General features: G+C 35.7%; 4 protein-coding genes across 6 annotated transcripts; 2 read left to right on the forward strand and 2 right to left on the reverse strand.

The window, feature by feature from the left end:
• Positions 1–17985: 17985 nt before the first annotated feature.
• On the reverse strand, positions 17986–22494 carry LOC139867486 (uncharacterized). 3 transcript variants are annotated; one of them, XM_071855853.1, is made up of 4 exons: positions 22449–22494; positions 21623–21738; positions 21161–21416; positions 17986–19073 (listed from the first exon to the last, which is right to left on the reverse strand). In XM_071855853.1, the coding sequence occupies exons 2-4, from the start codon at positions 21734–21736 to the stop codon at positions 18958–18960; spliced, it is 486 nt and encodes a 161-aa protein (XP_071711954.1). In that variant the 5' UTR covers positions 21737–21738; positions 22449–22494; the 3' UTR covers positions 17986–18957. The 3 variants fall into 3 exon arrangements, with proteins under 3 accessions (XP_071711954.1, XP_071711955.1, XP_071711953.1); XM_071855854.1 differs by lacking the exon at positions 22449–22494 and having other exon boundaries at positions 21180–21416; positions 21623–21810; XM_071855852.1 differs by lacking the exon at positions 22449–22494 and having other exon boundaries at positions 21623–21810.
• Positions 22495–23995: 1501 nt separating this feature from the next.
• On the reverse strand, positions 23996–28708 carry LOC139866354 (uncharacterized). The gene is made up of 9 exons (XM_071854575.1): positions 28479–28708; positions 27936–28155; positions 27757–27849; positions 27575–27676; positions 27312–27479; positions 27131–27219; positions 26454–26575; positions 25309–25775; positions 23996–24680 (listed from the first exon to the last, which is right to left on the reverse strand). The coding sequence occupies exons 1-9, from the start codon at positions 28670–28672 to the stop codon at positions 24171–24173; spliced, it is 1965 nt and encodes a 654-aa protein (XP_071710676.1). The 5' UTR covers positions 28673–28708; the 3' UTR covers positions 23996–24170.
• Positions 28709–47016: 18308 nt separating this feature from the next.
• On the forward strand, positions 47017–48003 carry LOC139867983 (uncharacterized). The gene has a single exon (XM_071856326.1). It carries the CDS (start codon positions 47017–47019, stop codon positions 48001–48003), a length of 987 nt encoding a protein of 328 aa, XP_071712427.1.
• Positions 48004–55479: 7476 nt separating this feature from the next.
• LOC139867984 (F-box/LRR-repeat protein 25-like) lies at positions 55480–56547 on the forward strand. The gene has a single exon (XM_071856327.1). It carries the CDS (start codon positions 55480–55482, stop codon positions 56545–56547), a length of 1068 nt encoding a protein of 355 aa, XP_071712428.1.
• Positions 56548–72089: the final 15542 nt, after the last annotated feature.

Raw genomic sequence — 72089 nt, forward strand, 5'->3', positions numbered from 1 at the left:
CCCCCTCCTACATTACCTTGCTGCTGGTTTCTTTCCACCTGTGGATGTCTACCATGGTATCGTACTGCGGCGTTATTTCGCCTCTTCAAAACTTTCGCACCATGGTATACATTTAAACCTATAGTATCGCGGGGTTCCGGTTCTTCTACTAATAATCCCCCCGACTTATATCCACACCGAGATATTCACCAATCAAAGTAATAAAAATACCACCTCCTATTATGCTATGTGGTCGCATCCCCCGAACCATAGCTGATAAATAATAACCCACACAATATGGTATACTTACAGCGCTTTGTGGGTCTCGAATACACATATGGTAAAACAAATCTTGTTCATTTACTTTTTCCTTGTTCTTACCCCTTTGTGTAATCGAATTAGCTAAAAACCTATGTATCACTCTTAATTCGGCTCTATCTATATCCAAATAAGAGTAATTTCCCCCTTTGAAACGGTGATGGCTTGTCATTTGACTCCACACACCGTGTGTATCAAAATTTTCATCTATCTTTCTACCGTTTAGTATCAATCCTCTACAATCGGCAGACGCTAACTCCTCAGGCGTATATATACGTAAAGCCTGAGCCATGTCCAGTAAAGACATGTGGCGCATCGAACCGCCTAACAAAAATCTAATAAAAGAACGATCGGTTAAACTAGCTACCCGATCATTCAACTCTATACTACATAACAATTCTTCACACCATACTTTATATACAGGTCTACGTATGGTGAATAAACATACCCAGTCATTAAAAGAAGAATTACCATACCTCTGTACAAGTAATTCCCTAATTGGCCCGGCCAATTCTACAGCTTCTAAGGGTCCCCATTCTATGACCCTCGGTACCTCAACAACCTTAGAATGAAGAGTATGCAAACCCAGTTGATATTTTGGATAATCTATCCAAAGTCTGTCAAATCTCAGGTTCGGGTGCAACTCTTCCAAGTGCATATCGGAAAAGGTCATGACTGGATGAGGTATATCCTGCTTGTAGTAGTTATCCACCTCCTGTTGTTCCAAATTCTCAGCAGGAGCATTGCGGGCTTGGGATGAAGATTCACCCCTTTCATTCTGCAAAACACATCAAACACAATTTTTGTGCATCCAAATATGCATTAGTGTCAGCAAAATCATCAATCAAAATAATTACAATGACATTATCAATTTTTATCAAACTTAAGCTTATTTTCACATTTTTATCAAATCTACACTTTTTCAAATAAGCATATACGAAAATTTTCGCCAAGTTCATAAGCATTCAACTCAAATAACATGTCAAAATAATCATTACTAGCAATCAAACAAGTCTCAAATGGCATTATCTTTCAAAAATCAAGTTCATGAATTTTAGACTTGAAAAAGTCCACTTTAATTCTCAAAATCATGTTTAGGCTCAAAGTTTGGATCATTTAACTACCTAGACATGTTACACTACTTATTTTAGCAACAATTCATGACAAAAATCGGCCATAACCTGTTTATATCAAAAAGCCCCAAATTTGCTCAAGAACACAAACCCTAGATTATTCAAAATTTGAAGTTTAAGGCTTCTAATCATGTTAAACAGCATCAATCTAGGTTATACAAGCATAATACATAAACAATTTAAGTCTAATTACACTAAAAAGCATCAAAATCAATTTGGGGAAAAAATAGCTCAAGAACACCAAATTTCGAATTAAATGGTGTTTAGGTGTAGAAATTTACCGTTTTTCTTGAGTAATTCTTAGATAGCATCCTTCTCAACATGATTTTAGCAAAAAATTTGGTGATTAACGGTTAAAAATTGGGATTTTTGGTGGTGTTTTTCGGGTTTTTCGCGTGCAGAATTCGCTGTGTTTTTTGCTGTTGTTTGAGTTGTGTGGTGCACTGATCTGTGTTTTTACGTTTTATTTTTTTTCTGTAAATTGGTCCCTCCACGAGTCGCGGAGATTAACCCTCCAAACTCCGCGAGTCGCGGAGTTTGGTATATATTTTTTTTTTTTTATAAACTTTAACTTATTAAAACAATTAAGTACTTAATTTTAAAATTTTGTTTCCCTTGTTATTTAGGACGAGGTCGTTTCGGATCGATGTCCTAGTCCGTCCCTCGACAAAATTTTAAAGTTTGTCTTTTTGTATCGATTGTTTTAAAAGCTAAGATTTTTGGGTTTTTTCAATGTTTTTGGCATACTTTAATTCAATAAGATTAAAAATAATGATAATAAAAGTTCTCGTCCCTCCCTCGGGTAAAGCAATTTCGGTTCAAAGACCTAGTCTTCAACTTACAACGAATTTTAAAAATCATATTCTTAACTTAATGAGATAAAGTAAATTTTTGTTTTTAAATTCACACAACTTAAATATAAAATTCAAAATTATTATTAAAAATTCACACCAAACTTAAAATTTGAAATGCATAAAATTAAAAATTTATATTTTAAAAATTCACACCAAACTTAATTTAAAAATTTATAAATTCATATCAAACTTATATTAATTTTTCAAATATTTACAATTTTAAATATATTGTTTTTACAAAGTTTACAATATTAATTTAAGATTTAAATATTAATTTTAAAAACATGGTAAAAATAAATTTAAAAATCTTTTTGTCTTTTTATCCCACTTTAATCAATCAAATATTATCAAAAATATGCGCCCCTCTTTTCGGTAAAGTAATTTCGGTTCCAAGACCTAATTTAACTCATGACGAATTTTTGAAATATTTTGGTTTGATTGATTAAAGATATTTATACCTTAAGAATAAACGTTAAATTTCGCAGTGATGTAATAAATTTTTGAATGATATCAATAATTTCGGTCGCCAAACCTAATTTTATTCAATACCAATTTAATACTTTTTAGCGAACAAATTAGCGTTTATTATCAAAAGGTTAAAAATAAAAATAAAAATAAAAACTGTACAGACATACCTGTGAAATAGATTTCTTAGTTATATGATCTATCCCATTCATAAGATAGTCGGTTTAATTGGTTTTCCATGGCTACATAGGCGTAACCTCGAGCATTCAGTGTCTTTTCTTCTAAACATATGAACGGTCCGTCTCTGCATAAAGTAACAAATTCGGTATTTGAATAGGTTTGATTATTTGAACATTTACCTCCATGTGACCATTTTCCGCATTTGTGACATCTTTCTAGGTGTCGTGCTCTTCTTTTCGCTGCGAATTTTGATTTTCCTTTACCAAATTGTAACTTATTATCTTCGCATCTGGATTCTTTTCTAACTCCGTCCATTCTTTCTCTGATTACTGATACTATTTCACTCGGTAGTATATCATTATTTCTTTTAGTGATCAAAGCGTGTAGCATTAGACCATGGTTTAGTTCACATGCAGTCTTCATTTTGTAAAAACCTAAAAAAAATAAAAATTCAGAATGGGGGGAGAAGACTAGTTCTTTAGGGTCTGCTAGGGAAAGACCATTCGGGTTCCATTTTCGAGAACTACACGAAAACAGACAATCTAACTCTAACAGAAATACATATTATCCTTTAAAGACTTGATTCTCCCCACACTTAATTAGCTGTGTTGTCGAAATTGTGATTAACTTCGTTGTCGACTTCCATCGGACCATGTATGTAATGTTTAACTCTGTGACCATTAACTTTAAATTCAATCCCATTTGAATTTATCAATTCTATCGTTCCGTATGGGAAAACTCTTTTGACTATGAATGGTCCAGACCATCTTGATTTCAATTTTCCAGGAAATAGCTTGAATCGTGAATTGAAAAGAAGAACTCTGTCTCCTTCTTTAAATTCTTTTGAACTTCTGATTCTTTTATCATGCCATTTCTTCGTTCTTTCTTTATAGATTAACGAATTTTCGTATGCTTCATGTCTTAATTCTTCTAATTCATTTAGTTGACTTAATCGTAGACGTCCGGCTTCATGTAAAACAAGATTACATGTCTTCAAAGCCCAAAATGCTTTGTGTTCAATTTCTACTGGAAGATGACATGCTTTCCCATAAACAAGTCTAAAAGGTGTGGTTCCAATTGGAGTTTTGTAGGCTGTTCTAAAAGCCCAGAGTGCATCCTCCAATTTAATGGACCATTCCTTCGGATTTGATCCTACGGTTTTCTCTAGAATACGTTTTAAAGCTCGGTTGGTATTTTCAACTTGTCCACTTGTTTGTGGATGATATGCGGTGGAGATTTTATGAGTTACTCCATATCTTTTAAGAACTTTCTCAAGTTGATTATTACAGAAATGAGTACCCCGATCACTTATTAAAGCTTTCGGTGTTCCAAACCTTGCAAAAAGACGTTTTAAAAAGTTGACTACAACTCGTGCATCGTTAGTTGGGAGAGCTTGTGCTTCCGCCCATTTAGATACATAATCAATGGCTACGAGTATATATAGATTATTATGAGATTTTGGAAATGGACCCATAAAGTCAATACCCCAAATGTCAAATACTTCACATACTTGGATGACATTTTGTGGCATTTCATCACGTTGACTTATTTTTCCGGCCCTTTGACAAGCATCACAGGATTTGCAAAGAAGGTGTGCGTCTTTGTAAATTGTAGGCCAATAGAATCCAGCTTCATAAACTTTTCTTGCTGTTAGTTGAGGCCCATAATGCCCTCCTGTTGGTCCTGTGTGACAATGGTTTAAAATTTTACTAGCTTCATCTCCAAATACACATCGGCGTATTATTCCATCGGGACAACTTTTAAACAGATGTGGATCTTCCCAAAAATAGTGTTTTATATCACTGAAGAATTTCTTTCGTCTTTGGTACGATAATCCTTTTTCAAGGAATCCACAAACTAAGTAGTTTGCATAGTCTGCAAACCATGGTATTTCTTTATAATCTATCTTCAATAGATATTCATCAGGAAAGTTGTCTTGTATGGCTGATTCATTTAGAACTTCTAATTCGGGATTTTCAAGACGAGAAAGATGATCAGCGGCGAGATTTTCTGCTCCTCTTTTATCTCGGATTTCAATATCAAACTCTTGTAAGAGTAAGATCCAACGGATTAATCTTGCTTTAGCATCTTGTTTTGAAAATAGGTATCTAAGAGCAGAATGGTCGGTATAGACCACCGTTTTTGCTAAAACGAGATATGATCGAAATTTGTCAAAAGCAAAGACAATAGCAAGGAGTTTTTTTTCAGTAGTTGTATAGTTTGTTTGTGCTCCTTGTAACGTCTTACTAGCATAATATATAGGTTGAAATCATTTTTCAATCCTTTGTCCTAAAACGGCTCCCATTGCAAAATCACTTGCATCGCACATTAGTTCAAATGGTAGATTCCAATTTGGTGTTATCATGATCGGCGCATTAGTGAGTTTCTCTTTAAGAATATTAAAAGATTTGATACACTCATCTGAAAAGATGAATGGCACATCCTTTTCTAGGAGTTTATTCATAGGAGCGGCAATTTTAGAAAAATCTTTTATGAAACGTCGGTAAAAACCGGCATGCCCTAGAAAACTCCTAACTCCTCTAACATTGGTGGGATGTGGAATTTTAGCAATTACATCTACTTTAGCTCTATCCACTTCAATTCCTTCTTTTGAAATTTTATGTCCAAGAACGATGCCTTCTTTAACCATGAAATGGCATTTCTCCCAATTAAGTACTAGATTTGATTTTTCGCATCTAATTAGCATTCGTTCCAGATTAACTAGACATGATTTAAATGTATCACCGAAGACTGAAAAGTCATCCATGAATACTTCCATGCATTCTTCTATCATGTCGTGAAAAATCGCCATCATACACCTTTGAAAGGTTGCAGGGGCATTACAAAGTCCAAATGGCATGCGTTTGTAAGCAAAAGTACCATAAGGGCACGTGAATGTGGTTTTCTCTTGATCTTCGGGTGCTATTGGAATTTGAAAATATTCGGAAAATCCATCTAGAAAACAATAGTAACTATTTCCGGCTAATCTTTCCAACATTTGATCTATGAAAGGTAAGGGAAAGTGATCTTTTCTGGTGGCGTCATTTAATTTTCTATAATCAATACATACACGCCATCCTGTTACAGTCCTAGTAGGAATAAGCTCATTTTTTACATTTGTAATGACAGTCATGCCACCCTTCTTAGGCACGCATTGAACTGGGCTTACCCATGGGCTATCAGAAATTGGATATATCAAACCTGCATCTAGCAGTTTAATAATCTCTTTCTTAACTACATCTTGCATATTAGGATTTAGTCTTCATTGGCGTTGCACATACGTTTTATGACCTTCTTCCATAAGGATTTTATGTGTGCAATACGAAGGACTTATTCCTTTAATATCATGAATCTTCCATGCAATGGCTGGTTTATGAGCTTTCAACACAGAAATGAGTTGTGATTTCTCATTTTCAGTAAGAGAAGACGATATTATTACAGGTAATTCAGATTCACCATGTAAATAAGCGTATTCCAAATGGTTTGGAAGTGGCTTTAACTCTAATTTCGGAGGTTCTTCTATCGATGATTTATATCGATATCTATCTTCTTCTTTTAGCATTTGAATTTCTTCTGTTGTTGGTTCATGTCCATTAGCTATAAGTGTAGCTAACATTTCAGCTTCATCAATTGGTTCATTACTTTCTCCTAAAGAACATTCTCCTGTTCCTTGTAATTCTGGAAATTCTTCTAATAATTCTGCATGTGCATCTATAGTTTGAATATAATAACATGTATCATCTGCAGATTGTGGTTGTTGCATTGCTCTATCAACTGAAAAGGTAACACTCTCATCCTCTATACTTAGGGTCAGTTTCTTACCGAACACGTCTATCATTGCTTTAGCCGTGTTTAAGAATGGTCTTCCTAATATGAGAGGAACTTGAGAATCTTCTTCCATGTCCAAAACAACAAAATCTACTGGAAATACTAAAGTACCAACTTTAACTAGCATGTTCTCCATTATCCCTCTAGGATATTTTATTGATCTATCGGCTAGTTGTATGCTTATTCTGGTTGGTTTTAATTCTCCAAGGTCTAGTTTAGCGTATAGTGAATACGGCATTAGATTTATACTAGCACCTAAGTCTGCCAATGCTTCTATTGAACTAAGACTACCCAGAAAACATGGAATTGTGAAACTTCCTGGATCAGATAGTTTTTCTGGTATCTTATTCAACAGCACTGCTGAACAATTAGCATTCATAGTAACAGCCGAGAGTTCTTCCATTTTCTTTCTATTTGAGATTAGATCTTTCAAGAATTTAGCATATCTTGGCATTCCTGAAATCACATCAATGAAAGGAAGATTTACATTTATCTGTTTAAACATATCCAAAAATTTGGATTGCTCGGCTTCAAGTTTTTCTTTCTTCATTTTACTCGGGTAAGGAAGTGGTGGTTGGTATGGTTTAACATAAGGTTTATCCTTAACTGTGTTATCTTCATTAACCTTTTCAACTACCGGTTCTTTTTCCTTATCTTGATCAGGTTGTGGTTCTTGTGGAGTAGAAATAGTTTCATCAGAAGTTACAGGTATTTTAGGTGGTTTAAGTGTTGTACCACTTCTTGTGGTAATGGCTTTAGCTGTTTCATTCCGGGGGTTAGCGTTTGTATCACTAGGTAGACTTTCCGGTTTTCTTTCACCTATTAATCTTGCTAGGTTACTCACTTCTTGTTCTAGATTTTGAATAGAAGCTTGTTGATTTCTAAATGCTTGAGCATTTTGTTCATTGGTTTGTTTCTGAGATGTGAAAAACTGCGCTTGAGTTTCAACTAGCTTCGTCATCATATCTTCTAAATTTGGTTTTTTATCATCGGTTTGTTGTGGTGGTTTGTTTTGAAAATTCGGTCTTTGCTGATTATAAGTATTATTGGATACTTGTTGATTGCTAGGACCTTGTTGGTTGTTGTATGGAATATTTCGGTTATAGATCTGGTTTTGATTGTAAATTGGTCTTGGCGGTTGATAATTATTCTGATAATTATTTCCAGGCCTTTGGTTTATGTATGAAATATTCTCTCTTTGTTCCATTGTTAATTCAATACTGAGACAATCTTTTGTCAAATGTGGTCCTCCACACTGCTCACAACTAATTCGTATTGAGTGAATATCCTTAGTCATCTTTTCCATTCGTCTCTCCACAGCATCTATCTTTGCGGAAATGGAATCTAAGTCATGGCTAGAATCGGCTCTAGCTGCTTTAGATGATCTAACGATATCTTTTTCTTGGTGCCACTCATGTGAGTGGGAAGCAGTGTTATCAATAATTTTGTAAGCATCAGTTTCGGTTTTCTTCATAATAGAACCACCAGCTGCTATATCTATGTCTTTCCTTGTAGTGATGTCGCATCCTTGGTAGAATATTTGTACTATTTGACAGGTGTCTAAACCATGTTGCGGACATCCTCTTAATAACTTTCCATATCTTGTCCACGCCTCATATAGAGTTTCATTTGGCTTCTGTGTGAACGTAACAATTTCTGCTTGAAGTCTTACGGCTTTAGATGCAGGAAAGAATTGTTTAAGAAATTTGTCAACTAAAACATCCCATGTATCGATCGCCCCTTCAGGTAATGATTCCAACCAATCTTTGGCTTCTCCCTTTAAATTCCAGGGAAATAACATGAGATATATCTGTTCATCCTCCACTTCTCGGATTTTAAATAGTGTGCAGATCCTATTAAAGGTACGTAGATGTTCATTTGGATCTTCCTTCGGCGCACCACTAAATTGGCATTGATTAGTCACCATGTGTAAAATTTGTCCTTTGATTTCATAATCTGGCGTATTAATGTCTGGATGAGTAATTGCGTGACCTTGGCCAGTGCGTTTAGCTCTCATTCGGTCTTCCATACTTAAAGGTTCCAGATTCTCCATAATTGAATTTGTTGAATCGGTATCACTAGATGATTCTGATTTAATGGTTCGTTCCTCAACAATCTTTGTTTGAATGATTGGTGGCTCCGGAGGAAAGTTTAATGGTTCAGGATCTATGAACCGTTCCTGAATATTTTCCGGATTCTCAATTGTGAGGTCGGGTTCAAAAAATGGATTATCGGAAATTTGAACTGAAGTACTTGGTCTACTGGATGACGATTCTAAAGAAAAATCAACGGCGGTTATATTTGCTAAATGTCTTGATCTAGTTACAGGTGGTGAACGTACAAAAGGTGATGAACGTCTTGCTCGGTGCATTCACTGAATATTCTATTAGTTTTTAAAAGGAAAGAAAAATTATAATAAGTTATCCAATTAATAGACTTTTCTGATTTTGCCCACGTTTCGAATAGCCAAAAGATGCAGCAGAGGGGCAGGATTCGTTTGGTCTCAAAATAATTGAGGACTGTTTGGCTCCAATAACCCGGTCCACGTACAAATCCAACTATTACTACGAACCAGAAAATTTTGATGTCTATCAATTTAACCACTTAAAATAAATTTTCGTAATTTTAAGAAATTTAGATAAGAAGTAGAATAAAAATCTATGTCCTAAAAACTAGAATATCGAGAAATAAGAAAGAAAAAGAGTTCGTCGAAAAAGGTCGAAAAAGAAGAAAAAAAATGGTTGAAAAATAAAAGGTCACGGAAAAATAAAGGAAACTTATAAAAACTTAAAAATACTTGACTAACCTAACCTTATTACTACAACTAACTTAAAATTATAATCGCAAATTGAAATTACTAATTGGAATGATAATTGATACATAGTAAAAGTCGTCTAAAAATATTAAAGCTTACAGGAAAAACTAAATCCCAAATGGAAATAACTTAAAAAGAAACTAAAACTTAAAAAGGCGTCGCAAAATTCTAAAGCACCTAAATCTTAGTCTAAAAAAAAAGCACTTAAGGAATTCTACGGCAAAGCCTAAAAATATAGGAGTAAAAATGACTATGGCAAAAACTAAGTTTAAAATTAAATATGAGCTAAAAATACAAATATTACGCTAAAACGATTAAAAAGGGACAAAATATAAAAATATACAAAAAGTTGTAAAAATTACAATTTTTATAAAAATATTATTTTTATATTATTTTTTTTTTTTTTTATAAAACTACTAATTTTACAATTTAATAAAACTAATTTAAGCAAAATAAAACAAATTAAATAAAAAGAAATTTTAAAATAAAACTTAATTATAATAATAATACATAATTAGGGTTTATATTAATAATAATTAATAATAATCCGTAATAAATGCTGAATTAGGGCTTCTGTCGGCGTGTCAGAAAGTCTCCGCGAGTCGCGGTAATTAATGAAGAAAACCCCGCGAGTCGCGGGGTTCAGAAATTCAATTCTGGCACAGTTTGAATCGACGCGTTTTTTCTTTTTTTTATTTTTTTTTATTTTCTGTTTTCTGTTTTTTCTATATATAAAAGATATTTAATAAAACTTATATTTTTATAAATTAAAATAAGAATAAAGAAACTTATAAAACTTAAATATTTAAAAAAAAAAACTTATATTTTTGTTTTTTCTTTTTATATTTTTGAATAATTAACACGTATTTTTACAAAAACGAATTTTTAATAGAAGTAAGCTAAAAATCTTTTTTTTTTTTTTTTTATTATTAGCGTTGCGCTTCCGGCGTTTAAGAGTGTCCCCGGCAGCGGCGCCAAAAATACTTGATGTCAAAGCTAAGGTATACGAAATAGTATTATTTTTAGTGCGAAAATACTATTAAATACGATACAATTTTACACAAGATATTTATTTATTTATAGAATGGATATACTTAAACCTTGCTACAACACTTATAGGCAGTGTACATAATCGTAAAGTAGTGTAGTTTTTAGTAAGTCCGGTTCGTTCCACAGGGAAATCTTTAAACAAAGCTTAACGCTATATTAGTTTACTTTTATAAAAATACAAACATATATATAAGTAATATTATTATTATAAAGGGGGGGTTTTTACTGTTTAATGACCGGTTTGTCGATTTTAAAACTTTAGTCGCAGTTAAAACCTAATGTAAAATATTAAATAAATAAAAGACTTAATTTAAAGCGTAAAGTAAATAACGATAATGAAATTGCGAATAATAAAAGTGCGATAAAATAAACTTGCGATAATTAAAAAGTACGATAATTAAAAGTGCGATTAAATAACAATAAATAAAAGTGCGATAATTAGAAGTGCAATTAAATATAAAACGAAGGAAATTAAATATGAAATAAAAGAATTATGCTTATTTAAACTTCCGTAATCATGATGTTTGACGTGTTGATTTTAGTTTTATGCCCATGGGTTAATTGTCCTTTGTCCTGGATTATTTAATATGTCCATCTGGTTTTTGTCCATAACAGTCCATCAGTCATAAATATAAAGTGCGAGTGTCCTCATCAAATTATTCTTATACCCGAAGTTAAATATTCCAACTAATTGGGGATTCGAATTGTAACAAGGTTTTAATATTTTGTTTAATGAATACACCAGGTTATCGACTGCGTGTAAACCAAGGTTTTACTACTTTGTTAACAATTACACCAATTACCCTTGAATGTAATTTCACCCCTGTTTTAATTATTCTAGTGGCTATTAATCCATTCCCGTGTCCGGTTAAATGAACGATTATTCGTACATATAAATACCCCGCCCATCTTGTCCGATTGAGTGTATATGGTAATTTATAGGGACGCCCAATTGTAAATCTTTATATTAACATTAACAAACTTTCATTTAGTTAAACAAATATAAAGCCCATTAATAGCCCATAGTCTAATTTCCACAAGTGTCGTTCTTTTGTCCAAACCCCAATTATGGTACAAAGCCCAATTACCCAATTTTAGTAATTAGCCCAACATCATGATTACTTCGTTTTAAATAAGCATAATAATAACTTAGCTACGAGACATTAATATAAAAAGGTTGAACATAACTTACAATGATTAAAAATAGCGTAGCGTTACACGGATAAAATTTCGACTTACACCCTTACAACATTCGCTAACATACCCTTATTATTAGAATTATAATTAAAATTAAAATTAAAATATAAATTATATATATATATTTCGTTTACGTATGATAAGAGAAGAAAAAGATTATGAATTGTGATCAGAATTCGGTTGGCTTTATAGGGATTTTCGAAATTTGGGGCTCCGCGACTCGCGGTGAAATCCTCTTCAAACTCCGCGAGTCGCGGAGAATGAATTTACAGCTCAGTCCTTGGAGTCTTTCTCTGCAGACGGTTTTTTATTTATAAATATAATATATATATAATTAATATAATTAATTATATATTATATTATATTTATATACATAGTTAACTTGTAATTTTTAGTCCGTTGCGTCGAGCGTTGATAGTTGACTCTTGTCCAGGTTCCGGATTTTCGAACGTCCTTGCGTACAATTTAATATCTTGTACTTTGCGTTTTTAATCTTGTACTCTTGTAATTTCGAGACGTTTCTTATCAATAATTGGAACCTCTTTGATTGTCTTTTGTTCTTTTGAGCTTTTTGGTCGTTTGCGTCTTCAATTCGTCGAATCTGTCTTTTGTCTTCACATTTTATTATTTAAACGAATATCACTTGTAAATAGAACAATTGCAACTAAAAGCTTGTCTTTCTTGAGGAATAATGCTATGAAATATATGTTCGTTTTTAGCATTATCATGCATCTACGTACTTTCCTACAATATTGAATCTCAATATTGATACGTTGAGATCTACGGTTATTTGATATTCCGAGTTTCGGTCACGTTTTGGTGAACAACTTTATGTGCTGCTAAGGTGAGTTTCATAAGATCCCTTTTACTCTCTACATTTTTGGGCTGAGAATACATGCAAATGCTTTATTAACCGATATACAATATTTATATGTGTGAGTTTCATTTGCTCCCCTTTTAATTGCTTTTGCAATATATATTTTTGGGCTGAGAATACATGCACTTTATTTTAAACGCAATGGATACAAGTACATACTAAATTCTACACTGAGTTTGAACCGAAAATCCCTTAGCTTTGGTAACTAGTAACTGCCAGTTATAAGAACTGATGGGCGCGAGTAGTAGTATATGGATCCATAGGGCTTGATATCCCCGTCCGAGCTAGAGCGCTAGCCTTTTAACGGACGTATGCTATTTGAGAAGCGTACACGTTGGTTTGCGTGTATTATTAAGATGATTATACAAAGGGTACACATTATATATACGTTAAGTTTAGTTACCTGGGTGCTCAATTTCGTAGAATATTTTGATAAACGTTTCTAGATGAAACAACTGAAATCTTGTGATCCATCTTTATATACAGATTATGCGAAACATACAAACTATGAACTCACCAACCTTTGTGTTGACACTTGTTAGCATGTTTATTCTCAGGTTCCCTAGAAGTCTTCCGCTGTTTGCTTATATGATAGACAAGCTATGTGCATGGAGTCTTATATGGCATATTTTTCAAGAAAACGTTGCATTCACCAATTCATCATCATGTACCTTATTTTGACTGCATTGTCAACGGAAGTACTATTGTAAACTATTATATACGGTGATTGTCTATATGTAGAAATCATCAGATGTCGAAAACCTTTGATTTAAATATTCATTTATGGTATGCCTTTTCAAAAGAATGCAATGTTTACAAAACGTATCATATAGAGGTCAAATACCTCGCAATGAAATCAATGAATGACGTGTTCGTCCATATGGATTTGGAGCGATCGTCACACGTTATAATAACCATCATCATCAAGAATGCCTGTTGAAATAACATTAAGTCTCATATCCGGAACATGTTTTACATTATGCAAAACTATCTCCATTTCCGTGTCAAATTTCAAACAAACATCTCCAATACCAACGATCTTTGATAACCCAGAATTACCCATCCTAGCAAATTCATAGTCACCTGGAGTGTAAGATGAGAAGTGATCTCTACATATTGCAACATGACATGTAGCACCACTATCAACAATCCAACTCGTGTCATCATGAGTAAGATTGATCATATCATAATCAATACAAACAAAGAACTCATCCGTGATAGCGTTAACTTCAACCTTATCATCATCACCACCATCACTTTTCTTTTGTTTATTCTTGTCATATGCCTTTTTCTTCTCATTTTTTAACTTTGGACAATACCACTTTGTGTGCCCCTTTTCATGACAATTATAACACTCAACATTAGCAAATTTGCCTTTGCGTGAGCTGCTATGATGATTGCCTCTTTTACCCTGACCTCTACTATGACTTCTCCCCCGCGTTTCTGTGACCAAGATATCTGACTGTGAAGAGGAACCTTGTGACTTTCTTCTCATCTCTTCATTCAAAATACCACCCTTAGCCAATTCCATGGTGATAGTACCATTCGGTGCAGAGTTGGACAAAGATGTCCTAAAAGTCTCCCAAGAGTCCGGTAATGTACCAAGTAACCAGAGACCCTGAATCTCATCCTCAAACTTGATACCCATTCCTGCAAGCTGATTTATAATACCCTGATATGCATTTAGGTGATCTGTAATAGGAGTCCCATCATGATACTTCAAAGCCTTCATCTGCTTAATTAAGAACAACTTGTTATTCTCAGTCTTTCGTTCATATAACTGCTCAAGCTTTTTCCATAAGGCTTTAGCATCATTCTCCCCGCTAATATGGTTCACAACATTATCATCAACCCACTGCCGAATATACCCACATACCTGTCTATGCAAATTTTTTTATTGAGCTTCAGACTTACCATCAGACATACCTTCAGTAAAAACAGGTAAATAATAATCTTTCACATAAAGAAGATCCTCCATTTTACCTTTCCAAACATGATAATTTGAACCATTTAAACTAATCATTTTACTTGTATTAGCTTCCATCTTTCACACAAGTCAAATCAAATAACCTAGCTCTGATACCAATTTGATGGAAAAATAGTCACAACGGGTAATCTACAAAACGGAAACAAACATCCGTTTGACAACCATTTCCCGACCCGTATGAAACCGCGAGGATGCTAACAAATAAGCTATACCAAATCCAACCCAAATCAGTCTCAATTTAGTACCAAATCAGCTAATAACAATAATCGAGCGCACACAATACACACGAGAATTTTTACGTGGAAAACCCCTCAAAATCGAGAGTAAAAACCACGGGACTCGTAAGCCACTTAAATTCCACTATCATCAACAAAGAGAACAATACAATAGGTCTTCTCTAGATCATATAGAGGTATACAACATCATCATACTCTTGAACTACAACAATCAACAAGTATATGAACAACCTAAAAGACAAAAGAGGAATTATCTCACCCAAAAATCTGCTCTCTGTTCCAGCAGCAAGAACACGACCTACAGACCTTATTAGATGAATTCAACGGTTGAAAATGTTGGCACTGATGTCAGGAAGACACAGCCCAAAAATTGTGAAGATTCAACGGTCGGATCTCCGGGGATCGAAGGTTTTCTGGCCTGCTGTAACTGTAGACGGGAATTGGGGTTTCACTCTATTTCTTGATCTATCTCTCTGCACTCTTATGATGAAAAATAGCTAGAACATGAGATAAAAGATGCCCTCAGATGTTGACTAGGTCAAACAACAACTTGGGCCTTAAATTGTTGGGTTTGGGCTTCATTACATAATTGGAAATCAAAAAATAAAACCCAACAATTATTAGTTATCAATTTTTAGAAGTATATAACTTTTGTATAAAGCAGTGTTAGAATATTTTCTTTAGCGGGTAATATTTGTGGCGTGAACCTCTGTTATACTTGTTTTAACTTAACAACGGTTTAAGTATGTGGGTGATATTATAATGCTTGTTTTATTAGCTTTCTATTCGTATAGGGAAGGTTAATAATTTTAGGCAAACTTACAAATCATTAATAGAGCATAGGAGGTTGTTTGTAATTTTGTTGATGGTAAATTTTTATTTTTATTTAATTTAATGGATGTTTCATTTATATATCACGTTGACTAATTATAGGGTGAACCAACAGGTGTCAAATTGTTACAATATTGAGTGCAACTTAAGCACAAAGGTGGATGTACAAATGCGTTGTATGCTGTTTCTATAATATGATAATTTTATATTTTATTCGTGAACTTTTGGATTTTGGATTCTGGATAATTATAATTGTATTTTTGCTAGTAAGAAAAATAACTTGCAAAGGTAAATCACTCTAGGAAAATGATCTTTCTAGACATCATTTTAGCCTACAAAATCAATAGGATGTTGACACCTATATTTAAATTTAAATTTAAACTACTATTATATATTATATTATGCCAAAAATTGCCCTTTTCAATTACTCATAATTAGGGTTTTTACTGCACATGATTTTACAATGAAGTCAATTCATCAAGATCAAATAAGTGGAATCAATTCATGGAGATTAAATACGTGGCTATTAAATACAAGTATTATATACGAAGCTTGAATAATCGATTCATACATATAAATATAAATACTCCGTATTAAATTGTATAAAGAAATCGATTTTTATTACATAGGAGTATCAAAATATGGTACAACAGATACATACAAAGTAATTCTACCGATGGAAAAAAATGCTACCGCCATCACGAAATATAAAAATCCGTAACAAATAGAAGACAAAGCACTACACTTCATTTATTTTGGACAAAATAACACATGCTTCATTAATTATACGGTAGTTTGGAGCTGTTCTAAATATGAGGATTGATGATCCCTTGCATAAGTACAACAATTACAAAACATTTAATTTCGTTATGAAAAAATGTTATACTAATATCATGATGGTGTTGTTAAAAAATGCCCATTTGTAGTATAAAGGGATAATAATGGTTAGGGTCATCTCAAAAATGTAAAAGATCTTGGCAAAAATAAAAATGGGCCTTAGTACGCGTTAAAATTTTTAATACGTATAAAAAGATGATAGGGAATACTTAAATTTATTAATTTATCTTATTTACAATGCACTTAACTATTTAAAATTACCATATTATAACTTTATCCGACAATTTTTTATTTAATTTGATTGAAGATTTTGAGAAAAGTATATACATATTCAAATTTTGAGCTCTTCTAATAATTTTTGGCACTGAACGTTTGTCCATCTTGACCTGGCTCGAAGATACCTCTTATAATGGTAAAAGGATGTAAAGTAATGTAATACAATAAAAATAAATTTAATTTATAAAATGTAAAAAAACAATAAAAATAAATAAATATTATAATGGGGAATATATAAACATTTGAGTGTTTTTTTTTACTTGGTTAAAGGTAAAAAAGACCATATAAGATCTAAGAAAAATAGCTAATGGTTAATTATTCCGATTTAATTTTTCATTCCACAGGTGCATTCGTTCTTGTGAGAAGCGAAAGAGATATACACAAAATATGTTAGAGCACTTGGAGTGGTGATTTTAGGAGTGGTGACTTTACGATTCTCTAGTAATTGGCCAAGTTAAAAAAAAGTGAGAAAATAATAGGTTAATTAGTTAGGGTGTAGGTCAATCTTTTAATTTTGTGGTTAAAGATTAAAATAAAATTCCTAAAATAAACAATCAATAAAAATATAAATTAAGTTTTATTTAAATTTACATTAGATAGATTACATTTTATATAAGCATGTGGTACAAACAAATAAAAGTATACACCTCCGTTTTCCATTGTGCTATACATTGACATAAAGCACCACCGTTATCGCAAGGGAGCTCTTTTGGCGATATTAACGACGGACAGATACTACCGGTCTTCCTGTGAGAAAAATACTTACTTTGATGTTATTAGACTTCAAAAACATAACATTGAACCTGCATTCAACTCTAGGATTGTAAAACTTTCAAAATATAACATTGAAAGTGAACCTGAATCTTTTATAGATCTAGCTCGAATCTATAGGAGTTCTTATTAATTTATAAGGTCAAATTTTCATATTTTTTGGTGGTTAGTGAAGGGTTAGAAAATGGTTACAAATTAATCCGGATAAGCCGTGTGCTACACACTGAAACAGTGATAACTTTATGCTAAAACTCCATATACAGTTTGAATGTTGAAACCATACATTTAACTGACAATCGAAAAACAACTTTAGATATATGTGCATTAATATGTACAAATTACAGACACTAAAATACTCAAATTCAGATACAACAAACTCAATCAATAGATAAGTAACGGACCTACTCTACACATAGCTGCTGCTTTAATCATATTATATTTAGCTGCATCCAGTAACGGGTCGGCGTGAAACGCTTTATTGAAGCAAAATTTTGCTTCTTCAAAACGCCTTTCAGCAACAAATACAAGCCCTAGATTGTTATACGCCGGTGCGTAACCAGGTTGCAGGTCCAATGATTTTGTAAACATGGCTTTTGTATGGGATCTTGTGGGTCCTCCAATATTTCCAGAAATTAAACGGTACAAAAAAATGTAAATGGTTTCTTTTTCGTTGTTGTTAGTAGAGATGGCAAAATGGGCGGGTTATGTAATGGGTCAAGCAGGGGTAAATTCTTCATACCAGTCACCAGATCAGGTAAGGATACAAGGTTTCAAAAATTGTTACTCGGGGAGTACTCGGTCGGGGCTTTTTAGGGAGTACTCGGCAACTCGGGAAGTACTAAGATGTTGACCAAGTTTGACTTTGACAAAATTTGACTGATTTTCGTAGTAATCCGGAGTTTTGGTCGAGTTTTGACCGATTTTCCGAGTAATCCTTAGCTTGACCGACTTTGACTAAGTTTGACCAAATTTGACCGAGCACTCGTGAATACTCCCCGAGTTGCAAAAACCGAGTACTTGCCGAGTAATTCTCAGTTCTGCAACACTTAAAAGATAGCCCAAAACTCTTTTTGTACAAGTTTTTTTTTTTTTGTATAAACTTGTGGTGTAAGATGTGATTACAACATTTACAATAAAATGTAGGGAAAGATTTGACCTGTACCCTTCTTTTACATGTTAGATATAAAACGTATCCCCAATCGACCCATCGATAACCAAATGGGTCAAAATCACCACCTTCAGTTGTGAGTAATCAAGAAAATATATAAATAGTTCCAACAAACTGAAAAAGTAACATGCTTTAAACTATAAAGTGCGCGTTCTTCAACCATGTGCAGCTTTTGGATCTGATTTTTCGGCTGCTAATAAACATTCTTTAGCAACGTTGATTGCAGTAACTCGATCCTCACAAGCCCCGTTGTCGCCATTAGCCCCGACGCCTGAAAATTCAAGCCCTCAAGATCACATCAACACATTTATTTAATTTCTGCAGCAAGTACACTCCAAGGTTGTGAAAATCGCGAGTCGGGGCGAGTCAGTTGACCAACATTGACTTCACGCACGCACGCATGCACGCACACACCCACCTTTGATAGTACAAATGGTGGATTTCGTGAGTTGTACTCGTCCATAATCAAATAGTATAATAATAACTATACCAGTGTTGTTCTGTTTGAGAGAGTTATAATTTTTTTTTTTTTTTTTTTACCTAGGTTAATTACATTGCAAATTTACAGAGATTGCTGCACACTTTTAATTGATCAATTTGCAGTTAGAGTTTACTAAGAACTTATAGACTGCTTCTACTTAATTACTGATATATTAAAATATTCTTTAGGTTTAATGCAGTTTTGTACACCATAGAGTTTCAAAAGTGAGGATTTCCTCACTGTCAAACTCTTCTTTGGATTTTAACTCTAACTAGAAACTTTAAGTATTATATGTAAACTCCATGTAACCAGCACTACACTAGCAGTAGAAACGGCCTCTCGAAAATATCAGAAAAAACAGCCGCAACGCGCGACCGACCACCCTCTTGTTCGAATCATTAACTAGTTAGTATGTGTACAATTTAATTTATTATTATTCTTATTCTTATTTTAGAAAGTGAAGAATAAAATAAATAAAGAGTTTGCATCCATAATAAAGAGTTTAATTGTGAATGATTGATAACGAACGAAATATTGGTTCATCAATACATGGTGTTTGATGTGTAAACTTTATAGTGATCCGTAATAGTAACCATTTCAGATGGTTAAAGTTTGAAAGAATGATATTTTTTTGTTTAAATAATCGAATGAAAATAAATTAAGAGCTCAAAAAAAGGAATAAGGATGTAAAGTTATATAACTATATAAGTACTCTTGTTCTCATTATTTAAACTTGTGACGATATCTAATATCTAATATTATTATTATAACAGCTACCGTTGGACAATGATGTTCTATACCGCATACTAAGACTATTTGCATCGGGGGTAAGTGACCCGTCACTTGCCTATGTGGACGCCAAGTGACTCCACATTAGGGATGGCAAAAAAGCCTGAACCCGACGGGAAAAATCGAAATCCGACATAATTGGGCCAGGTCTGGTCTGGGTCTACGGGTCTCGGGCCGGGTATGGGATTGATTTTCAAAAAATATTCGGGTTCGGGTTCGGGTCTGGGTTTAAATAAAGACCCGTCTACCCGGCCCGTTTACCCGCATAATAATAATAATAATAATAATAATAATAATAATAATTAAAAATGAATAATAACAAAAATTAAATTAAAAAATATGTTGATTACAAGGTCAATATGAATTTATATATGTATTTATCATCTATTAACTTCACATTTTCATCTGCATTTAAATCAAGAATCTGATTTATACAAATATTTAAAAATTGATAGTGATAATAATTGAAAATAGGAAATAATATATACTGTACAAATATACACATATAAATAAAGCATATAATTTACAGAGTTATAGATTGTATATGTTTTTGGTAATGTATTTATTTGCTAAAAAAAAAAAAGTAAACGGGTACCCGTTTACCCGTCGAGTATTTGGTCCGGGTTTGGGACTAGTTTTCCTTATCGGGTCCGGGTCCGGGATTACTCAAACCTGGCCCAAACCCGGCTCGATGTCATCCCTACTCCACATCTACCCATATCCATATGTCACTTTACCCGTTTCTTACCAATGTCACTTTACCCGTTTCATTGTGACACCAAAAGTGACCCATGTCACTTGTTTTCTATTATTTTTTTATTATTTTAAAATAATATTTTTACCCTTTTTCAATACTTAATCCAATTATATTTTAACACATCATCACAATACTCCTAACTAACACCAAAAATTAACACCACCATTACTCTACTCAAAAAAGAAACACGTCATACTCATCAAAAAAGTGCAAAAAGGCAAGTGACACCACACACCGTTACGAATAGTCTGAATTCTAAATCCAAAATAAAATATAAAACACATGACGTTAATAAAAAACATAGATAAAAATAAACTCGTAATTGGCTAACCGATACGTTCGACAGTTACTTTGACTGAAAGCAGAGCTTGACGCCCAATCTCACGAATATCATCGTCTGTAGAAAGTATCACGGGATGACCAATTTCATTACGATACGTAAGACGGAAATTAACGTGCAGAGGAATTCTGAAGCTTGTTCGAATGTATTGCTTCAATATTGCCACAGTTAAAATACCACCTTGATACATCAGATTCTCGTTTTCAACTTCAGTTAAAATTCGCCAATTCATTTTCACATACTTCATCTACAAACAAATCTATCAATTAGTAAAACTTAACCTTATAATTGATTAAAAAACAAAACAAAATAGTAGAACAAAACTTGTGTATAAAAACTACTATTGTAACTAAAACCTGAGGCCCCTAAGCCCAACAAATATATACTCTATTTAAAAACGACAACTTGCGTCATATCATTAAACATAAAGAATGTAGCATTAGAATTACATACCGTAATAGGTAACAAATGATTTTTGAAGCTCTCACCGCATTCTTGGTAACAAATTGCTTCATCATGCCTTTTTCTCTTACGGTTTTCAGCACCGGATAAATGTTTGGGAGCCATCCCTAATCTTATTCACCAAATCAAATAACCATACTACAATATTTGAGTCTATCTTATTTTGTATCATAAAAAATACAACATACAAATCAATAACCATAAAAAAAAAATTTAATTAATTATAAGTTTGCAACAATACTTAACACTTGATGAAATGAAAAGTTTGAACAATTGGACATGAGTAAATTAAATATACAAAAACTTGCATACAAAAATTAACATACAATTGCATATAAAAAAAATGTAATCCACAACTGGTCTATTGGTTAACAAATTAAGATAGAGTTACAAAATTAGTAAACTACAATTGTAATCGCCACGTACAGAATTACATACAATGATACAATTACACAAATATGAGTAAAATTAATAAAGAGAAGTAAGCAGTGCTTCAACGGTACCCGTCCCTTTGAAGCTGGGCCCCATGTTTGGAAGCTTTACACAAAATGGTGCAGGTTCGAGTCCCGGGGGAGCAATTCCCTCGGAGTATGCCTTCGGGTTAGGCTCGTGCTTGCCACTCATGGGGTATTCGGGGTATTCGGTGGAGGTGATTTACAGGCATCCGGCTATTACGGGGTTGGCTTGGTGGGTTGCCAAAGTCAACACAGGGTTAAGGTGTCCTGCCAATCTACACTTTTAACATAGAGAATTAGAGATAGATCATAGATGTAAAATTGAAAATTGTCGATTAAGATTTAAAGGCGAAGCGACGTACCGATTTGATATTGAAGAGAGGACTCAGAAACGTATTAGCGTACTCACGCTGCATTCTCGAGTTTTATTTTTAACAGAAAGGAAAGGAAACAGACAGATTATAAAATAATAGTGATTCTCGAGTTTTTATTTTAAGTGGAAATGAGAAGAGAGTAGAGGATTAGAGGGGATAGTACAGTTATAATTTGTTAACAACACTCTCCGCCCATATTTGGGCGGATTAGGAAGGATAGTAAAACACTCTCATCTCCTTTCTTTTCCGCTCCTTTCCGCTTAAAAATAAACTCGAGAATACAGCGTCAGTGATTCACGACTTCACGTACATAATGAAAAATGGGCCCCAGCGAGGCTTTTAGCTACAAGAAAAAACCTTAATTTCTTTTTTGGGCCTAAGCAAAGCAAATACATGAGATGACTGTATCATTTTTTAAGGAACCAAAAAGTTACTTTTTTAGACTTTTTTGGTGAGTCAAAAAAAAATTGTCAATTTATCCTTGCAAGGAGTAAGATGCATCTTGTTCCTTTGAGCATTGTGTCCTTGCATCCTTGGTTTCACCTGACAACAAGAAGCAATGAGCAATGAGCAAGGCACCTTGTTCCTTACTCCTAGGAGCAAGGTACCTTGTTCTTTGCTCCTAGGTGGAAGCAAGGACGCAAGGCGCAAGGGAGCAAGACACCTTGCTCCTTTCGAGGGTAAATTGGCAAATTCTTTTTTTTTTTTGGACTCACGTAAGAAAAGTAAAAAAAATGGGTTTTTGGTGATAATCCCATTTTTTAGTTATTAACTATTGATTTTGGCCTATTTTTTATTATATATACATCTAATATCTAATCTATCCATTTATTTGGAAAAGAACAAAATTATGTTGAAAAAAGTAAGTAAATATAGCAATAAATAATACTCCAGTAATAAAAAATATTAATATTGAATAAATAAGTTAAGTCCGAGATGATGTCGAACTTGCATAATACTAGTCGAGCCGAGGTCTAACTTAGCTCGACTCTTTTAGCCCGCTATAATATCAATAGCCTTGTTATTTTGTTAATTAGGTTAAGCAAATGTGTAGATTTAAGGTATGTTTGGCAAAAGTAGTTGATAGTTTTTAACTTGTAGCTAGTAGCTTTTAGTTGGTAGCTTTAAACTTTTAGCTTGTAGCTGGTAGATTTATAAAAAAAAAAATTAGTGTTTAGCAGAGGAGCTGAATCTATTAAATAAATAGTAAAATAACAAAAAAATTAGAAGTAGCTTTTAGCTTTTTCTGTCTAAAAGCTTTAAGCTCGTTTAATCAAACGGAACTTTTTATTAAATATGAGCTTTTTTATAAAAGTTGAGAGCTAAAAGCTTTAAAAAACTCCTAAAAGCTTCGTGCCAAACATATCGTTAGACCCATATAACCAAGTTACCAACTTTACATATCAAATTTGTTGGGACCTAAAAGTTTGCTCTTTTTAACACATGATGAAATTAATCAAAGTTTATCAGTGGACTTGTTTTGAATTCATTTGTAATAACTAAACATGTTTCATGCTTACTGTATAACAAACATAAAACGACATTAGTACGTCTCGACTACGTTAAAACTCCACATACAGATGGATTGCCCCAACTTGAATCTTGAAACCATACAATTACCTGACAAATCTAAAAATAACAGTACATATATATGCATTATATGTACAAATTACAAACACTAAAATAGTACAAATTCAAATACAAACTCAATCAATCGATAAGTAACGCACCTACTCTACACATAGCTGCTGCTTTAATCATATTCGATTTAGCCGCATCCAATAAAGGATCAACCTGAAACGCTTTACTAAAGCAAAATTTTGCTTCTTCAAAACGCCTTTCAGCAACAAATACAAGCCCTAGATTATTATACGCAGGTGCATAACCAGGTTGTAAATCCAATGATTTTGTAAACATGGCTTTTGCACTTTCATATTTCTTTTGTTGACGGTACAAGTTTCCTAAATTACAAAAGATTGTATGTGCTTGTTCAGGCTTGGCTAACGATAACGCACGTTTATATACTTCTTCTGCTTGTGAAGACGATGTTTCTGATAGTTGCAGCGAGATTCCTAGGTTTGACCAAGCGTAAGAACATTTCGGGTCTCGAGCGACGGCGGATTTGAGGTATGTTTGGGATGTTTTAAAATCTTGTGTACATAGACTATGAAGCCCTAGTTGATGCCATTGTACGGGATCTTGTGGGTCCTCCAATATTGCCTGAAATTAAGGGTACAAAACATAAAAACGGTTTCTTTTTCATTGTTAGCAGAGATGGTAAAATGGGTAGGTTAGGTAACGGGTCAAGCAAGGGTAACCTAGTAAATTTCCATACCTGTCAACAGATCTGGTAAGGATGCAAGGTTTCGCAAATTGCTACTCGGGGTATTCGGCAGGGACTTTTTAGGGAGTACTCAGATGTTGACCAAGTTTGACTTTGACAGATTTTGACTGATTTTCCGAGCAATCCCGATTAATCCAGAGTTTGACCGAGTTTGACTAAGTTTGATGACCAAATACTCGCCGAGTACTCCCCACGTTGCAAAAACAGAGTACTCGCCGCCGAGTAATTCCGAGTTGTTCAACATTTATAGGATAACCCCAAACTCTTTTTTGTACAAGTTTTTATAGAATAAACTAACGGTGTAAGATATAATATTACAATTATAATTATAATATTAACAATAAAATGTAGGGAAAGATTTGACCTTTACCCTTATTTTACATGTTATACATAAAAAAGAGTATCCCCAATCGACCCATCAATAACCAAATGGGCCAAAATCACCACCTTCAGTTGTGAGTAATCAAGAAATTATAAATAATTCCAACAAAGTGAAAAAGTAACCTGCTTTAAACTATAAAGTGCGCGTTCTTCAACCTCCATCAATTCATTCTGTTCAACTTTAAACCCAGCTGCGATTTCATGTTGGGCCTTATGAACCATAGCAAGCCCAGCCCAAGCTATCGGGACCTCAACTGCAAAAGAATCACCTTCCTTTAATATCGAAGCCATTTCATTACCGGCCCACGAAAGCTGTTCGCTAGGATTTTGTGACCTTTCAGCTTCCCTGATTCGATGAACCGCAACCGCGTATCGAGTTGCTAAACAATTCGACTCTAATTTTGCAGCCTTTTCTAAACACTTGCCAGAGTGTTTGTGATCACCAGCCATGTAATATGCGTTTGCAAGATTGGTCCAAACATGTGCAGCTTTTGGGTCTGATTTTGCGGCGGCTAATAAACATTCTTTAGCAACGTTGATTGCAGTAACTCGATCCTCACAAGCCCCGTTGTCGCCATTAGCCCCGGCACCTGAAAAATGAAGCCTTTAGGATCACATCAACACATTTATTTAGTTTCTGCAGCAAGTACACCCCTAGGTTGTAAAAGTCGCGAGTCTGGGCGAGTCAGTTGGGACCTTGGAGGGACGAGTCGGGTGTTGACCAACATTGTGTTTTAGTAATACGGAGTAAAAAATGTAAACGTATATATATGTCTAATCAAGAGCGAAGTGAATTTTAGGAGGGAAGAGGGAGTAAATTTTTCTTATTTTTTATTAAAAAAAAAAGTTGGTTATGAATGTCAAGATAAGGTGAAAATACGAACATTTAAAAAAGACACTTAGTGATGAATGTTATTATTTTGACAAAAAAATGCTCGAATGATAACATTCAACACGATGAATGTTATACCTGACGTCATCAGGATTAACATTCATTATGAATATTATTCTTCGAGCGTTTTCTAGTCAAACTAATAACATTCATCACAAAGTGTCTTTTAAATGTTCATATTTTCACCTGATCTTAATGTTTGTGAAAGTTTTTTTTTTTAATGTTAAGGCGTTTTTGGGTGAGTCGGGGCAAGCTAGTCCCCAAACCGACGTGTCAGCCGACTCGGCCGAATTTTACAACAATGGACTCCTAACAAAAAAAAAGAAAAGAAAAAAAAAACAAGATAGTAAAATTGTATGGAATATGACCAACATACCTGCGACTACGGAACCATATTTACACAAAAGAAGGGCAGAGTAGTTAATAAAAACGGACGGATGGTTTTGGTCTTTTAAGATGAGTTCTTGAAAACATTTCGCTGAAAGCTCCAAGTTTCCCCTGGATGACAGATGGAGGGACGTGTTAATAACTTCGTGTATATCGATGACAGAAAGAAAAAAAAAAGGCATCACGATTAAAGGCGTGTTTGAATTCATTGTTTAGCTTCTGATTATTAGACTATATTAAAGTCAAATAACTATTTTGATAAAAGCAGCCACATAAATAAATGCTTAACAAAGGGTATAGATTAAATTTCTCACTTACCCTTTCTTTTTAACCTAATTAACGAGACTTTATTTTCATTTCATTTCACAAAGTGTCTGTTTTTTGTTTCATGAATAAGTCATCTTTGGTTATTTTATCGATTTATTTTCTTAATAATCAGAAACAGAATTGGCCAACCATATATATATATATATATATATATATATATATATATATATATATATATATATATATATATATATATATATATATATATATATATATATATCTATTATCCAAATCTGATGCTACTACTTCAAATTATTGATTCGTTACTCACTCCTTATACATTACAATTGTAACAAATCGTGATAACAGTAATTTAAAACAAAAGCGTAAGGTCCTTACTTTTGAAGATGAGCCATTCCAAGATTACCGATACAATCCAAGTTTTCAGGGGCAAGCGCCACCAAGGATGAAAGTACCGCTATCGCACTCTACACAAACAATAAAGGTTATCTTAGATCATCAAAAAGATTATACCTTTTTCATAAAATAAAAAAAAAAGATTATAATAAAGCACGAGTACCTGCAAGTGGCCCGCTTTAAGTAGCAACACACCTAAGGTGTTCCAAACAGATACTTGTCTAACATCCAATGTCATCGATTCCTTTAACTTCATAATAATTTCTTCAAGTTCATTACCTTCCGGTTCTTTACCCGAACCGTAATCTTCCGAACTTCCCAGCAAAATACACTGCAAGTTAACACAACAACATAAAAGCCATAATAATATAACTTTTATAATCATATTTAGACGTATAAGTAAGAAGGCAAAGGTGTATAAAGCACCTGCGCATGATGAGTTTGAACCAAAGAAAGCAAATCTGGCCTATCAACATCTTCCTCACCACGAAGCAATATTTCTTCCGCCTTTTCATACGCCAAAACCGCCTAAATAATTCCATAAAAAATCAGTAAAAAAAAAATAATAATACAACTACATAAAAATTATCAAAAAAAAACAAGAATACCTTTTGCGGTTGCCCCATTCTTTGATACATTAGACCAAGTATAAAATGAACATGAGCATTCTTAGGCATCTTTCGTGCAACATGTGCCAATCCCTACAAACATATAAAAAAAGTCACTTCATTTTTTTGATTCTTATGAAAAATAAACAAATTCAGCAAATTGTGTTAAAACAACTCACTGTTTTAAGACTGCTAACTTTTTCCTCACGAGATGAAGGAACGCCTTGACTATTATTATCACCTTCACCATCACCACCACAATCAATTGGGGATTCTATTTTCCCGATTCTCGAACGCGATCTCCCTAATTTTTTAGCTTGTTTACCTTCTGATTCAACCATATCAGAATCTTTACCCAACAAACTCATCTTATCTTGATTATTATCTTCATTACTTAACCTATACACAGTATATAAAATTCAACCACATCTATCACAAATAATCTCTCAATTTAGCAATTTATAATTTTAAAACAGTTAATCATGAAAACAAACAATCATATACCACATTACATATTAACTAATCAGGAGTAATAATTAGTCATAAAGTACACAACTTGATGAATTGAGGAACAAGAGATACTAATTATAATGTTACAGTAAATAATTTATGTATGTATGTATGTATGTATGTATGTATGTATGTATGTATGTATGTATGTATGTATGTATGTATGTATGTATGTATGTATGTATGTATGATAATTAAAAAAAGTGAGATACCTGGGGAAAGAATCTAGGGTTTCAGTATCAGTAGGAGGGTCAACGTTGAGGTCAGCAAAGATAACTTTTTTAGGGGGATGAGGTCGTGACGGTGGTAATGAGCTGTCGGCCGGAGTGGCGGTGGTGGTGGTTGAGGTGAATATAGGGTTTGTATTGACGCCGGCGATGTGGTTAGTTGCCGGCGGTTGTGACATTTTTTAGGTTGTAGGACAAGAGATAACTACAAATGAAAATGGTCTTCACATTTATATACTTTTTCATCACATGGTCTATGAAAATTGTATTTTATTTATTTATGGATATTGAATAATTAGATTAAGGATAAGGATTAAAGATATTTTTAATAACAACTTTCTAAAATTAAATTTATGCAAAAAGAATTACAGCAGATCACGTTGTTTGATTGTAGTTTTTTTTTTTTTTTTTTTTTTTTGAAAGGCAAACACTTTTCATTAAAAGAAAACAAAAGATACATACAAACGATTTGTGCGACAAATCTCAAGTTTATTCACGGTATTCAAGCTTACGTTTGGGAGCATAATCCTTTCTTACTTTGCCATTAGTTTCTATTTATGTTGCTCATCTTGTGTATATTTCCATGTTTTGTATCTTGATTATAATCGTTCCATTGTACTTTTACCGATAACCTTCATTGTTTTGATGAAGTTATTGTGTTTATTATATATTAAAAAAATCTTCTTCGCCATAAAAAAAAAAATGCAAAGAGAGCATTTATGGAACCTAACATAAACTAAGCATCCAACTGTAGGGAAAAAAAATACAAAATCGACTACTACAATGGGACTAAGAACTCGAGCTGCAACGATGAGTATATGAAAAGTAATCAACCATGATCATCATAAACGCTTGGATTGACCAACCATTGATTCCAATCTAAGGATACTTTTGATGACCTTGAGGAAATCCAAACGAAACTTTTTTCTTGAATATCATCGGGACTGTCTAGCTCTTTTTTCGAATGCTTTTAGGTTTCGATTTCTCCATAATATATAACCACCCACTCACTCTATAGCTTGCCATAATTTCGAATGTATGGTTGGATTTGTGCCCAGAATTATGCCATTGAACATGTCACCTACCCGAATATTGACCCTATCTAACATTCCACCACGTGAAGATACGCCCCCATAATTTGTTTGCTGTTGAACACGAAAGAAGTGCATGGTCCACTGTCTCAGTTTCAGTATTGAAAACGGGACAGAGGATCGTATCAAGGTCCACACCTCTTTTGTCCAATTCCACTCGTAACGGAACTCTTTGAAGTCTTGTTCGCCAAATAAGAATCCTTATCTTTTGCGGTAGGTAATTATTTCGAAAAGTTTCATTAGACAGAAACGAGTTTTATAATATCTTGTCATTCAATGGATTCGTGAGCTCTTGTGTTGTGAACTTCCCTTTGTGTGCAATCTCCATACCCACGAGTCTTCGGTATCCTCCTCAAACGTATAGTTTTTTTACTATGCTTTCAAGCTGAACCAATTCGCCGTCAGTTCTACCACTCGGGCTTCTCGACCATTGCCAATTAAAATTTCTATCGTTGCTTACACAGTTAGAGACCAAAACTCGTCTTCTTGATTCTAACCTGTAAAGTCTTGGAAACTTTTTCACACAACAAAGTATCATCAAGCCAAACATATTCCCAGAATAATGTATTCCTCCCATTACTGACTTTTTTAGCAAACGAACTAAAGAATTCGATATTTAATTTTCGCAAATTGATATTTATCTTTTGTATCGAATTCCAAGTAGTGCCTCTTCTGAGAGTACCTATAGGTATGTTCGCGCCCAACCCCCTTCCCGACCACAGATACTTTTAATAACATTTACCCAAAAAAACTTTTTTTCAACCCGCAAATGCCACCAACATTTAGACCACCCTTCGCATAAGGCGAAAGAATGGTCTCCCAGCTTATCCAAGACATTTTTTTGTTTTCCCCCGACTCGCCCCAAAAAAATTCCTACATATACCTTCCAGCATATTTATGACCCCCTATAGAGCACGGAATAGGGAAAAGGCATATAACGGAAGACTACTGAGTACCGACTTTATGAGCGTGAGTCGTGAAAGGACCCGTCCTAATCCATCCGGACGAAGTCCATATCGATTATAAACGATTCACAACAGTTGATTACATCGCGAGGTACTTGACCTCTATATGATACATTTTACAAACATTGCATTCGTTTTGAAAAGATAATCTTTCATTTCATCAGAAGTTGACAGACATGCATACCATTTCATAATATATCCAACTATAATTGACTTAATAATGATCTTGATAAACTCAACGACTCGAATGCAACGTCTTTTGAAATATGTCATGAATGACTCCAAGTAATATCTTTAAAATGATCAAATGCACAGCGGAAGATTTCTTTCGTACCTGAGAATAAACATGCTTTTAAGTGTCAACCAAAAGGTTGGTGAGTTCATTAGTTTAGCATAAATAACCATTTCATAATTTTAATAGACCACAAGATTTCATATTTCCAATTCTCATAAACATATGTCCCATACATAGAGACAAAAATATCATTCATATGGATTGAACACCTGGTAACCGACATTCACAATATGCATATAAGAATATCCCCATCATTCCGGGATCCTCCTTCGGACATGATATAAATTTCGAAGTACTAAAGCATCCGGTACTTTGGATGGGGCTTGTTGGGCCCGATAGATCTATCTTTAGAGTTCGCGTCAATTAGGGTGTCTGTTCCCTAATTCTTAGATTACCAGACTTAATAAAAAGGGGCATATTCGATTTCGATCATTCAACCATATAATGTAGTTTCAATTACTTGTGTCTATTTCGTAAAACAGTTATAAAAGCAGCGCATGTATTCTCAGTCCCAAAAATATATATAAAAGGGGAGTAATGAAAACTCACCTAATGTATTTTGTAGTAAAAATACATACAACGATATTGAACAATGCAGGGTTGGCCTCGGATTCACGAACCATTGTAAAAACACTTTCCTAAAAATTTCTGACCAAAGCGAGGCTCGAACCCGAGACCTCTCGGTTTAGCATAACACCCAGAACCAACCATCTGTTTACTTCTTTTCTGATTTATACTCAACTTTAATTTTTATAAACCTGCCTTGTATGTCTCTTCTTCTTCAAGGCAACAATCGATCAGAGAACTCACACCATATTTACAACAATGATTTAAAATTTAAAGTAAGCTTTGAAATTCATTTACAGATGACCTGTAATGGGTGTCTGTTCAATTAAACAAAAAAAAATATATAAATATCAAACAATTCTGTTACTGCTCGAAAATAAAAAAAATATGAACTTTAAATCGGTTTTCAAATTCCAGAGGGTTTTAGACAAGAGTTAAAACATGAAATGAGTTCCAAATCGTTCATGTAATCTTTCTGAAACATCAATTTGATTCAAAACATCAAACTCTTTATGAATTTCACTACGAACAACATCTTTGACTTTTTAGGAAATTAACTTTGACCTCAAAATTCATACACGATTTTAAGAATTGGAATTCAAGTTTTTGCAGATAGTTTCAATAAAGGATTCTTAACAAAACCACAATTTTAGATTTTGAATTTAATGAAGAAATCGGGCTGTTGCAATAATAAACCAATAACAGGGAAACCGACGGGTTCCTTGTGCTTTTTGTTGAAAAAATCAATTTGATGGGGTCTGTAAGGATTTTAATTTGATAAGATAATAACAGAACTGAAAGTGTGATTCCAATTCATCGAATAATTTGTTTATTACCTCGCTACTTGATCGACAGGATCCACATCATAAACAAAAAAAATGAAAATAAAGAATATAAAAAAAAAAAAAAAACGTACCATTCCTAATATAATTTGGGTGTTATTGTGACTTATTGGAACTGAATCATACTATATTACAGACCTAAAACAAATTAGGATAAAGTTTGATTGCAACTTGTAACCACTTGTACGAATTTGTTGTTTTTATATGATTAATATTAATAATTAATATAATAATTATATTAATACTAATACTAAATAATAATAATACAAATACAAATAATTATTAATAAAGTTTTGTTAATGGTAATAATAATACTAATGGTAATTGTATTTATAAAAGTAATAATAATAGTATTAATCATAATAACTAATGATATTTAAATTACAGTTAAATAATAATTTTACCCATTCTTATAGAAATATTTATGTTTTTAGTATTTATCTTGATAATCATAACCTTAAATTTATTAAAATTTAATATTTAACATTTATTAATATTACTGGTAATAATATTAATAATTATGAAAGTAGTAATGATATAATTTGTCGTTACCATTATATTTTAAACTTGGAATTATATTTAATATATTTATTTTACAATTTATTACTTATGTAGTATTTACTAATTATGTATTATGTATAATTGAAAATATATGCACTATATCTAAATTAAATAATTATATATAGAAATCATACATTTTATATATATATATCCATTTTAATATTTGCTTAACTATTTTTTTTTTAAATATAAATTTACATTTTTAATTTCCATTGATTAAAGTATAATCCATTAATTCAAAATTTTTTAATTATATATATATATATATATATATATATATATATATATATATATATATACAACATAATTAGTCACATACAATTGTTCGTGAATTGTCGAGCATAGTCAAAGATCAACTGTACATATGAACACAGTTCAAAGTTTTTGAGATTCGGTTTAACAGACTTTGCTTATCATGTCGAAGTCATATAAAGATTAAGTTTAAAATTTGGTCGGAAATTCCCGGGTCATCACAGTACCTACCCGTTAAAGAAATTTCGTCCCGAAATTTGAGTGAGGTGGTCATGGCTAACAATAAAAATGTTTTCATGATGAATATAAGTTGATAACTTGAGTTTTATCATCATTGAGTAATATGGATAAAAATAATTCGATTATTCGAAGAGTACGAATGAAGCTATCACAGAATAGTGAAATGAAAGGATTAAGATTTTTTTTTTTTTAGCTTTTGACAGAGTCAGGGTTGAATTTGGATAATAAGGTGCGTCTTAACTTTTGACGTTGTCTTGGTTGAATTTCGGAATTTAAGGGATTTAAAGAAAATCTTCGAAATCTAAAAGATTTGATTCTTCGGCGAGTAAGGAAATTAAGATCTCTATAATTAAATACGGTGATCTGCCTCGATTACTCTGTCTGATATTTTCATTATAAATTAAACTCTTCCGTTCCATTATTCTCACCATTCCTATATTTTCTTTCTTAATTCATACATTCAAAAGATTATGAAAATGCTTAATCCAGTTTCGATCCTTGTCCTTATCCTGACTATTGCAACAATCATTCTCATTTTCCAAATTCCACCAAAGGAATCTGTTTTCTTTTACTTCGCCTTTGGGGTTATAGTGTTTTTAATTCTCCCGTGTCTTTATGTTGCGATAAATATTGATATACATGGTCTGTAATTTCCGTGTTGTTATTGGGCTTTATATCTCCCCTTATATTTGCTGCGATTTATACTCCACTTTCTATTTCGAAGCTTTGTCCCTTCGTTTCTTCTTCTTGTGATTGGGCATCTCTTGTAATGGTCCAGAATTCGCAGATATACGTTTCAGAATGAACATTGTTAATGTTCTTAGAAGAAAACAATAATAGCACAATCTGACTTGTCAAATTACCAGAATTCAAGGAAAAGATAGGACTATCAAGAAAATATGTTCTTGACATGATCATAGATTTAACAGAATGTAAGAGTTGTGTAACATGGCACATGATGACGTTATGATCTGTGAATCATCATGTTTTATTAGAAACTCAGCATGAATTACTGTAATATAATCACGTTGATCAAATGTCATTATATTATACTAACTCATGCATCAGTTTCCAACATTACTTCAATAACATTCATTTTTTTTTTTTAAGCTCGAAAGTTTACAGAATATAGAAACTAACAGTTTCTATATGATGTAATACTGATAGCACGAAGAGATTAATGATTTCAGATAAGAATAATTATGAAAATATCTTCAGAATATGTAGGATGTTTGTAATGAACTATACGATAATATCTTTGAATATCTAAGATCAGAGGATGATGGAAACTATTATCCGTAAGGGTTTAGAGTAAGGAGCAAGATATTCACTAAAGACTTTTTAGCAGACATTGAGTCATTTGGATTCTTTGAAGTCAGACTTATTCTTTGTGATTTGTCCACGGCTTTCTTCATAGTTTCGCATAATCTGCTTTTCGGTACTAAATTTTTCTATTGAATGTTTCGAATATAATGATACACAGGAAGCACGAAGAGGTATATAATTTCGGACGAGAATATTTATGAAAATATCCTTAGAAATATCGAAGATATTGATGATGATATTTTGGAATTTCTAAGTTCGATTGTTGATGGAGAAAGATTTTCCGCAAGATTTTAACATGACTTCAGAGCAAGATATTCTCTAAAGATTTCAACGGATCTAGATTTATCTGGGTTCTATGAATTTAGGGTATGTTACTTGTATTTCTCCTTGGTTTCCTTTATGGTTAGCTCAATCCGCTTTCCAGTTCCAACTTTTCTGAGCTTTTCCAACATACTAATCTTTATCATCAAACTTTCGATGATTATGGTCGTTTATGGTTGTCTATGGTTTCTGCTGCTTCATTCAGCTTTTTCAACATTCAGAGTATTGATTTGTGACTGAGTGCTTTTCATAATTCCAGAAGGAGAGATCATAATTCTAAGAGTTAAATGTCATACATATAACTGTTGATGTAGATATGCTGTGAGTTTTCAAAGTACTGATTGCTGATTCCAGGTAATTGGTATGGCAGTTCTCGTTACAAGATGCGGATGAGTATATGATAGGGTTTCAATGAATAAATATAATGATTTGTCAGAGAGATTTAATCCAAGAAGTAACGAGGTTGCTGGTATGTCTGCTGGTAATATGGTGGAATATAAAAGAATTCTCCGATATCAAAAGAATAATCGTATATATCAGGAGTATAATAAGGCTACTTCGAATGACAAGTCGAAGTTGACTTGCTGGAGCTGTGACAAAATTGGCTACTTTGAAAAGGGATCGTAAAGTCATTTTTGCTAATAAATGCCAAAGGATCTGACGCGGCTACGTGTCAAACTTTTACTCAGTTGCCGAGAGTTTCTCAGGTGCATAACTATATGCATAAATCTTTTCTTCAATAGATGAAGTGCGGTTGGTTCATCCTCTCGATTGAGGTGTTTTCAAGAATCATGAAAGGTTTAAACGCAGATTGTAATCGTCAAGATATAAATGAGGTTTAAGATGAAATCAAGTGGCAACTTGAAGAAATATTTAGTTTCATATGTTATAATCAATATTTTAATTCATTTTAATTGTCCAATGTTATTAGTCCACAGTCAATAGTCCACAGTTGACAGTCTAATAATTCATATATAGTTTAATATTTAATATTCAAATTAATTAATACGTATCGTGACCCGTATACGTCTCAGACTCGATCACAACTCAAAGTATATATATTATTGTAGAATCAACCTCAACCCTGTATAGAGAACTCGATCATTACTGCATATAGAGTGTCTATGGTGATTCCAAATAATATATATAGATGCGTCGATATGATATGTCAAAACCTTGTATAGGTGTCTCGATATTTAAAGTGCGTAAAATAAATAACGATAAATAAAGTGCGTAAAGTAAATAACAGAAATTAAATGACGTTAAATAAAATTGCGAGAATTAAAATTGCGATAAAATAAATTGCGATAATTAAATTGCGATAAATAAAATGTAATATGGAATTAACAGTTAGCTAGGAACAGTTAGCTAGATTTTGTTAGCGTGGTTTCTTAACAAAATTTCATATTGTCAATTAGTCTGTTTCTAATCAATTTTTATTGTGTCCATTATTTCTTCATTATGCCACTTGTTGGATTCTGATAGGTCAAAATTCAAATTTAAAATTGAATGAAAATGGTTATTCTGCGTTGAACAGATACGTATCTCTGTAGATGTAAATAGGATAGTAAATGACTGTTGAATTAGCTTCGAAGAATGTACAGTGTAACTTATTAAAGTGAAATTTAAATATTCCTCGGGTATTACCTACCCGTTAAAATATTTTCACCATTAACAGTTTGTACAAGAGAATTTTTAATTACAGTCTTTATGAAACAATATATATACATATATATTTTCTTCAGACGTAATCATGGATTTAATGAGTCAATGCCATATTAAACTCATTAGGCTTACGGCTAGAACTAGAGTACATAATATCTAAAACATTAGAGATTACGTAATCGCCATGATGGACGAAGATAGTTTATGTAGAACGATTCGTAGAACGATGATTATGCTTGAGGTACAGATAGTGATATTGAAGCATGGATTGTTGATGGTACTGGTGCTGTTACTGATGGTACTGTTGGTGCCGGTGATGTTGCTGAAGCTGGTACATTTTGCACCATATTCTCCGAATTGATTTTTCGATCGCGAAGTTCGTTGACTTATTACTCCAGGATGATTGTCGGTCGGAACGAGCGGATGAATAAGGTTCGGAATTGTGGATAGAATATAATCTTGTCGAGTTACCCTGGAAATGAGACTGAAAATGGTGTCTCGAAATGGTTTGCCGGTAAACGCTTCAAGTTCATTGTCAAGAGGAGAATTCGATTGGTGGAAGGGATTGCCTTCTGTGCGTTTCCATTAATTAAGTCGACTACGAACCCATCTGATGAATTGATAATGGCTGATTGGTTGATTCATGCCGATGACGCTATTTTAGGAGCTTAGGTGAACATCTATGTCGGAATAGCTGTCAGAATAACTATCGGAATCTGAGGGACTCGAACTGGTTGCAGGATTCATCTCATACGATCAGATGAAGGATTTTCGATAAGAAATAGATTATAGGATGTAGATTAGTACTCTGCAATACATAATTTACATATGCATATATAATACTAAAATCCCATAAGTTACGGAGGAAATCTACGGAATTTGTCAGACAAAGTTACAGTAATAGATACGCTAAAATATGAAGTAACAGATACGCTAAGATATGAATTTTGTCTATACACTATTCATGCAGTCAATGCAGTAAAACGTGTCTAGACTAAGAATAATGAGTAAGTGATTTCCTAAGGAGGATAAGCAGATGATCTTCGACAAAAATGATAAGCAAAACTTTTGATATGCAGACACGGTCGAAGTCCAGACTCACTAATGCATCCTAACAACTATCAGTTAGACATACTAATGTAAGACCTGGTTCACTAAGACCATCGCTCTGATACCAACTGAAAGGACCCGTCCTAATCCATCCGGACGAAGTCCATATCGATTATAAACTATTCACAACAGTTGATTACATCGAGAGGTACTTGACCTCTATATGATACATTTTACAAACATTGCATTCGTTTTGAAAAGATAATCTTTCATTTCATCAGAAGTTGACAGACATGCATACCATTTCATAATATATCCAACTATAATTGACTTAATAATGATCTTGATAAACTCAACTACTTGAATGCAACGTCTTTTGAAATATGTCATGAATGACTCCAAGTAATATCTTTAAAATGATCAAATGCACAGCGGAAGATTTCTTTCGTACCTGAGAATAAACATGCTTTTAAGTGTCAACCAAAAGGTTGGTGAGTTCATTAGTTTAGCATAAATAACCATTTCATAATTTTAATAGACCACAAGATTTCATATTTCCAATTCTCATAAACATACGTCTCATACATAGAGACAAAAATATCATTCATATGGATTGAACACCTGGTAACCGACATTCACAATATGCATATAAGAATATCCCCATCATTCCGGGATCCTCCTTCGGACATGATATAAATTTCGAAGTACTAAAGCATCCGGTACTTTGGATGGGGCTTGTTGGGCCCGATAGATCTATCTTTAGAGTTCGCGTCAATTAGGGTGTCTATTCCCTAATTCTTAGATTACCAGACTTAATAAAAAGGGGCATATTCGATTTCGATCATTCAACCATATAATGTAGTTTCAATTACTTGTGTCTATTTCGTAAAACAGTTATAAAAGCAGCGCATGTATTCTCAGTTCCAAAAATATATATAAAAGGGGAGTAATGAAAACTCACTTAATGTATTTTGTAGTAAAAATACATACAACGATATTGAACAATGCAGGGTTGCCCTCGGATTCACGAACCATTGTAAAAACACTTTCCTAAAAATTTCTGACCAAAGCGAGGCTCGAACCCGAGACCTCTCGGTTTAGCATAACACCCAGAACCAACCATCTGTTTACTTCTTTTCTGATTTATACTCAACTTTAATTTTTATAAACCTGCCTTGTATGTCTCTTCTTCTTCAAGGCAACAATCGATCAGAGAACTCACACCATATTTACAACAATGATTTAAAATTTAAAGTAAGCTTTGAAATTCATTTACAGATGACCTGTAATGGGTGTCTGTTCAATTAAACAAAAAAATATATATAAATATCAAACAATTCTGTTACTGCTCGAAAATAAAAAAAATATGAACTTTAAATCGGTTTTCAAATTCCAGAGGGTTTTAGACAAGAGTTAAAACATGAAATGAGTTCCAAATCGTTCATGTAATCTTTCTGAAACATCAATTTGATTCAAAACATCAAACTCTTTATGAATTTCACTACGAACAACATCTTTGACTTTTTAGGAAATTAACTTTGACCTCAAAATTCATACACGATTTTAAGAATTGGAATTCAAGTTTTTGCAGATAGTTTCAATAAAGGATTCTTAACAAAACTACAATTTTAGATTTTGAATTTAATGAAGAAATCGGGCTGTTGCAATAATAAACCAATAACAGGGAAACCGACGGGTTCCTTGTGCTTTTTGTTGAAAAAATCAATTTGATGGGGTCTGTAAGGATTTTAATTTGATAAGATAATAACAGAACTGAAAGTGTGAATCCAATTCATCGAATAATTTGTTTATTACCTCGCTACTTGATCGACAGGATCCACATCATAAACAAAAAAAATGAAAATAAAGAATATAAAAAAAAAGAAAAAAAACGTACCATTCCTAATATAATTTGGGTGTTATTGTGACTTATTGGAACTGAATCATACTATATTACAGACCTAAAACAAATTAGGATAAAGTTTGATTGCAACTTGTAACCACTTGTACGAATTTGTTGTTTTTATATGATTAATATTAATAATTAATATAATAATTATATTAATACTAATACTAAATAATAATAATACAAATACAAATAATTATTAATAAAGTTTTGTTAATGGTAATAATAATACTAATGGTAATTGTATTTATAAAAGTAATAATAATAGTATTAATCATAATAACTAATGATATTTAAATTACAGTTAAATAATAATTTTACCCATTCTTATAGAAATATTTATGTTTTTAGTATTTATCTTGATAATCATAACCTTAAATTTATTAAAATTTAATATTTAACATTTATTAATATTACTGGTAATAATATTAATAATTATGAAAGTAGTAATAATATAATTTGTCGTTACCATTATATTTTAAACTTGGAATTATATTTAATATATTTATTTTACAATTTATTACTTATGTAGTATTTACTAATTATGTATTATGTATAATTGAAAATATATGCACTATATCTAAATTAAATAATTATATATAGAAATCATACATTTTATATATATATATCCATTTTAATATTTGCTTAACTATTTTTTTTTAAATATAAATTTACATTTTTAATTTCCATTGATTAAAGTATAATCCATTAATTCAAAAATTGTTAATTATATATATATATATATATATATATATATATATATATATATATATATATATACAACATAATTAGTCACATACAATTGTTCGTGAATTGTCGAGCATAGTCAAAGATCAACTGTACATATGAACACAGTTCAAAGTTTTTGAGATTCGGTTTAACAGACTTTGCTTATCATGTCGAAGTCATATAAAGATTAAGTTTAAAATTTGGTCGGAAATTCCCGGGTCATCACAAGTCGACCACCAAAAGACATCGATTTTGATTTCCAATCCGATAATCGTCCCCGAAACTTTTCAATGTATGGATCCCAATCCTTTAATTTGTTCATTTTCGATCCAATCGGCAGCCCTAGATAGTTCATTGGAAAGCTGCCCATTATACATCCAATTGCCGAGGCTGTTGCTTCGATACATTGTAAAGAAACACGGATGCCAAAAAGGCAGCTTTTTGCAAAGTTGACTTTTAGGCCTGATAATTTTTCAAAGCATTGCAATATTTTCATTAGATTAAGTACGTTTCTCCCACTCCATTCCCCGAATAAAATAGTGTCGTCCACGTATTGGATGTGTGATACAACAACTTTTTCCGAGCCAATTTCCACACCCTTAAATAAACCCTTTTCGATGGCACTTTTAAATAAGAGACTAATACCTTCAGTGGCGAAGATGAAAAGATATGGCGATAATTGCCGAACACCCCTTTTTAGCACGAATCCTTTGTCGGGAACCCGTTAACGAGGATTGAGACTGATGCCGAATTTAAGCAAGATTCAATCCATGAAACCCATCGAGATCCAAAGCCCATTGCCTTCATAACCATTAAAAGATAATTCCAATCTAAACTATCAAATGCCTTAGCATTTATGTATGTTCGAATTTTAAATTCGCTTCTTGTAAAACTCATTAAAATGATCACATAAACATTAAAATCGCTCCTTAGAAAACATATAAACAAATGTGTCATTGGGGAATGACCATTACAAATTGAGACAAATACAATAAATTAGACGAACAAAATCGTCATCTTAAAACTAAACATTCCTAAATAATATCCACAGTTAGGATAACGAAATATATAATAGATGAGAGTGACAATATCTATCTACAATAATACTGTACTAATTAAAATAGTTAATTACAGAGTATTAATCATTCATATAACATTAAACCATCCTCATTTATTCGAGTGGTTAACACCTTTTCCTGAGTGTTTGGAGGCCTCGAGTTCGAGCCTCAATTGGGGATTTAATAATGTAATTTACTTTGCAAATGATTATGGAATCCTTTTCGGTTTATTGAACATGATGGGTTATGCTCATATTTAACATGGTACCTTCAAAGGGTTTTCTTTAAGTGTAATTTCCCTTTATACTTGTGCATTGGGATGATGGTGGGGAGGTCTCAAGTTCGAGTCCCTCCCCTAAAAAATATTCGTGGGATTTATTTCCTGAAAGCCAGATTGCCCCGGGGAAGGTTTTACCGACCCGTATTCAAGACAAAGATCCGACTGCCTGCCCCTCGGGATGATTTAAGGTTCGAATCCCTGTAATGAGGTTCGGGTTTTGTGACGATCGCTCCAAATCCATATGGACAATACCTCATTCATTGATTTCATTGCGAGGTATTTGACCTCTATATGATACACTTTGTAAACATTGCATTCTTTTGAAAAGGCACACCATAAATGAATATTTAAATCAAAGGTTTTCGACATATGATGATTTCTACATATAGACAATCACCGTAAATAATAGTTTACAATAGTACTTCCGTTGACAATGCAGTCAAAATAAGATACATGGTGATGATTTGGTGAATGCAACGTTTCCTTGAAAAGTATGTCATGTAAGACTCCATGCACATAACTTGTCTAACATATAAGCAACAGCGGAAGACTTCTAGTAAACCTGAGAATAAACATGCTAACAAGTGTCAACACAAAGGTTGGTGAGTTCATAGTTTTATTGTTTCGTATAATCTGTATGTAAAGGTGAATCACAAGTTTTCAGTTGTTTCATCCAGAAACGTTTATCAAAATATTCTACGAAATTGAGCACCATGGTAACTAAACTTAACGTATATATATTTTATACCCTTTGTATAATCATCTTAATAATACACGCAAACCAACGTGTACGCTTCTCAAATAGCATACGTCCGTTAAAAGGCTAGCGCTCTAGCTCGGACGGGGATATCAAGCCCTATGGATCCATATATAACTACTCGCGCCCACCAGTTCTTATAACCGGCAGTTACTAGTTACCAAAGCTAAGGGATTTTCGGTTCAAACTCGGTGTAGAATTTAGTATGTACTTGTGTCCTTTGCGTTTAAAATAAAGTGCATGTATTCTCAGCCCAAAAATATATATTGCAAAAGCATTTAAAAAGGGAGCAAATGAAACTCACGCATATAAATCTAGTATTTTCAGTATTTATAAACAGTCGCATGTATTCTCAGCCCAAAAATATATTGAGTAAAAGGGATCATATGAAACTCACCTTAGCAACACATAAGGTCATTCACTGAAATGTGACCGAAACTCGAAATGCAAAATAATCGTAGATCTCAACGTATCAATATTGTGATTCAATATTGTAGGAAAGGACGTAGACGCAACGGAGATGATAAACATTAGTTTGACTCACGAGCAATACCCTCGAACAATATCCATAACCTCCATAACTATAACCCATAATTTCTGTAGCTAAAACCCATTTGAAAACTTATTTTGAAATCACCCGAGCATATTCCCGTCGTAGTATTTTATGTATATATGTAGTAATAATAATACTACTAATTATAATAAGATTACTAATAGTAATATTAATAACCTTAATATTAATAATAATAACATAAATAATAATATACAAAGTAGATAGATAGATGGATATTTGCGTTTGATAAAAGAGGAAGTGAGAAGGGATCATATACTCCCGAGAAATGTATCATGCATGTGTTTTTGTAAATTATCGACATATGATCATATATATATATGAATATTATAATAATATAAATATAATATAATAAAGTAATAATAATAATATATTAAATAAAAAAAGATAGGAAACGTGCATAAATAGTAAAGCCGCCATCACTTTTTATGTCGACAAACTTTTTATATCGACAAACATTACGCGTTTCGCGTAGATAGGTACGCGGTCCGCGTATGGTGTCTTCACGAAAGTTGTAGATTTTTGAGTTATGGACGTCTGGACACCAGAATCACCCTTTTTCGAGTTAGTATGATTTAGTTATGATTTTTCTCGTGCAAGTGCGCAGGTTTAGTGATTTCCATCATTTTAACTTGAAATCTTGAGATAAAATGTTGTAGTCTGTTGGTGCTCATTAGAAACCTTTATTTTATCTTTATTTTCATTTTCATATCATTGAAAATCCATAAAAACATTTTAACAATCAAATTCTATTATATCGAAAAACGTGTCCATACTAAATCGAATAACTATAGTTCTCTAAAACTAATTACATTCACATCTTTTTATCGAAACGTTATAATAATTAAAAATCTATTATTTCGAAGAATGCTTTCATATATTTGAACTAAATCGAATAAATATAATTTAGTTTTCCAGAATTAGTTATATTCAAATTCATTCTTTAAACGGTTTCATCTATGTCGTAAAACGTTTTCAATATTAAGAAAACTAAATAATTAACTTTATCAAAAGACACGAGACAATCATTGTGTTGAAAGTTAATCTCTACTAACCTTTGTCTAGTAATCGTTAATTGAAATATTTGTTCTTACTTGTAGGTCACTTTACCATTTATTCCGAATATCGTTAAAAAGGAAAGGTTTCCTAAATCAAAGTGGACCTCTCAATAGAGACTCACGATCATATAATGTATCTGATAAATCAATCATTTGATATTATCTTTTAATTTCGTTGATAATTATATTAAACCTGTATCGAAACAAATACGTTCGTGTAAAGTATTATACGTCTAATACTTTGTTAACGTTTTCAAGTTATAATATATACACATATACATATATAATCATGTCCGTTCATATAATGGTTCGTGAATCATTGGAATTTGGTCGAGGTTAAATGAATGTATAAACATAGTTTAAAATTATTGAGATTCAACTTAACAAACTTTGCTTATCGTGTCGAAATAATATAAAGATTAAAGTTTAAATCTGGTCAGAAATTTCCGGGTCATCACAGGTTTCCTGCCCGAAAGCGCGTGCGTGCGTGGCGAATGAGAGTATTCGATGTCAACAACTTGCCTTTCAAAAAAATATCCCGAGGTTTCTTCCTACCATGAGATGTGACTTCATGTATATGATCGGGTGGGTGGTTAATGGTCCCGTCAGCGACCTTAATATCGCTAAAAATTATTAAATAAAAATATAATTAAATTAACTAAATAATTAAATCCTTCTCATAATTTTCCTTAACTATTACTTTCTCTAGTTCTTTTAGTTTGGTGTGCAAAATATAAAAATATATAATCAAGGATAGTCCATGTAGTTTGTAACAAAAATCATTGCTAGTCCTTGTATTTTTTTTTTAATCATTGATAGTCCATGTGGTTTGCACTTCAATCAAGGATAGTCTCTAATGACGTACGTTCCGCCATGGACGTCACGTGAGACGCATGGCGTATCCTGTAGCTGGACGTTTAGCTTCAGCTCCTGGTTGGATACCAAGTCAACGTCGCTCTTAGGCTACGATTATCCCTACGCTACGCCACCCGTAGCGTACCGTTAACCATTTGACTTGGTTTACACAGCTACTTGTCCTTCCGACAAATCAGGAGAACGTGGAGCAGTTATTGGGCATGATTAGAGGATTCCAGGAGTGGTAATCGTGGTTTAGTGGGCTAGTGGTGGTTATCCTTGGTAACCGCCATCTTATGCCTATAAATACTGCTCATAATCACACATTTAGCAATTAATCAACATTTTACACTTACCACCGCTGATTACTCTTCTAAGCTCACCTTGGAGGCTCGGCAAAAGTTAACCACCACATCACCCCTCATACTCATCACGTAAACCGAAGGAAACCCTTCCGAATGTTAGTCATTCAACTAATTACACTCAAATCAATTTTGGTTTGATCATTTGGCGCTATCCGTGGGACCATTTGATCAACACTTTCACACAAGATGACAGGCGATTCCAACCCATCACCAAATGCCAACAACGGCAAAGAATCGTATGACCCTTTGAAGCCCAATGACGACAGCTCTTTTGAGACACCAGATGACTCCATCAAGCGTACCAGGTTGCAATTTGACGATGATGATGAAACCAATAGGCGTGACGCCGAGGAGGCGGAAAACCCGGAAACTAATTTAAGCCAGCTTAAACCCATCGGCGGTGAAGAAGCGATACGTTTTCTGGAAAAAGGGGGATTCGTTTTACCGTCACTCATGTCCAAAGGCGGCGAAAGGCCAACTGGTATATCCAAAGTTCAACCACGAAGCTCTACACGTCCGGCGTCAGAGACTGGTAAAAGTTCTGGAAAAACCCGAGAGGAAGCACGAAAGGACTTAATTGAGAATTTAATTCTAGCCGCGCCAGAATCTATGAGTGCTCAGGTCGAGCAGCCTGGCGTGGCTGACAACATGTTGAACAATTGGTACGCTATGATGGGAGACAACGTTAAGCAGACGTTTGAGGTTTTCGCGACGTCTGAGAAGTTTACTCGAGAGATAGCCACCCACCCGTTGCCCGCCGTCCTTACTACTCCCCTCACGCTAGGGGTATATGACGGCACCACGGATTCGGAAGACTTCCTGCAGCAATTCGAACACGCTATCAAGACTCAGCATTGGGATAACTCGACGGCGTGCCACATGTTCCCGGGACAGCTCCAAGCCGTCGCGAGAGAGTGGTTTGCGAAATTACCTGCCTTGAGCATATCCAGCTACACGGACCTTAGAACTAAGTTTGTGCAGCATTTCCAGAACTTTAAACGCACCGAACTGACTCACCTAGATGCGCACAGCATCAAGATGAGGTCGCGTGAATCCCTAATGAATTTTACTTCCCGCTTCACAGAGGAATGCTAAAAAATTCCAGATCTGCCTGAATCGCAGCAGATCTCCGCGTACATCATGGAAACTGCCAAACTCGTCATTTGTCGTTGGTAAAATAGATGCGGCGTAAGTTGCCAAAAACGTACGTTGAAGTTGTAAAAATGGTAAAGGATTATGTACGTTCCGAGGAATTTGTAGACGCTGCCGTTGGGGATCACAGCACAACGGACCGGAGCGATAAAGACGACAAGGGAAACATCAAAGGTAATACAGGTAACGAGTATAAAGGAAGTGGCAGCGGCGGCAACAGGGGCTACGGACGTTCCAGTCATAAGTCTGACCACCGTAACAGTTACCGTCCTTATGAACGGTACGTCCCCAAGAGGTTGTCGGCAGTTGAGAAAAGTTTGGTCAAGTCATTGTAAAAAACACCTAAAGAAATTTTGGCAACGGAAGAGATAAGTAAAGATTTCCCGCCACCAAAGCCGATGCAGCCACGTTTCGCTGTAGATGAAAGTAAATGGTGTATTTTTTTATGAAGATAAAGGTCACGACGTGGACGACTGCAGGGAACTAAAGAAGGTGATAGTTGAACGGCTGAAACTGGGGGAACTTGACCATCTAAAACTGTCGCGTGTCAAAGTCCCCGGACAAAGAAATTTGCCTGGCAACGGGGAAAAGAAAAAGCTCCAGAAAAGCACATCCACATGGTACAAATGTGGCACGCGGGTCACGTTCGTAAGGCGGAAGTTTTGGAGGAATGGGAATGTGCCCCTATCACGTTTCCTGCTTTTTGGAGAGTCTGTCCTACCGACTTTCCCGTAACGATAACCGCCACAGTAGGACGATGCAAGGTCTCGAGAATTTATGTAGATACGGGAAGTGCCGTTGATGTCTTATACGAACATTGCTTCTTACAGCTACCACAAGATGTGCAAGACAAACTAATACCCCCACTCCATCCCGTCGCGGGATTCACAGGCGAAACGACTTGGCCTCTGGGTCGAGCAAGCATTGACGTTACGTTAGAGGAAAATACGAAACGACGAACGGTAGCTTTAAACTTTGTGGTTGTCAGAAGCCAGTCAAAGTACAACATTATCATGGGACGGGAAGCATTGTGCGAATTCGGCGCGATAGTATCAACTGTGCATGGCATGATGAAATTCCCAACTCCGTTAGGCGTTGCAACTGTTTTCTCTGATCGGGTCCCGATTGTGGGCCAGGTCAAACAGCCGCTACATCAGATGGAACCGATTGAGCAAGGGGGAAGCGTTATCATCAACCATTCCTTTCCTGAGAAGGTAATACAGATTGGACAATCACTATCCGACGCAACGAAAAGTACATTATGTGAACTCTTGGCGAACAACGCTGACGTGTTTGCATGGCAAGAGTCAGATATGACGGGAGTACCTCGTACTGTTGCAGAACATCATTTAAACGCCAACCCGAGTATGACTCCAGTAAGGCAAAAGAAACGGGGCATGGCTCCGGAGCGTAGCGCCTTCCTAAGGAATGAAGTGGAAAAGTTGGTACAAGCAGACATACTGCGAGAGGTTAAGTACCAAACATGGGTTGCCAATCCAGTACTGGTCAAAAAAGCGAACGCCTCGTGGCAGATGTGTGTCGACTTCAAAGACATCAATAAGGCTTGTCCCAAAGACAACTATCCACTACCAGAGATACACTGAAAGGTAGAGTCATTGGCGGGATTTCGTTTTAAATGTTTCCTTGATGCTTACAAGGGCTATCACCAGATCCAAATGGCGGAACGCGACGAGGACAAAACTGCATTCCACACAGATCAAGGCATTTTTTGTTACAAAAAGATGCCCTTTGGTTTGAAAAACGCCGGCTCAACGTACCAACGGATCATCGACGCTGCATTCAAAGAACAGATCGGTAGAAACGTGGAAGCTTACTTCGACGACATAGTAATCAAAAGTCACGCCGAAACGGACCTTTTGAAGGACATTTAGGAAACGTTCGACTCTCTACGAAAAATCAACATGAAGCTGAATCCGGAGAAGTGTATTTTTGGATTCGAGGGGGGAAAGTTCTTGGGGCACGTCGTCACAACGCGTGGTATACGGGCAAACCCTAAGAAAATTCAAGCTATTAATGAAATGGCAGCACCGCGAACGAGAAAGGTGGTACAAAGTCTGAACGGCAAGTTGGCAGTGTTGTCCAGATTCCTGTCAAAAGCGGCAGAACGGTCACTTCCATTCTTCAAAGTGTTGAAAGACAACGTGGGATGGAATTTTGACTGGACTCCTGAAGCGGATCACGCTTTCCAAGAAATGAAGGCTTTGATAAGGACGTTGCCGACGTTGACGGCACCAGTGCCGGGTAAAGTAACCGTTCCGTAACAATTTTTAACGAATTTATAAATATTGTGATGCTAACATGTTGAGTTCTCAGGCGAAACTTTGACAATTTACTTGGCGGCGGGAACTGAGGCTGTTAGCTCAGTGCTCATCGTGGAGCATGGCGGCACACAGATGCCAGTTTATTTTGTGAGCAAAGTGCTACAACATGGCGAAGTTAACTACAAACCGATTGAGAAGCTTATTTTCGCGTTGGTCCACACCGCAATACGGTTGAGACGGTACTTTCAAGCACACCCAATGCTGGTGCTAACTAATTTGCCTATTAAACAGGTACGGTACGGCGATTGAGACCGGAGCACCTTGGAGGAAATTTATTCTAACAAGTTTTTCATGCAGGTATTGAGCAAACTGGAGGTTTCTGGCAGGCTAGCCAAGTGGGCAATCGAACTGGGTGAACATGAAATCCATTACGCCCACCGTGCCGCTGTCAAAGGCCAGATTATGGCAGATTTTATGGTTGAATTCATATGCGCCGCGCCACCAGCGCCAGTCGTCAAAGAAGTACCAAATATCGTCACGTGGGAACTATTCACTGACGGAGCATCGAGTTCTGATGGGGTGGGTGCAGGTCTAATTTTATTTGGCCCTGACGGAGAGGAACATACATACGCGTTGCGTTTCGAGTTCCCCGCCTCCAATAATGAAGCGAAATATGAGGCATTGTTGTCTGGTTTGAGAATGGCTGAAAAGATGGGAATAAAATACCTAAAGGTGTCGGTTGATTACCAACTCGTGGCGAATCAGATAAATGGGACGTTTGAAGCTAGGGATCCGGCTATGCAAAATTATTTGGCATTGGCAGAAGAAATAGCCAACAAATTCGAGCGTTTCTCAATAACGCAAGTGCCGCGATCCTTGAACAAAAAGGCCGACGCACTCAACAAACTCGCATCAAGCGTGTTCAGCCACTTCGCCAAGGACGTTTGGGTGGAGGTCCTTAGTCAAAAATCCACTGACGTGGTACAGGTATCGACTCGCTTCGATAACAAATACGCTATACGCATAATCTGTTTAAAACACAACGTACACGTCCCGATTTTCTTGCAAAATAATCACAGGAAGCAGCCCCTGTAGAAGAGGTCGAGACGTGGATGAGTCCCATTGTTACGTATCTTAAGAACGGGACGTTGCCAGTCGACGGGGCAACGGCACGTAAGATTCGTATGAAAGCACCTATGTACATGTTAAGGGATGGAGTTCTGTTCAAGAAATCCTTCACGGCACCGCTTTTAAGGTGTGTCGGCCCAAGCGAGACGGAAACAATCGTAAGGGAGGTGCATGAAGGGACTTGTGGCATGCATGCAAGATTTAGGACCGTTGTGGGGAAGATAATGCGGCTAGGGTATTTTTGGTCGTCCATGTACCGTGACACGAAAGAGATTATCAAATCTTGTGCTTCATGCCAACGTCACGCCCCGCAAATTCACATGCCGGTGCATGAACTAATTCCCATGACGTCAGCTTGGCCCTTTTACAAATGGGCAATTGATTTGGTAGGCCCCTTCCCGGATGGAAAACACTTGGTCGTTGCAATTGACTTTTTCACCATGTGGGTTGAAGCCAAACCTTTAAAGAGCATAACGGGTAAACAGATTGTGAATTTTGTTTGGGAGGAAATCGTGTGCCGTTTCAGAATACCACACGAAATTGTAAGTGATAACGGCAAACAGTTTGCTCACGATCCGTTTCGTTCATGGTGTGACGGGTTGAATATCAAACAGACTTTCAGTTCTGTTGCCCATCCGCAGGCAAATGGGCAAGTCGAAGTCACCAACAGAGATATCGTTGCCGGGATAAGGGCAAGGTTGGACATGGACAGGACAGGTTAGGCAGATGAGCTTCCACAAGTATTATGGGCGTTCCGAACCACGCCAAAAGGAAGCAATCGAGAAACGCCATTCAGCATTGTATATGGTACCGAGGCGGTGATACCCGCTGAAATTGCTGTCCCAACCCAACGTGTAGTGCAATTCAATGATGAGTCCAACGTCATTAGCTTGAAAGAAAATTTGGACTTGTTGGAGGAAAGGCGTGACGTAGCCGCTATCAGGGAAGCGTCAAACAAACAGAAAATTGCCAAGTATTACAATCAACGTGTGAAGGAACGTACTTTTCGCCCCGATGATTTTGTGTGGCGTAATAACAACGCCAGCCGGGTCAAGAATACTGGAAAATTGGGACCCAATTGGGAAGGCCCGTATGTGATTGCAGATGCACTTGGCAACGAAGCGTATAACCTAAAGACGCATGATGGCAAATTTGTACCGCGTACCTGGCACGCAACCAACTTAAAGAAGTTCTATGTTTAAATATTTTGAATCGTTTCGTTGAAAATTTTTCTTTCTCATTTTACCAAGTTTGTGATTGATCACCACAAATGTAAGCGCGTCGCGCATTAGACTTCTTTGTTTTCAGTTTTCAATTAAATGCATTTTTCAATCTTCATTACTAATGTATTGTGTAACTATTATGGCCGCGCTTCGGTGTTATAAATGTAAGTCCACTCACAAGTTACTTATGCCATGAACAAAGACATCATCTAATCTTTAGACGGCATTGGCGATGCTAGGCGTATTGGAGGTACGCCTAGCCCTCGGAACGGGATGCCTCCGGATTTCGTATCCGTCGCATTAATCCCAGCACTAAGTAGATGAGTGCAATGTCGACAATCATCAAGTGTAAGCTTGACAAACGGTACGTTGCCGTGACGACGGGGCGTACATATTTATATAAACATGTTTTACAATAGTTGGAACACAAGTAAAATAACAAGAATCATAAGAAATCGATACTTCATTGATTTAATTACACCCATTACATCAGGAACACAAATAAAAATACAGAATTAAAAAAATCCCTACAACTACGGGATCATCTTCTTTACTTTGGCCAAGTTAAGGTCCGGTGTTGACCCAATCTGTTCAATAAACGGCACCTTAATGGTCGTGCAAGCATTGACCGCCACATCATGGAGGTCGTAGGCGTCCTCATCCGCCATCTCTTGGATCGCCTCTGGAATTGGGTCCGACATATCGACATTTTCAATCAATATGGTGTACGCGTCGAAATGCTCCACCTTCTTTGTAGCATCTACCAAATTCTGAAACGGCTGCTTCACCTCCAGTACCTTGAGTGCCTTGAAAAAAATAGAGGGGATGAGGCTGCAAAGCTCTTGAAAATCGTCCGCTGCCTTTTGGTTGGCAGCGGACAATGCTTGGTTCTAGACGGCGAGGAGATCTTTGCTGGCTTTCTCCTCCGCCAGTTCTTTATGCGCCGCCTCCAGGTCCTTTAGCGCAGTTTGTTCTTTTTCGGCGCGCAAGGCCATTTCTTTGATAGCCTTTTGGGCCTCCCTTAGGGCCTGTTTCTTTTCCACCGCTGCTTCGGCAGTGGCTTGCTTAGCCCGCTTCAGCTCCTCCCTAACTTGAACAATTTCAGCATTCAGCTCTTTACCGCAGACCTCCGCGCGACGGGCACGTTGATCCAGTTCAATAGTTCGCTGAAGCTCGTTGCGGATCAGCACCAGCCCTTCATAAATATGCTGAACCCTAGCGTGGTGGACGACACTATCAGGCATTTTTCGGACCGCCTCATAAAGCACCGGAGGGCAAATCCGTTGCAGATACTCAAACTGCGACAGAGCGTCGCTGTGGGACACGTTCCACATGGTCTCCATGTGGCTAAAGGTGGGTTGTTTTCCAAAACCAGGAGAATAAGCCTCCTCCAAAGAAGTGGAACGCTGGCCGGACGCGTCGCCAGAACCGGATGCCGTCAGTTTGTCTTTTTCCGACGCCTTTCCTTGGGCGTCGGATGAATCTTGAAGATGGACGATAGGGACTCCCATGCGTAACCCTGGAGAAATAACAAACTTGATTAGTTTCTCCCATTGGGATTATGGTGACGTAGCGGGGTTATTATCAGGGTTTTCATAATACCCACCTTGGTTGGGAATCTCTTCAAAAGTTTTTAAGTTGCTTTCTGCAACTTCTCGTGGCGTTTTCCTCTTTTTGTGACCGCCAGTCGGGATGGTCACTTTTGGGGGAGAATGGGGGCGTTTCTGCTGTTGTATTTGCTGTTCCGGCTGAATTGTGGGAACATCGACGGATATCGGATCCGGATTGGTGACAGGAGTTGAGCCGGTTGTAGGTTGTGTTGTTGCCACGTCGCTGGCAGCGTTGGTGGATGAACCAGCAGCAACATCATCACCTTTCAAAGGATGACCTTCCGGAAGGTTGGCCTTTGGGAATCTCTTGAAGGAAACGCCATCAAGAGTAGGGCGGCGGAGAACTCTGTTGAAATCCATCTCTGCAAAAGAATAGATGAGTTAAAAAAATTACATGAGCAGAATACTTACAAGTTTAAAGACGTAACGGCACGAAGAGCATACCCCTTTCGTCGCACATGATCAATGGCACTCTGTCACTCCATGGCCAATAATGCTGAACATTGCAGAGTTTCAGCATCACCTCGCCGTAAGGACGCATCTCAAGCGTAGCGTCCTTACACGAATTAAAAAGCTCCCGCTCCCCTTGGTTAAGGTCTGGAATCTTGGAGACGTCTGAGAACGCTTGGAATGCCATTGTGCGAGGTGGGCACGCCCTTCGCCCAGCAGATCGGTCCCGGCAAAAAAGAACATTCCCCTCCAATCATGGAGGGACGGTGACTTCTTAGTGGTAAAGTTACACTTTTTCTCAAAAGTGTACCACCCCTTTCCGGAAGCAGTGAGTTTGAACGTCGCTCGGAAAACGTTCAGACTCGCGGGTCTATTTTATGCCCTTAAAAACATCTCGAATATAGTAACACGCTGCCATGCGTGAGGATGTAATTGCGAGACGCTAATGTGATAATGGTCTAGTACAGCCGTCACGAATGGGCTCAACGGAAAACGCAGGTTGCCCAACGCCACCGCCTTCCAATATAAGGTAAAGTATCCTTGCGACGGCTCGTCGGGACGCTGACCGGGTATCGCTACCATTGTTGGTACGTCTCGAAGTACCGGATACTCGACTATAAATTTCTCCATCTCTTCCGTCGTAACGGTCGTGTTTTCTGTAGAAACGTTAGCCTTAGACATTTTGGTTTACCTTAGAATGAAAACGGCACGCGTATTGAGAGGAGATAAGAAATTGTTTAATAATAAGGAAGCGGAGAAAGAGATGTAAAAATGAGGAGGTAAAAACGCCATATTTATAAAAGAAACTTATTGTGGGCCCAGTTAATGGGCCTTGATCCTGATCGAACACGTGTCCTAGGGATGTTAAACCACAGTCGTTGGATTCGTGGCGTTTCATTTTTACAGCTGTAAAACGTAATGATTGCTGACATCATCCCCTAGCACACCCTATGAGGAAACAAGATATGACGTTTACGGCGTGTCAGTAATGATGGCCTTTTATAATATTTTATTCAATATAGTTTGGTTACAATCAAAGGCAATTTGATTCCAACTAAACTGGGGGGACTTAATGACGTACGTTCCGTCATGGCCGTCACGTGAGACGCATGGCGTATCCTGTAGCTGGACGTTTAGCTTCAGCTCCTGGTTGGATACCAAGTCAACGTCGCTCTTAGGCCACGATTATCCCTACGCTACGCCACCCGTAGCGTACCGTTAACCATTTGACTTGGTTTACACAGCTACTTGTCCGTACGACAAATCAGGAGAACGTGGAGCAGTTAGTGGGCATGATTAGAGGATTTCAGGAGTGGTAATCGTGGTTTAGTGGGCTAGTGGTGGTTATCCTTGGTAACCGCCATCTTATGCCTAAATACTGCTCATAATCACACATTTAGCAATTAATCAACATTTTACACTTACCACCACTGATTACTCTTCTAAGCTCACCTTGGAGGCTCGGCAAAAGTTAACCACCACAACACCCCTCATACACATCACGTAAACCGAAGGAAACCCTTCCGAAGGTTAGTCATTCAACTAATTGCACTCAAGTCAATTTTGGCTTGATCAGTCTCTTTCACTAATGGCCGTTAAATCTCTCCGTTAATCATGTCATCTGCAAGACATGTGAAGGTAAATCAGAGGGTATTTTTGTCTTTTCCTTGATCTTCATTCTGAAGCTCTTCAACTCAGGGGATCGTTAAAAACTTCCGAGATGAAAAAGAAGATAAAAGGAATAGATAAAAAGACGAATATGCCTTCCGACATCACATGTTTGGCACACTAATTGATTAATGGATATATTTGACGTCCGTTAGTGAGAGGGGTTATCATTGATTGTGGCGTAAATCACATGGACTATTAGTGATGGGGAAAAAAATACAAAGACTAAATGATTTTTGTTATAAACCACGTGAGCTATACTTGATGTTACACCTAATATCAAATCTGCATTATACTCCGTATTAGTTAAAGATTCCTATTCATGCGATTTCAAGAATACTAGTACAATAAGTTTCTAGGCGGTCACTGTTTGAGCTAGCTATTAGTTAATTTACCAAACGTAATAAGCAAACATACGCTTGAGCTGGGCCAGAAATATTAGGCCCAAATATTGTCTTAATATATATATGTAAGACAACATCAGCATATTCATAAACCATAAATCGATAAATCGCATCGACAGTAAACTCGTACAGAGAGATCGAATTAACGATAAATCCTACAGAGAATTCGCATGAACACCAGGTAAATTTTCAGCAAAAACTTCGTATATTCTTTATATTGTTAGTACTTAGTAGAATATAAATATATAAGTTTAGTGAATTCATCGATTAAGAGTCTTTAAGATCATATATTGACTTTGTTTTTGTTCAATCTTAATGAAGTTTGGGAAGAGAATCAGGCTAATCCGTACAACACAATTAGAAGATATTCCGGTGGAGTTAATCCACCGTATACAGTCATTCTTGCCGGAAAAAGAAGCTGCTCGCACGTGCGTTTTATCGAAATCATGGTTACATGCTTGGTCAACTATCCCTACCCTCAGGTTTACACAAAAACAAGAAAGTGGGAACATGAATTTGATCGATCGTACTCTTGTACGCTACTTTCGGGACAACATGTCGATTGAAAGTTTCCATCTTGATATCGAGATCAAGAATCAAGAATCGGCTTTTATTGTCGAAACATGGATTCAACAGCTTGTTTCCAAACGTAGTCTTAAAGAACTTCACCTCACAATTAAAAGTGATGAATGTTTATTTACATTGTCACATGAGATATTCTTGAGCGAAAACTTAAAAACGTTAAGGTTAAGAGGTGATCGTTGGTTTGTTAGTAATCTTAAATTAGTTAAATGTGTGTTCTTACGAGAACTCGAGTTAATGGACTTTGAAATAACCGAAGATGTAATCGATAACTTAACGAATGTTTTTCCTTTACTTGAGAAGATAAACCTTTCGTGTCTTTCAGGACTAACAACCGTTAAAGTTAAAAACTTTCGTTATCTTCGTGAACTTAGAATAGCGCCGAGAGAAGAAATTCATTTGGAAATTGACAATGTCCCAAACCTTCGTTTGTTTCATTACAATTCATTGTTCAATTGTTTGAACAAGATTGTATCGTATAGTAATGTGGATTCGTTAGGTAACGTAAAAGAGTTAGTTTTAAGTGGAATGAGTATGGATGATGATCCGTTTTTTGACTCAATGATCAGTTCGATTTTTCCTTCACTCGAGATTTTGACCCTCGAAAACCCTTCTTGGAGTAAGAACACTTTGAACATGTCAAACGTTGTGTTAAAGAAATTAACCCTACGGTTAGGTGAATACAAACCGATCAAAGTACAAATTAACGCTCCAAATCTAATATTGTTTTGTTATAAAGGCTACACAATTCCTAATCTCGAATTTTTAACTGTGTCCCCAAACGAGTCAGCCTTAAACTGAAGTTGACTACTTCGATTGATAATTCATTCTTTCGTAAGATGAGGGAAGCACTTGACTTATCAACCAAGTTCGACGTTAAAATATGCTTCAGTTCTGATTTCGTGTTGCCATTGAACATTGACGTTGTTGATTTAAGAAAACGATGTTTAACACCTGCAACAAATGTGGAAAAACTAACGTTTAAATCAGATTCAACGTTGTGGGAGAAGGAGAATTCGAGGCTTATTGATAAACGGTCATGGGAGTTTTCGAAGCTTTTTGATGCATTCTTTTCGGTCATTCATCCTAATTACGTTAAAACACAACTGTACACCATCAAAAAGAACAAGTACTTTTACATGATGATGTGCAAAATGGTGAAAAAGAAAATGATTGGTCTAAGAGATTTTGAGATAACAGATAATAATCTTTGTTATATGAGAAGTTCACTTGACAGGTTGACTTCAGTTGACTACAAGCTAAATTGGTATTGTTAGTAAAACTATCTCATATTTGTTCTATTATTATTTGATTAAATGTTTTAATTAGAATTAGATTTGTATACATATATTATATGTCTTTTGAGATTTACTTGAGTTTTGCTAAGTTCTCAGTAACTCAGTCCTGACTGTTAATACAATGTTGTTGCTACAATTATTTTGTTTAATCAACTTCTTTTCACTTATATTGGATTAAACAATTTATTGTAAAGGTTTTTCGTATATGGTTTTTTTCCACTTATATTGGATTAAACAATTTTATGGTGTTGTTATTGTTGTTTTTTTTATATGATTTTGTTGGGGTTTTGCAAGGTTGTAAAAGTCGCGAGTCGGGGACGCATCAGTCGAAACCTAAAAAGGACGCGTCGGCCGAGTCGGGGGACGCGTCGTGGACGCATCGATCATTGACCAACGTTGACTTTATTAATAATATCTTAAATATATATTTATAAATATATTAAATAGTTGATTATGTATCATAAATTTCTTAAATAAGAACTTGAATTTAAAAACAATCAAACTTAAAACTCAATTAATGATACCGAGTACATAATCAGTAAGGACACAGAGAAACGAGCGGCTCAAAAAAATGAAAACAAACCCTAATTTTAAAATATATCAGATCTTGACGAAAATTTGATTGACTTTGACCAATTTTGACCGTTTTTGACAGATTTTGACCGAACCTTTAGCTTTGACCGTCTTTTGAGTCTTTTTCAGAAAAAACGGGACGGAGAACCCAAAAAAACGACGCATCGGCCGAAGCATCGGTCAAGTCGGCCGACTTTTATAACACTGGGGTTTTGTATGGAGTGCAACTGTGCAAGGGTCAAATGAAATATGGTAGATTGGTAGGTATTGTGGGTTAGACATGAAATTAGTATGCTGTCTGTAACTTGGAAGAGTTTTGTCCTTGTAATCTCATTCTAAAAAAAGAGTTGTGGACCCTTGGTCCACATCTTGGTGGCATGGTGTATCAATAAATAAAACAAAAGTTTACTGTCCATTTCCTTCACGTGAGAAACCAATTTGTTGACCAAAGTACTGTTTATTAAATGTATATAAATTTCTCTATCACCAAAAAAGATACCGTGATTGCAATGTCAAAAGTAAAGTCCAGAAACGGATTCTTGAATGGACAATTCAGAAACTTCATTTCATTTCATTTTCATGCATGATAATATTAGGATTATAAATAAGCATTTTTGGCATGATAATACAAACTGAAGGTGGGAAGTTTTGTTTCAAAGTGAAGTTAATTAGCAAAAATACGTACACATAGTCATTGTTAGAATAACTCAAACATGTAGCGAATGAAGTTAAATTACAGGATAGTAACACATTTATATATTTATACATTAATTAACCCTCTATCAAATACACAAAAAATTATAAATACTAACTCTATATAATCTTCCAACCTTTGTACCCCCTTCACATCCTTCACTCTTTCAGGCCCTTCCATCTCCTTGTACTCTTTCCCTCCACTGCTACTCCTAATTCTCAACCTCCAAATTCATAATCTTTTAATTTTTAATGGATTGTCATCTCTAAAATATCACTTACAATCTGTTAAACCTTCTCTTCTCTCAACAAATCTTCTTTTTTAAATGAAAGCACAAAAGGGTAAAATCTAAGAATTCAACCCTAGCATCTTTCTAATCGGTTCCATAAATGGAGAACACCCCAATCGCCAAAATCTTCTGCTACCATTCAATCGATGCTCAGGTGTTGATGATTCAAGTAGTTGTTGAAGGTAAGTTTTTATTTTTTATTTTTTATTTTTTCATAGTGTTCTTTATTAAATGTTTCAGCTGTTTCGTGAACACACTAATTTAATCGAATAAGGCTACCTACTGGGTACCAATTTTCTTTTTCATCTAGGTTTTTGTAGATAATTTTCTTTTGTCATGTAGGACTTGATTATGCTCAAATAGGAAAATCCTACTTCCTACCCACGATTTTATTTTATTTTTCTTTTTGTTAGACATTTTTCTTACACTTTGTATTATGTATTCAATAATTTTTCCTGTTAATTTTATAATTACAGGATAATTTCGTTAGTCAACTTAAACATAGTTTATGATTATCACTACAAAAAAGCTTACAGTTTGTAACACTTATTTGATCAATTTATGACGCTTAAAAACTCCAAGAATTTAATTTTTGACGCTTCCTCTTGCGTCAGAAATATGGGCGTCTTGTTTAACGCTTAATAGTGTTAAGAAACAATTAACATTCTTGACGTTTTATAGTGTGAAAGAGCACCTCATTTTTTCACACTTAAAAGTGTTAGAAAACACCTCATTTTTTGACATTTGAAAGAGCCAGAAAATACTTTACTTTTTTACACTTATAAGTTATAAGTGTTGAGAAAGATTTTAGTTTTGACAATTGAAAGTGTTAAAAGATGCATATAAAACCCGCAACTTCTGAAATTATATATATATATATATATATATATATATATATATATATATATATATATATATATATATATATATATATATATATATATATATATAGGCAGGATCAATGGGGAAGTAACCAATCGGGGGGAAGCGGGGGAAGCAAATTTTTTTTTTTTCGTTTTTTTTGGAATTTTTTTTTCCGGCATCAAGATCACATGAAAATATGAACATTTAGAAGAGACACTTCGTGATGAATGTTATTATTTAGGCGGAAAAACGATCGACCAAAATAACATTCAAGATAATATTGTTCGTGAAGAATATGAACGTTTTTTTTTCATGTTTTGTGAAGTAAAATTTAGCCCGATTTAGAGTTTAGGGTTTAGGGTTTGGTGTTTTGAGGTTATTCCATAAACCCAAAACACCAAACCCTAAACCCTAAACCTTAAACCCTAAACTCTAAACCGTTCGTGTTAAAAACTCAATCTAAATCCTAAATCTAAACCCTAAATCTAAACCCTAAACCCTAAATTTCTAAACCCTAAATTTCTAAACCCTATAAACCCGAATATCTAAACCCTAATACCTAAACCCTAATATCTAAACCCCAATAGCTAAAACCTCAATATACGCTCGAAAAACACGATAATTGTTATATATTACTTCTTCGAGCGTTTTTCCGCCAAAATAAAAACATTTATCACAAAGTGTCTCTACTAAATGTTCATATTTTCATCTCATCTATAATGTTCGTGAACAAAGTTTTTTCAAAAAACGAAAAGAAAAAAAAGTTTTTGCTTCCCCCCGCTTCCCCCCGATTGGCTACTTCACTCTTGATCCTACCACTATATATATATATATATATATATATATATATATATATATATATATATATTGTAACGTCCCAACCCTCATTATAACAAAAACACGACACAAAAAAAAAAAATTCTGTGACTGCCCATCTGGACGGCGTCCAGAAATCGGGACGGCGTCCAAGGATTTGGGACGGCGTCCCAATGAACTAAAACCTACTGATCAGTTTGCCTTTACTCGTGTGCGAAAAACCCGACTCCCGACACTTTTCAACGAAACCAATTATCACAACACATCCATATAAGTAAAACTAAGAGATTTCCACAATAAAAACCAAGTTTACATCACCGGGCCCACAACGGCCCGTTTTACAATTTCGTTCAAAACTATAAGTTTCGACCACAAAAGTTTAAATACCAAACGACACCTAGAGCATGGTGTTTGGGGTTAAACTACCCAAATCTTGGCCGAACTTTCCAAAATGCTAAAACCCCCGAGAGCCACTAGTCCAAGCGAATACCTTTGCCCTTATCCGAGCCGGATCCTAAAAAGGTAAACAACGAGAGCGTAAGCTAACGCTTAGTGAGTAGAATAGATATATACATGCATATAAAACTTACCTACTCGCATCCACGATACCATATAACGCATACAATCGCATAACAACTCTTAACAAGGCTAGTACCATCAAACGTACAACTAGCAACCTCATTAACATAAATAATCATAGTAATAATTAAATGCTACCATCAACAAACTATAACCCATGGATTAACAAATTCTTCGCAAGGGAATGACTTCGCGAAACAAGTCATCGATGTTCATAACAACCGTTAGCTCCCAAACCCGGCTATGGTATACTAACCCCCGAGGTGTTCCAAAAACGGCTATGGCATCACCCCCAAGTGTTCCAAAAACGGCTATGGCATCACTTGATCAATGAGTGAGTAAAACGCGACTATTACTCACAATCATGTGCACAAACGCGGCTATGGGCAACAATTAATACGGACAACCACGTGGGAGTAAAACACGGCTATTACTCGCCACCCTATGCACAAACACGGCTATGTGCATAATTGTCAATTGGAAAAAAGGCTATGTCCCACAACTATGGTCCCAAAAACGGATAAGTGGCACCATTAACATGGGCACACAAATCATATACATACATACATAAAATTTCCACTCACCTTTGATGTCTTGGCAAGATTTCCAAATAACAACTTGTAACTTCAAAGCGAGTCACCTAACACAATTAATTCTCAATTAATACACATAACAAGTTGAACTTTCTACCAACTAACCTAACTAGTGCATTTATGATCCAAATGGGTATTTATGTTCAACCCTAACCCAAACCTTAACCATTTAACACTAATCAAGTAAGAAAATGGAGATTAGGACTTACCACCACTATCACCACGAAGCTAGTGACTAGATGAACAACTTTACAACGCGAGGTAAGACCCGAAAATAGCTTCTTCCTCCTTTGCTTGAGCTCTCTCACTCTAGGAATCACTCTCTCTCTCTCTATAATGAAGTGAAGAAGATAAGGTTGGTGTAAGTGGAGTAATGGCTCCACCAAAACTGATCTAGAGGCCTTCAATTCGTTCCAAGAGTGAAAATACCAAAATGCCCTTTAAAAATATCTAAAAACCCAAACTGGCCTGTCAGTGCTTCTGGACGGCGTCCCGAAATCTGGACGGCGTCCCCTCTTTTGAACTTGGACGGCGTCCCAATGGTTTGGACGGCGTCCCAAGTGCTGAACAAAACAGGATGTTACAACTCTCCCCCACTTGAACCGGATTGCGTCCTCGCAATCCACGCCGCATGACACGCAGGAAGATAAACCAACAAAAACTCTTCGGGTCCCCACGTAAACTCGAAACCTTTACTACGACGCCATTGGACTTTAAAAGTCCTCACCTCTTTGTTACACAACATTTTCACCCTTTCATCAAGTATAGCAATCGGTTCTTCGACATACTCCAACTTGTTGTTTAACTCGATCTCATCTAGTGGCATCAATGACGAATCATCTGCAAGACACTTACGGAGATGGGAAACATGAAATGTATTATGGATCCCCGCAAGCTCTTCGGGTAATTCCAACCGATAAGCAACTTCACCAACACGAGCCAAAATCTTAAATGGCCCAATAAACCGAGGAGCTAACTTTCCCCGCTTTCGAAACCGAATAATACCCTTCCACGGCGAAACCTTAAGCATCACCATGTCACCTTCTTGAAACTCCATCGGTCGCCTACGTTTATCGACATAAGACTTTTGTCTATCTTGCACCGCCTTTAAACGAGCCCGAATCATATCGATCTTGCTATTCGTCTCCAATACCAAGTCGGTGCTCCTGACTTCCCTTTGTCCCACTTCACCCCAATAAATCGGGGTTCAACACCTCCTACCGTATAACATCTCATATGGTGTCATTCCAATACTAGAGTGAAAACTATTATTGTACGAGAATTCCACCAACGGTAAATGTTCATCCCAACTACCACCAAAGTCAATAATACACGCACGTAACATATCTTCCAACGTTTGATTCGTACGTTCGGTTTGACCGTCCGTTTGAGGATGGTACGCCGTGCTCATATTTACCCTCGTACCCATATCTTCATGGAACTTTTTCCAAAATCGAGAAGTAAAACGCGTGTCCCGATTCGAAACAATAGACACGGGAACGCCATGTCTCGATATCACTTCTTTAATGAACATTTTCGCAAGCGCCTCCGATGTAATTGCTTCTCTAATAGGAAGAAACAATGCACTCTTCGTCAATCTATCAACGATCACCCAAATAGTATCAAATTGGGTTCTTGCCGTCTTCGGCAACTTGGTAATAAAATCCATGATAATATGCTCCCACTTCCACATCGGAATTTCTAGCGGTTGCAACTTACCATACGGCTTTTGGTGTTCGGCTTTAACTTGCAAACACGTGACGCATTGCTCAACATACTTAACAACGTCGCGTTTCTTGCCCGACCACCAATAATCTTTCTTTAAATCATGGTACATCTTCGTCGCACCCGGATGTATGGAATACTTAGACTTGTGCGCCTCATCAAGAAGCACTTTTCAGAAATCACCCATCTTAGGCACCCACACTCTTTCTTGAAAAGACAATAAACCACGTGAACCCATCGTAATGAATTCCGATTGCCCCACAATTCGTTCCGCATGCTTGTTGTGAACGTAAGCCTCTATTTGAATCACACCAAGTTTTTCAAGAAAATCGTTAGTAATAATCATACGTAACAATCCCAATCGTAACGCCGGGTGGTGACTCTTTCGGCTTAACGCATCCGCGACCACATTCACTTTGCCCGGATGATAAAGTATCTCACAATCATAATCCTTCACCACATCCATCCATCTACGTTGACGATAATTCAAATCCCGTTGATCAAAAAGATGTTTCAAACTCTTGTGATCCGAATAAATCGTACACTTGACACCATACAAGTAATGGCGCCAAATTTTCAAAGCATGGACCACCGCCGCTAATTCGAGATCATGAGTCGGGTATTTTTTTTCATGTTCCTTTAATTGGCGAGAGGCGTAAGCGATGACTTTACCTCGTTGCATTAGAACACACCCGAGCCCATTCAAAGAAGCATCACAATAGACCGTCATATCATCTACACCTTCCGGCAATACTAAGACCGGAGCTTTACACAATTTCTCTTTCAACAATTGAAAAGCGATTTCTTGCTCGTTCTCCCAATTGAATCTCGTATTCTTCCTTGTCAACTTAGTTAATGGCGAAGCAATCTTGGAAAAGTCTTGGATAAACCGACGATAATAACCGGCCAATCCGAGAAAACTTCAGATTTCCGTAGGCGTAGTCGGTCGTCCCCAATCCTTTACCGTCTCTATCTTCCCTGGATCCACTTGAATACCATCCCTGTTCACAATATGGCCAAGGAATTGAACCTCCCTTAGCCAAAATTCACACTTCGAGAATTTAGCATACAACTTCTCTTTTCTCAACGTCTTCAATACATCGCGCAAGTGGTGTTCATGTTCCGTCATGCTCTTAGAATAGACAAGAATATCGTCAATGAACACAATTACCGACTTGTCCAACATAGGTTGGCACACTCGGTTCATAAGATCCATGAATGCTGCCGGTGCATTCGTAAGACCAAAAGGCATAACCACAAATTCAAAATGCCCGTAACGCGTTCGAAAGGCCATTTTCTCAATATCTTCCTCACGGACCCGCATTTGGTGATAGCTGGACCGTAGGTCAAATTTTGAGAAATACGTCGCACCTTGGAGTTGGTCAAACAAATCGTCAATCCTAGACAATGGATAACGATTCTTGATCGTCACTTTATTCAACTCCCGATAATCAATGCACATACGCATACTTCCATCCTTCTTTTTCACGAATAAAACCGGAGCACCCCATGGCGAAGCACTCGGTCGAATAAAACCCTTCTCAAGTAACTCTTGAATTTGATTCAACAATTCTTGCATTTCCGACGGCGCTAAACGATAAGGAGTTTTAGCAATGGGAGTAGCTCCCGGAACCAACTCAATGCGAAATTCAACTTGTCTTTCCGCCGGAACACCCGGTAAATCATCCGGAAAAACATCTTCAAATTCACTTACCACCGGAATTCCACGGATAGGTGGTGGCTCATCACGAGTATCAACAACATGGGCAAGAAAAGCCGTGCCCCCACTAACAAGGAAACGACGCGCCCGTGCAAAAGTGCATACCGGCACAAGTCTTCTACGTTTATCGCCATGAATAATTAACTCTCCCCCACTTGGGGCCTTCACACGGATGAACTTTTCATGACACGCAATATCGGCTCTATAACGATCGAGCCAATCCATACCCACAACAATATCAAATTCACCCAAAGTCATCGGAATAAGATCGATCTTAAAGATTTCGGTACCAAACATAACATTGCAATCTTTACACACATCAACCCCTAGCACCGTCTTACCATCCGCTATTTCGACTTCTACCGGATGACTTAACTTAGCTAGCGGCCTATTAAGCTTAGACACAAAACGCGGAGACACAAACGATAAATTGGCACCGCTATCAAATAGTATCCTTGCCGGATTAGAACTAACCATAAAAGTACCTGAGACAACGTCGTTGGATTGCTTAGCTTCATCATTGGTCATCAAGTAGTTTCTTGCTCTAGCCGTACCCGCCGCCCTTTCTAGCTTCTTCGCTTGGTCATTTGATAATTCGGGACATTCCGCCTTCCGGTGCCCCGTCTTTTGACAATTAAAGCACGTGACCGACTTAGCCAAACAATCACGGGCGTAGTGACCCGGCTTCCCACAACTATAACAAGTAGGCGTAAAAGTATTCGAACCACCCTTCTTCACACTTCCGACGCTTTCGGACACACCCTTGCTTTTCTTGTTGGAGTAATTAGATGCCCCAAATTTTCTCTTACTCGACCCATAACTAACCACCGAAACCGGAACCGGAGCTTGCGCTTCAAACCCTTTCGCCACCGCCAAAAGCTTAGAAAAAGTCTCAACATGACCAATACTAATCTTACCCTTCAAATCATCTCTAAGGGTCGCATGAAAGTCTTCCATTAACAATTGATCATTCCCCACATACTCGGGGCAAAAATGAGCCTTGGCAAGAAAATTGGTTTTGAGAGTGTTTAGGTCCAAAGACCCTTGACGCATGTTCCTTAACTCGTTGCGCAATTTGGAAAGGTCCGCTTGCGTACGATACTCAAGGAAAAACTCCTTCTTGAAATCAGCCCAAGATAAACCTACAAAAGCCGCATCACCCACCATATCAATCTTGCCATCGAGCCAATCTTTAGCATGACCTCTTAACAAACTAGTAGCAAGCCTTGTTTTCTTTTCGGGAGGGCACTCGGTCGTGCGAAAATAACCTTCAATATCGGAAATCCAAGCCGCACTCTTCATGGGGTCGGGATCCCCATGAAAGTGAGGAGGCTTAGTTGCTAAGAAGTTCTTATAGCTAAACCCCAATTCGCCCGCATCTTGAGGTCTAGGAAACCTCCTTTCAACTTCTTCTTTAACGGCATTAGTCATCCGTTCTTGAATCATATCGACAATTTGTTCCGAAACCGACTCTTCAAAAATTTGCTTAACCTTCCGAGAGAATACCGAAACATAGTTTTCTAGAGCGGCCTCTATCTTAGTGGTCATTTAGTCCGCTTCCTCCGTATGAGAAGGACCACCATCGCCATTTGTATCCGTTCCGTTTCTCATCTTCATTCTGAAGATTAAAAACGGATTAGGCATCACCAACGAATTTATACACATATATACCTATGTATATGACCGCACACACACCACATCTAGCTCAATACTTGTCACATGTCATTGCTTGACTTGACTTGCAACCGTAATAGTGGTCGCGACTCACTATTACACTCACATGCCGTGCCACGCTCAAACGTATCACAACCATCTCGCTCGATGTCCAAAACATTAATACACGATTAGTAACGTCATAATATAGCATGGTTAATCCACCTATGCATAAAAACTAATCAAACCCCCGCACCGACCCGTAATCCTACAAGTACCGCATATAATTCAACAACATAAAAGTCTAAGTCTAGGCGCCTATCTCAAGTCACCTAAATCCCTTAGACCATGCTCTGATACCACTTGTAACGTCCCAACCCTCATTATAACAAAAACAAGACACAAAAAAAAAAAAAAAATTGTGACTGCCCATCTGGACGGGGTCCAGAAATCGGGACGGCGTCCAGCACTTAAAACTGGGATGACGTCCAAGGATTTGGGACGGCGTCCCAATGAACTAAAACCTACTGATCAGTTTGCCTTTACTCGTGTGCGAAAAACCCGACTCCCGACACTTTTCAACGAAACCAATTATCACAACACATCTATATAAGTAAAACTAAGAGATTTCCACAATAAAAACCAAGTTTACATCACCGGGCCCACAACGACCCGTTTTACAATTTCGTTCAAAACTATAAGTTTCGACCACAAAAGTTTAAATACCAAACGACACCTAGAGCATGGTGTTTGGGGTTAAACTACCCAAATCTTGGCCGAACTTTCCAAAATGCTAAAACCCCCGAGAGCCACTAGTCCAAGCGAATACCTTTGCCCTTATCCGAGCCGGATCCTAAAAAGGTAAACAACGAGAGGGTAAGCTAACGCTTAGTGAGTAGAATAGATATATACATGCATATAAAACTTTCCTACTCGCATCCACGATACCATATAACACATACAATCGCATAACAACTCTTAACAAGGCTAGTACCATCAAACGTACAACTAGCAACCTCATTAACATAAATAATCATAGTAATAATTAAATGCTACCATCAACAAACTATAACCCATGGATTAACAAATTCTTCTCAAGGGAATGACTTCGCGAAACAAGTCATCGATGTTCATAACAACCGTTAGCTCCCAAACCCGGCTATGGTATGCTAACCCCCGAGGTGTTTCAAAAACGGCTATGGCATCACCCCCAAGTGTTCCAAAAACGGATATGGCATCACTTGATCAATGAGTGAGTAAAACACGGCTATTACTCACAATCATGTGCACAAACGCGGCTATGGGCAACAATTAATACGGACAACCACGTGGGAGTAAAACACGGCTATTACTCGCCACCCTATGCACAAACACGGCTATGTGCATAATTGTCAATTGGACAAAAAGGCTATGTCCCACAACTATGGTCCCAAAAACGGATAAGTGGCACCATTAACAAGGGCACATAAATCATATACATACATACATACATAAAAATTCCACTCACCTTTGATGTCTTGGCAAGATTTCCAAATAACAACTTGTAACTTCAAAGCGAGTCACCTAACACAATTAATTCTCAATTAATACACATAACAAGTTGGACTTTCCACCAACTAACCTAACTAGTGCATTTATGACCCAAATGGGTATTTATGTTCAACCCTAACCCAAACCCTAACCATTTAACACTAATCAAGTAAGAAAATGGAGATTAGGACTTACCACCACTATCACCACGAAGCTAGTGACTAGATGAACAACTTTACAACGCTAGGTAAGACCCGAAAATAGCTTCTTCCTCCTTTGCTTGAGCTCTCTCACTCTAGGAATCACACTCTCTCTCTCTCTCTATAATGAAGTGAAGAAGATAAGGTTGGTGTAAGTGGAGTAATGGCTCCACCAAAACTGATCTAGAGGCCTTCAATTCGTTCCAAGAGTGAAAATACCAAAATGCCCTTTAAAAATATCTAAAAACCCAAACTGGCCCGTCAGTGCTTCTGGACAGCGTCCCGAAATCTGGACGGCGTCCCCTCTTTTGAACTTGGACGGCGTCCCAATGGTTTGGACGGCGTCCCAAGTGCTGAACAAAACAGGATGTTACATATATATATATATATATATATATATATATATATATATATATATATATATATATATATATATATATATATATATATATATAGGAGCAGGATCAATGGGGAAGTAACCAATCGGGGGGAAGCAATTTTTTTTTCTTCGGTTTTTTGGAAATATTTTTTCAGGCATCAAGATCACACGAAAATATGAACATTAAAAAAAGACACTTCGTGATGAATGTTATTATTTAGGCGGGAAAACGATTGACATAAATAACATTCAAGATAATATTGATCGTGAAGAATGTTAACGGTTTTTTCATGTTTTGTGAAGTACTTTTTGTTAAAATTTAGCCCGATTTAGAGTTTAGGGTTTAGGGTTTAGTGTTTTGGGTTTAGTCCCTAAACCCAAAACCTTAAACCCAAAACTCTAAACCGTTCATGTTAAAATCTCAATCTAAATCCTAAATCTAAACCCTAAACCCTAAATTTCTAAACTCTAATCTCTAAACCCTAATATCTAAAACCTCAAAATACATTCGAAAAACACGATAATTGTTATATATTAATTCTTCGAGCATTTTCCCTCCAAATTAAAAACATTTATCACAAAGTTTCTATATTAAATATTCATATTGTCATCCAATCTATAATGTTAGTGAACAAAGTTTTTTCAAAAAACGAAGAAAAAAAATTTGCTTCCCCCTGCTTCCCCCGATTGGTTACTTCCCCTTGATCCAACCAATATATATATATATATATATATATATATATATATATATATATATATATATATATATATATATATATATATATATATATATATATATATATATATATATATTCACAAACACACGATGTCAAACTTTATTTTCTATTTTCTGAGTTTATTACAAGCATAATATACAAAACAAACAACCCATTTCAACTAACAACGCAATTGCTTTTGAAAACAAATGTTAACACAATAATCACAACTCAAACTAGAACATCTCAAATGTATTAAAATTTTCAATAAGCAACTTAACTAAACTGCATGTTTATAAACTATCTTCTTTATCATATAAACGTCTTTGTAAACTGCAACTCCCTGCATTAAATTAAATAAAAGAAATATTATAAGTGGTCAAACAAACTAAAAAATTATATATGCAATCAAATATAAACTTATAAATATAATACTAATAGTTAGACACTCAAACAAATAAATGATATTTGTTGACCTGAAGCGGCTACTTACCTCTTGCATATGATTGATGTGGACGATTTTCACGCAATGCACCCGATTAGTGCTGGAAAATAGACTAGTCGAGTGAACAACATGAGAGATAAAAGTTAAGCAGTCAATAAAATCACAAAAAATAAGTGAACCTAATGCAACTACGCGTTAGGTACTATACGAGGTCAATTATTAACATACTCGCCATGAGTCCTTATATCTATTAACAAATTATCAACATCATGAACTTGCAGTTGTCTGATCCATCTTATTGTGTCTGGACATCTATACAAAGTTATTATGATCATGTCTACTCATATAAGAAGCTAAAGCATAAGAAGAAAAAAAAAGTAATACCTGATAATATAATGCATTTTCAATAGGTGATGTGGTAACGAATGACGCTAAGGGTACTTGCATCACACATAAGCTCAAAATACATCTCCCAATTGGGTGAAACAAGATTAGGAGCTTGTGTGAGCTTATTACTGATGATATTAAAAGCATCCATGCTATCATCATTAGAGTCAAATGGTTGGTCTTTTTCAAGAAGCTTGATCATCGAGCGGGCTATTATAGAGAAGTCCTTGATGAACCTTCTATGGAGGTCCGAGTGACCCAAAAAGCTTCTAATGGACATGACACTTGTGGGTTGAGGTAGGTCTTTAGTTACTCCAATTTTGGACTTGTCAACCGCAATGCCCTCTCGGAAAAATCTTGTACCTTAAGACTATTCCTTCGTTGACCATAAAATGGCATTTTTTCTAATTTAAGACAAGGTTAGACTTTTAACATCTAATTAGCATTATCTTTAGGTTGGCAAGGCAAGCATCGAATGAATTCCAAAAACGGAGAAATCATTCATAAATACTTCCATGCACTCTTCTATGATATCATGAAATATGACCATCATGCACATTTGTAATGTACTCGGTGCATTGTACAATCCAAATGGCATTCTTCTATATGCAAAGGTGCCAAATGGCAAGTCAACTTTTACTTGTCCATTTGGCACATTTACATATAGAAGAATGCCATTCGGTTGTGCAATGCACCCGACACCTTTCAAAGGTGCATGATGGTCATTTTTCATGACATGATTGAAAAATGTATGAAAGTGTTTATGGATGATTTCTTCGTTTTTGAAGATTTATTCGATGCTTGCGTTGCCAACCTTGAACGAATGCTAATTAGGTGAGAAAAGACCAATATTGTCTTGAATTAAGAAAACTGCCATTTTATGGTACAAGAGGGAATAGTCTTGGGGCACAAAATTTTCCGAGAAGGCATTTGAAAGAACCCGTCCTAATCCATCCGGACAAAGTCCATATTGATTATAAACGATTCACAACAGTTGATTTCATCGCTAGGTACTTGACCTCTATATGATACATTTTACAAACATTGCATTCGTTTTTGAAAAGACAATCTTTCATTACATAGAAAGTTGACGGCATGCATATCATTTTATAATATATCTAACTATAATTGACTTGATAATAATCTTGATGAACTCAATGACTAGAATGCAACGTCTTTTGAAATATGTCATGAATGACTCCAAGTAATATCTTTAAAATGAGCAATTGAACAGCGGAAGACTTCTTTCATACCTAAGAATAAACATGCTTTAAAGTGTCAACCAAAAGGTTGGTGAGTTCATTAGTTTAACATAAATAATCATTTCCAACATTTTAATAGACCACAAGATTTTCATTTCTCATAAATATGCGTCCCATGCATAGAAACAAAAATAATCATTCATATGGATTGAACACCTGGTAACCGACGTTAACTTAATGCATAGAATATCCCCAAAATAGAACCTCTCGTCTGTATAATAATCTCGAAGTACTAAAGCATTCGTACCCCGAATGGGACTTGTCAAGGTCCATAGATCTATCTTTAGGATTCGCGTCAATCAGGGGCCATTTCCCTAAATTCTTAGGTTACCAGACTTGATGGGCGATATTCGGTTTAATAATCCAACCATAGAATGTAATTTTAAGTACTTGTATCTATTTCGTAAAACATTAATAAAAGCAGCGCGTGTATTCTTAGTCCCAAAAATATATATAGCAAATGCATTTAAAAAGGGAGCAAATGAAACTCACCATAATGTATTTTGTAATAAAAATACATATGACTATATTGAACAATTGAACAATGCAGGGTTGGCCTCAGATTCACGAACCTATATCATTTATATATATTTATTAATACATATACTTGTAATCGAACA

This window comes from Rutidosis leptorrhynchoides, chromosome 9 (assembly GCF_046630445.1).
Source record: "Rutidosis leptorrhynchoides isolate AG116_Rl617_1_P2 chromosome 9, CSIRO_AGI_Rlap_v1, whole genome shotgun sequence".
NCBI classification, from domain to species: Eukaryota; Viridiplantae; Streptophyta; class Magnoliopsida; order Asterales; family Asteraceae; genus Rutidosis; species Rutidosis leptorrhynchoides.

Excerpts from the sequence above, each read along its gene's own strand:
- LOC139867486 (XM_071855853.1), bottom strand. The coding sequence starts at position 21,736 with ATGGCTCCCAAACATTTATCCGGTGCTGAAAACCGTAAGAGAAAAAGG. Across the intron at positions 21,417-21,622 it reads ATCATTTGTTACCTATTACG|ATGAAGTATGTGAAAATGAA; the intron begins GTATGTAATTCT and ends ATTTGTTTGTAG. Across the intron at positions 19,074-21,160 it reads AGTAACTGTCGAACGTATCG|GCGTCGGGGCTAATGGCGAC; the intron begins GTTAGCCAATTA and ends TTGAATTTTCAG.
- LOC139866354 (XM_071854575.1), bottom strand. The coding sequence starts at position 28,672 with ATGTCACAACCGCCGGCAACTAACCACATCGCCGGCGTCAATACAAAC. Across the intron at positions 28,156-28,478 it reads ACCCTAGATTCTTTCCCCAG|GTTAAGTAATGAAGATAATA; the intron begins GTATCTCACTTT and ends TACTGTGTATAG. Across the intron at positions 26,576-27,130 it reads GGAATGGCTCATCTTCAAAA|GGGAAACTTGGAGCTTTCAG; the intron begins GTAAGGACCTTA and ends TCTGTCATCCAG.
- LOC139867983 (XM_071856326.1), top strand. The coding sequence starts at position 47,017 with ATGGTACAAATGTGGCACGCGGGTCACGTTCGTAAGGCGGAAGTTTTG.
- LOC139867984 (XM_071856327.1), top strand. The coding sequence starts at position 55,480 with ATGAAGTTTGGGAAGAGAATCAGGCTAATCCGTACAACACAATTAGAA.